This window comes from Nuphar pumila, chromosome 7 (assembly GCF_984573655.1).
Source record: "Nuphar pumila chromosome 7, dmNupPumi1.hap1.1, whole genome shotgun sequence".
NCBI lineage: Eukaryota > Viridiplantae > Streptophyta > Magnoliopsida > Nymphaeales > Nymphaeaceae > Nuphar > Nuphar pumila.
In genome coordinates this window covers 31432722-31502451 of record NC_143255.1, presented here as the reverse complement: position 1 = coordinate 31502451, position 69730 = coordinate 31432722, and the positions used below count along the sequence as shown (strand labels likewise).

Sequence of the window (69730 nt, the reverse complement as noted above, 5' to 3'; positions counted from 1 at the left end):
AACTGTTCAAGCTGAGACGTCCAAAAAGCTTATGTAGCCAATTGCGATAGGTGGCTGGCTGTTTTTGGGGTTAAAAACTTAAAATAGAACTTTTGCATTCACAAGTAGCAGTAGATGGATTTCAATACTTATTTTCTAAACAAGAAAGTTGTTTTATGCATGACATTTTCTTTCACAACAAAAGATGTCATTTTCAGTCTTGATGTAAGGTCGGGATAGTTGTTTACATAGTGGTTGTAGTAAGTGAGATATTTATGATCAATTCAAATAAAGAATCATATGTTGATTCTAGATCAATGATTCATTTATGCAATGATATAAGTATGTTCAAAATATGTTAAATTGTGAGAGATGACTACAATATCTACATAGGATATTCACCTAAAGCTAAAGTTCATCGAAAAGGAAGTATGCAGCTTTGCTTTACCTCTTAAAGATATTTAACCTTGTAATGAAATATGGTAGTATTATACTGTTGACACCACAAGTTTGTAGGCAAAGGTTATTCTATCAATAGGTTGTTTAAGCTTAATTTGGTCAATAAAGTTGATTATGCTTCTCTTTATATGTTTAACTCATATGATTTATGATATGCTATACTAGGTCATATTAGTTATAAATCTTTGATAAAAATATGTAACTTAGGATACATTCCTAAATGTAAATTTGAGCATGCAAAAAGATGTGATATTTATATTCAAGTTAAGCAAGAAAATGTGATATTTATATTCAAGTTAAGTTTGCGAAGAGACCTTTTTTAAGTATTAAAAGAAATTTAAAAATTCTTAGTTTAGTATATAATGATGTTTGTAATTTGAAAAATATTTTAACTCGTTGCAAGATAAAATTCATTATATATGATCGAGGTGGTGAATATCTTTTAAACGAGTTCATTAATTTTTATAAAAAATTTGAGATACATAGATCAAATATTGGTCTATATACTCCTCAGCAAAATAGTCTAGCTCAACTAAAGAATAGGACTCTGGTTGATATGGTTAATGTAATGTTTATTAGTTCTGCAATGAAATATAATCTATGGGGGTGATGCTCTGCTTAGTTCATGGCATATCTTAAATAGAGTTATATTCTGATTTAAACACTACACCTTATGAACTTTGAAAATGTAGAAAACAAAATTTAAGTTATTTAAAAGTTTGGGGTTGCACTGCTTATGTAAAGTTGAGTAGACCAAAATTAACTAACCTTAGTCCAAAAAATTGAACATGTATTTTCATTAGATATTCTTAAAACAACAAAACTTATAAATTTATGGATATTGAAACCAAACTAATTCTAGAATTCATTCAAACTGAATTTAGAGAAGATTTATCTCTAAAATCCCTTAAAATTTTAAAAGATATTGAAAATAATCTAATTTTAAGGAAAATAATTTATGAGCCTAAAAATTTTGAAATTCAAAAAGTGAGAGATTGAAAAAACCAAAAGATTTTTGTCCTGATTATCATCCCTACATGACAGATAAACCTAGTTTCTTCTTTGAAAGTTCTGACTTGTCCAGATGCCCCTTCTTGGAAAGAAGCAATAGAGAATATGTAAATTGGGAATTTTTAATGATAAATTCGAGATTTTTAAGTAAAATTATGTAAGTTCAGCTCTAGGAGCGACCCAAACTCATTGAGTTCGGGTTCGATGCGGGTTGCAATGAACCAGACTCGATATCCTGTCTGAACCATAGTTGAAATGATGTTGACTTCATATGATCGATCCGTACAAGATTCGAATCGATCAGAAATTCAGAAACCCCATTTGATCAAAGCGAGTAGGGTATATATACGGGGTTTGGATCGAGATCCAAATGACCCGAGCCCAAAGGAGAATGTATGAAATAAAGGAAGGGGGAACAAAACGAAAAATAAAAAAAGAGATTTACGAGGTTGTAGAGGGGCATGGGGGCAATTCCCCATGGAGGGGACCCCCGACCAATGGGAAGTTGCCATATGGCAACCCTACTCTCTCTCTCTCTCTCTCTCTCTCTCTCTCTCTCTCTCTCTCTCTCTCTCTCTCTCTCTCTCTCTCTCTCTCTTTAGGGGACACCTCTGCCTCTTTCTTGAACATTCTCCCTCTCTCTCCTCTTAACTAACACATATGTCTCTTTCTTTTTACTCTCTCTCTCTCTTTCTCTAGACTCATCTCCCTCCCTACCTCTCTCTCTCTCTTGTTATCTCTTTCACAAGGACGTCATCACCACTACCCCATTGTTGGAGCCACCCATCATGTCATCAGACGTCGACCACCACCCTGTCACCATCCACATGCCGACCTCCGTGACCCCATAGCTATCGAGCCACCACACCACTCTCCTCACTCTCTCGACACTCTCTTTTGGGTCCTCCTTGCGCAACCACCACACACCACCACCTTAGACTGCCACCCTCCCTATTGTGCCCTCCCTCTCATGGGTTGTTGCTCATGCTAAGTCGTTGTATCCTTCCAGCCGACACTACCATCAGCCACCTACCTCCAATCCTCTTTCTCTCACACGTGCCCCTCTCTCCTCTATTCTGCCATAAAACAGGGAGAGGAACGAGTGGAAGAAAGAGGGAAAATAAGAGGGAAAGGAAAAAGGAAAATGGAGAAGGGGTTGTCTGGGCGTGCCACCATCGTCACCACCATTAGGTTGTGTGGGCCTTGCTGACACTGGCAGCAGACCGCTGTCATTGTCGTACCACCATTGTTGGTGGTTGCTTCGACACTGCTACCTCAAAATTTATGCCATGTACTACCATAAAAACTATATTGTATGTGTTGTCTTGATAACCTCATCATTGTTGCCCTATGCGCATGTTGCCTCATGGTTTTTACTGTCATTGCTATCTCGTTAGTCATGACGAATGAGAAATGCATTCTTTATAGGTATAATTCTCAAATCTTTACTGAGGCTCGGGGTACAATATCCTTATGTTTACCAGGTTCCTAATTACGTACGAGCTGCGTAAGTAGTTATCAGTACAAGCATTTAGAACTTAAAAATAGTTCTTTTTGAGTTAGTAAAATTATTAGAATAATTTATTAAACTAACCGGAATTGAGTTTTGGCAGACATAATGTATAATTGTAGAACCAGGTTTATTCAGAACATTTTGAAGTGTGTTGTTTTGCAGGTTAAAATTTTAACATTTAAGAAGATAAAATTGACATATATTGTTAATTGGTTGTAGGTAACGGTAGACATTCAATGTATGTTGTGTGAGCATATGCCAATGAGGCATATGCATTGAATGTATATGATGTGTGTTGATACATATGCAATTATGGCATACGCATGTGAATGCTTAATTAGTTATATGCATGTGCCTGTGGTGTATATCTTTGTTGCACTCATTTTATGCGGTCAAACTTTTGTTATGGCTCATTCCTTTCGTGAATTATGTCATAATGGGCTAATGTATACTTGTGCTTGCGCTTACGATCAGGTGGGCCCCCTAGTGCTTAGTTCTGTTGGTGCATCACCATAGATAAGACTCATATCGTAGAGAAAAATCAAGTGAATGGAGATATTCATGAGGTACATGTGATTAAGGTGGTTTGCTATTACTGAATATCGTTGTTATAAGATACATACATATGAAGTTGAAGCATACATATGAATGTTATTGTATTTTGATTCATACGTGTGCACTTTAGGCATATGTATGAATGTTGTTGTATTGTGATTCGTATATGTTCAGTTGAGGCATATGTATAAATGCTTATGTAAATTGATGTGTACATATGCAATGAACATACATATAAATGAATGTGATGTATGCTTATTATTATATGTAATTTATGGGATAATATATGAATGCATGCATTAAAAATTAGCTGCATAGGGTTGTTTGCACGCATTAGAAGATATTTGCTTAAGGTATATCGAATATTTGTGGGTGGATGACATCTATAATGGTTTGATGTTTATACGTAATGGGCATTGACCCCATACGATGGTTTCAAATATGAAATCTTGTGATGCGTGATGCACATTTGTGAATGTAGCAAGTGGTAGGTTATAAAGGCGATGCATGTTTGAAAGACATGTTTCGTATTTGGTATTGACCACAATATTTGTTTCATATACCAAAATTGTGTTTTATATATTAAATCTTGCAAGTATGACAAGCTCGATCTATACACGTGCATGACCAATTAATATACAATTTACGGGTGTTGTGTTAAATTTTTGTTATTCGTGTGTTAATCTACAATTCTGGCATATGTGATGCATGCTATGTATGATTAAATAGTATGAAATTTATAGTTATTAACTTGAGTACAATTGTTGATGGAATATTGCCTAGCATGTTCATTTACATGCATTGAAAAAAAGTTCTCAAAAATTAAGAAAGTTGCACTAACGTTATTCTAAGAGATGGTGTCATTGGCTCGTACTATTGAGGTTGAGAAAGTGGGGCAAATGTGAACTTGCGTCTTCACCAACCCCATGAAAATTGGTGTACCATCGAATGTGGACTATGACAGTCTCGTTGAGTCAAATATGAACTCTTCCTCTATCACAGTAGTTTAAAGGAACTTTGTACTTCAATACATATGGCAGAGTTTGAGCTACAGTTGTGTGTTGATAGTAGTGCGCCTACGATGTTTCAGTCTGAGGGACGACGTTACGACATGTCCTAGACTCTAGTGCTAGTTTCTTGTTCTTCAGAAAACTAAAATATGAAAAATACAAATTATGTGAATGAACACCCCTAGGAAGACCTAAGTACCCATAGTTGGTCAGGCGTGGTACCCAAAGATAACAGGATAAAATTTAAGTTTGATGCTTACAAGCATTGCAAAAGAAAATTAATTAAAAGGAAAGAAAAATACTCATGCATGAGGTAAGTCATAGCATGACTACATAATTATATGCATTTAAATTGTTTACGAGTATGCTTGTGTATTTAATTTGATATCTGCATAATTATATGCATGGAGTATGTGTGAGCATGATTTCATGCTTAAATGAGATAAATGTTTAACTATTTGCATGGATTGGTATACGAGCATAAGTTTATGTTTGAATAACCTACATGTATAACTGTATGCGCAAATATAGGTGCATATGATTATATGTTTGCATTGTATGTATACTTATATATAAAGATATGTGTAAGTTTTATGCTTTGTTTATGCCTAGATGTTTGCATGAGAATATATGTTTAAGTATGCATAAATGAATATGTGTATTGTGTGTTTGATATACGCACGTGAGTGTGCGTAAATGATTTGCTTGTTAAGACCTAGTAAGGGTCTGTAGAATTGTTCTGAGACATGATGTATTTCATGCTCTGTTTTTTTTTTCTCTTTTCAGCTCTGCAGAAATATGCAGACGAATGTATTGGGACACAAAGACTGTTGTGTTGGATTGGATTGTACCCTTCTGTCCCTTTTTTATATTTTATGTACAAACTCTGAAATTTCTTTTATGATATAAATGAAATCATTTTGTGACATTTGAATTGTAATGGTTTGATTTTGACTCGGTGATGCACTTGAGTTTGGGGATGGTTTTGAATTAGTTTAAAAAGTCTTTCGCGTATTTAAAAAAAAAATATCTTTTACTCGAGGTGGGGCGTTATAGAGTGAAACAAATTATATCTTAAAAAATAAAACTTGGATTTTGGTAGACTTACCCCCTACTTTTAAACCTTTAAGATATAAATGGATTTTCAAGAAAAAATTTGACCTGATGATTCTATCAAGAAATTTAAGGCTAGACTTGTTGCTAAAGGTTTTAAACATAAATCTTGACTTGATTACTTTGACACTTATGTTTTTGTAAGTAGGATTGTATACATTAGAACTGTAATTGCTTTGACATCAATTTTTAAACTTTAGATTCATCAAATAGATGTTAAAACTGTGTTTTTGAATAGGGTCTTAGAGGATGAGATTTATATAAAACTACTTAATGACTATGTAGTGTCAGGCCAAAAAAAGAAAGTTTGTAAATTGCTAAGGTCTTTGTATGGTTTGAAACAATCACTTAAACAATGACATAAAAAACTTGATAATGTGATTATATCATATGAATTCAAGATTCATAATTTTAATAAATGCATATATAGCAAAGTAAGGAGTAACAATGTTATATTTATTTGCTTGTATATCAATGACATGCTAATTATGGGTAATAGTGTATAATGAATAAATAATACCAAACTTTTTCTTTTATCTAAATTTGATATGAAAAACATGAGCTTAGTAGATGTTATTCTTGGTATTAAATTGATTAGGCATGATAATGTATATGTATTAACTCAATCTCACTGCATTGAGAAGATTTTAAGAAAATATAATAATTATGAATGCAAGTTTGTTGCTACTCTATTTGATTATAGTGTTAAGTTATCAATTAACATTGAAAAAAGTATATCCCAACTAAAGTATGCAAGTGTTATTGGCAGACTCATGCATGTTATGAATGAAACTAGACTAGACATAGCATTTTGTATAAGCAAGTTGAGTCGATATACTAGTAATTCAAGACGAGCATTGAGACTTAATCTATTAAGTCCTAAAGTACTTAAGAACTCTAGATTATGAGATATTTTATGAGAGAGAATCGATTATACTTGAAAGGTATCACAAACTAAAATTCTGATTTCAATGAGTCATTATCCATAAGTGGATGAGTATTTACCCTTGAATTTGAAGCAGTTGCTTGAAAAATCCAAAAAACAAACTGTAATAACTTATTCTTTAATGAAAGCAAAGTTGATCGCACAAGCCTCCACTAATATAAAAGTCGAATGACTGAAAAATCTTTTGATGAAAATACCAATAGAAGATAAGATGGTACCTCCAATAGCTATGTATTATTATAGTCAAACAACTATATATAAAGTGAAAAGTAATATTTATATTAGAAAAATTAGACATATAGGTTTAAAGCATAATTATGTGAATAGTTTACTCATGAAAGGAGTAGTCCTCGAATAAGTATATGAAATCTTGTCAAAACTTAACGAATATATTGATAAAGGTACTTTTTTGAAAATTTATTTTTAGACATAAAAAGGAATGGGAACCCAATCACGGGATATGGGTCAAACCAAGTCTAGTGGCTCAATGGGAAGAATAAGTCATTGAGCGATTGAGTTGAGCACTTATGATATTTTTTTATTTTTGATGTTCAATGCTCGAAACCTGCATATGGAGGTTGAGTTCAAACTGAACTCTTAACAAGATCTATAGGCCTTATGGATGGGGTGTTTCAAACAGGTTTACACCCTTGATGGACTTACCTATGTGAGTGTGAAGGTGGTGATCACCTTCTATAAAACTTAGGTTTTATCTTTAGAACACTCATAAAATTATGGTACAATACAAGACCATTAATGTGCAACTTCTATATACGGTTAGACATACTATGATCACCTAAAGTGAAAGTGTGTGTTACTATGTCTGAAAAGCTAATTAAGATTCTCAATTTGAATATAACACTATTGGGGTCCCAAACTGACTATAACTAACACTAATGTGGAGGTTCAAACCCAAAAGATACCTTTATTTATGCACTAGATTTTCGTAAATAGCCTCCTAAGTCTTTTTGTAGTTTTGATCCGCGTGAGAGATTGTTGGGGTTTCGTCTCATAACTATTAGGTTAGAATCTAGTGTAACATACTCATTGTCCTACATTTACCTAAGTTTGTGTGTTTATTTAACCATTCAAAAGTTTAGTTCTACGTTGAAGAGTGTGAGAACTTTACTTAGCTTTAAATAATGTAGAGTTGTATTTATGAGCAAGACTTATTAGGGCATATCAATTGAATTTTGGACTTTAGTCCTTAGCTTTGGCTTTGGACTTTGTTTTTTAATTTGAATTTGAATTCAGATTCAATACAGTTCATCTTAACCCAACTTGGTTTGGTCTTTGTTATGGTCATGGTCATATTTGAACCTTACCATTCTTTTTTGAACTTGGGATGATTTTATATGCAAGTCTTTGACCGGCCATGTTCTTCAAGTTGACCAACTATTTTAAGGTATTGACCTGATCATAATAGACCATTCCTAGCCACCCTTTGACCATGACCTACCTGCCAAACCTTCCTGCATGCTGCCCATTTATTGTCCAACATTTATTAGCCCCTCATAACTGGTGACCATTGACCACACCCTCATTTCTTGATGTTTTTTATGGCCTTTTTAGTCATGTTGACAAAGACTTTCTGCCTTGGTTCTTCCGGGTTGTTTTGGCCAGCTCAAGCAATTCATTGCTAGCTGTTTGGCCAGCTTTGGCCTCTTTATTGAGAGCTATTGAGTTAAACCTATACATATCAACCCTCGCTCATTTCCATCATCACTTAATTCTCTCTTTCTCTCTCTCTCTCTCTCTTTTAGTACTCATGAGATCTTTATCTCTAATGCTCTCTCTCTCTCCATTTTTCTCTCTCTTGCCTTAGTGCTCTTGTGTTCTTTTTGTCCTTCTCTTTAATAAGTTTAAACCTTGACTTAGTCAAGGTTTTGCCTCACTTGAGCTCAGAGTCTAAACCTAAGTTGAGCTTAGGGTTTGCCTAACTCAGTCAAGAGGTTATTTAAGGTGGTCTGTGTTGAGAGAGTAGATGAAAGCTCGGTTGTATCTTGAGAGAAAAGTTACACTAATACCCATTGCACCAAAGGATATGGTTCAAGTTTAGTGGCCTTACCCAACTAAGTTTCCAACAAGTTGTACATTATTCCAACACCAAAGAGGATGCACTTCGGTGGTCACACAAATAGATGTCGCAATGACTATTTCTGAATTTCATTGAAGAAATACTCCATGCCATCCTGCTTGTGTCCCCTAAACCCTCTGAATCCAATGAATGCCTGTAACAAAGCGTAGCCCTTGTGCTGAAACTCAGGCCTTAGCGTTTACCTTTGACGTACATGTTTAATAAAATAGGCAACTTGCCCGAGATAGTGCAATTTCCCTGTTTTTTTTTGTGCCACTGGTGTTACGACTTTAGGCAAGACAGAAAAATCTGTTTTGGTTTTTTTGAAAGGCAAGCTGGGGTTAAGCAGACTCCTACCAGTAATAGCTGACGTGCACTAGCTGCTCCTACCAGACAAGCCGAGCTTCCCCCTCCCGCTGGTATCGTTGTACAAGACACAGAAAATCTGTTGAAAGGTAGGTTTAGAAAAGCAGGACAGCTTGTTGGTGGTGTTGCAATGAATCCAGTTGTAGAAGGGAAAGTTGCCGGCATTGATACAATGAATGATGCTATCCTGAAGTTGTCAAAGAAGTTCAACAAGAATTCTGGAGGAGTGCCTATCAGATAGGAGTCCAGTCCGACGGTAATCCGTCAGAGGTCACCCAGATGCCGTTCATCCACGGCATCCGAGGGGTACCATGGTTGAACTTTGTATCTCCTAAATGGGTCCGACTTTTTTTTTTTCTAGATCCGTTGATGCCCTAGATGAAGGCTTAGAGTTTGCAAAATGAACGGCCGAAAACATAGTTCAACCATGGTATTTGGAATGTCGTTCTTCGCTTGAATGAACAGCAATCAGGGTGACCTCTGACAGATTACAGTTAGAGATCACTTTGACCTGATATTCACTCATTTCAGAGAGAAAACTTTGAAGAAGGCAGCTGGTGACCCTTTTGGAAGATGCAGGCAGGCAAATTATCGTTTTCCTGATTGAAAGAGTTCCGCTCAAAATTCATTCTATTCCGATCCATACACTACAGGGTCAAAAATTGGCGATAAAGAAGAAGGTCCGATTAAAATCCGTCTCAGACCCAAAAAAGTCTGATTAATAGATGAAGTCTGGCATGGTTTGTGAAATATTCATACCAGTCTTGGGTCCAACCAGTGCTCTGACTAGGATCTGCAATTTTTCAATGTAGAAAAGATAATATATATATATATTATTTTCCCAGTTACCAACCAGGTTTGATTCATCTAAACCTTACAGGACCCGGGTTTGATTTTCTTATGGTGTCCAGTTGGATTTTGGTCTGGACTCAGTACCATCACCTTAAAGTCAGATTTGGGTTTGGATCCACCTGAGTCCAAACCAGGTCTGACCTGTTGATGCCCTATAGAAAACCGCCCCTGTGATCATCCATGTTCATACAACAAAGAGAAATCTGAAGAAGCAAACTGTGAAATGGAGACTATTGGGAAGCCAATCATCGATCAACAATGAAGATAAAAGAATACAGACATTAAATGGCCAAGTCATCATGGATCAACAATGGAGATAAACTACCAACGGGGGCTCCACTTGTCTGGTAGGAGCAGCTAGTGCACGTCACCTTGTGTTGGGACGTTGCAAGTTCAAATCCCATTGGTATCATTGTATAACTGGTAGGGGTCTGCCTAACCCCAGCTTGCCTTTCAAAAAAAAAAAATACAATGGAGATAAACTAGTGGGGGATAAAAAACGTTATATTACCAAACAGTCTAGAGATGAGGAGAAATCTAAACCGTGATCAGATAGATAATGGAACAATAGATGAACAGAATGTATGAAAAATGCCCACACAAAAAGATTCAACAATGAACTTTCAGAATTTCTCCAGTAAAGCAAACTTTCCGGCAACAACTACCTTAGCAACTTAACAATGCAGGAGATGGAAGTTGGAGCGTTTTATACAACAGATGACTGCATCTACAATCAGAACCTATACCAATTCAAGCCCAACCAGAAAACTTGAAAATAAATACAATAGATAGCTGCTACAATGGATCAGATCTATAGCTCTGGATGTCTACAAAGACCAACATCCAGTTGATTGACTCTAACTCACAAGTCGGCCAGATCTTTACATGTATGCAACATTGATTTTTCCAAGAACAAGAATCATGAGAAAAAAAAATTCAACTAGTCATCAAAGTTTCAGTGCCTCTCTCAAACCAATGCTGAAACTGTTTTGTAGGCCTTTCTTTCCAAAAACTGGATTACCTTTCTGCATCATTGCTACAAACTCATTATAGTCTATGCGTCCATCCTGAGGAATTGCAAGGAAAGAATGAATTAGATTATATTGCAGAGAAGAATTTTACCAGAAGCTGTTTAATCATGCAAGGCACTTGCACAAAGAAAGAGGGCAGCTGTTCATAACTGTCGTAAAATAGAAGATCTTTTAAATTTGCATATATGAAAACTCACATTATCCTGATCCACTTCACCAATCAACTCTTCTAGGCGGATGTCTTCTATACCAAATTCTTCACAAACTTGTTGAAGTTCATCTTGTGTGATGTATCCACTCCCATCTTTGTCAAAATATGAGAAAGCTGCAAACAGATGATCTTCCCGTTCAACTTTGTTTAAATGAAGAGTGGCCGCAATAAATTCTCCATAATCAATGGTGCCACTGTTGTCTATATCTGCCTGCCAGATAGCAATGAGAACAAGCAAATCAGCTAAACTGTTAAACAACAAGCTAATAAATGATGTAACCAGATGGCCCTTAATAGAACATATGACAAAAAAGAATTGATCAAAAGTATTCTCAATGTCCCACATGGGACATCTGGTAGGGGCGACTTGTGAATATCACCAAGTTGACAGGATATCACAAGTTTGAAACCCACAGGTGGTGTCCCTTGCCACAAGGTCGAAGCTGGGTGTATTCCTCAGGGGACCTCAAGGGTTTTACCAACCGGAGGACAGCTAATGTGCAGTCAGTGATTTTTTTTTTTTTGGGGGGGGGGGGGGGGGATTTTTTTAACAACAGAGTAATTGCTGGCTTCTCCTGAGAAAAGGAAAGGGAAAACCGAATTTAGTTAATCGGTGTTTAGGTTAGGAATTTCAATTGCTGCCATGAAAACTACCAAAAGAAAAAAAAAATCCTTGGTTCAAAATGTAGAATATGAAGCACTATGTCCTCAATCCAGAGGCCCCCAGTCAATGGTCCAAAATGTCAGAAATGTCAGTAGTGATGGCCATGGAAATCTTTGTACAGAATCTGCAGGAGATACTTACTGCTTCCATTAGAGCATAGATTTCAGATTCCATCAGATTAGCACCAACCCTTTTCAACCCAGCCTTGAGTTCCTCAAAGGTGATAGATCCACTGTTGTCTGTATCTATCATCTTGAACATTTCTTTCAGCCCAGCAATTTCTTCTTCTGAGAGACTTTCAGCAATGACCTATAATGGGCACCACAATTTTTAATTATACAGTTTGCAAAACAAAGCATACAAAATTTCAGGCATGTGGATGATGTCTATGATGCAATTAGGAAAAAAATCGAGTGGCATCAAATAGTTGATTATTAGATCAACTATTATAAATCAAACATCCATAAGTAACATGACAATGTGTCCTAATAATATTCATATGGTGCGATATGCTCTTCCTGCAAACTTTGTATTCATGTTGCATGCTGATTCAGAAAATATTCTCAAAGTTTAGGTGGTACTTACTCTTAAAGCCATTTTCTTGAGCTTATTCATGGCAGAGAATTGCTTCAAACGGGTCAGAACTGCAGAATCAAGCGGCTTATCCGGAGCAACACCATTAATCTGAACCCACGGATGACCTGAAAAAGAAGCAGCAAACGTGCACTTGATAAGATGAAACAGTTTCACTCTCCTAATTATTGAAATCATTTGTAAATTCAGATTTTCCAACTTTCCTATAAAAAAATCAGTACTCTTTGGTCTCTCACAAAAGGACAAAATACAGGAATCTCCTATGTAAATTTTCACAACAAAAAGGACAGCAAGCTAAACTTGACATACATATTGGACAAATCCAGAACATACAACCAGCAGCATTGGTTTTAGTCAAACATGGAAACACCTTGCTAGTTGCTGCATCTATCTAAAAATTTTGCAAGAGTTTATGCACTTGTAAATGGCAACAACTGGTGACCAGATGCTTGTCAGCTTTCGAAAACTAGCTTGTGAGAACTGGCATAAAAAATAAAAATATGAACTGGCCACTTTGTAGTAGTGTGAGTTTTGTTTCCTCTTCTTTTTACCTTGAAAAACCACTTCATTGTGTTGGATATAAATGTGATATTTCAGAAAGCAAAGTGAATATCTTTGACAAACTGACAGTGTTGAATATCTACAGAAGCAACAGATAATGAAAGAATCGAACTTACACAAGACTTGATGGGCAGTCAGCCGCTTTTTGGGATTCCTAACAAGCATTCTTCTGATCAAGTCCTTTGCCTCATTCGAGACTGCAGGCCAAGGATCTGTCGAAAAATCAAGCTCACCATGCAAAACTTGTTCAAAGATTCCCTGTTCGGTTTCTGTAAGGGAAACAACATAGCAAAAAGTTAAGCAGCTACTTTTCTGTGAAAAATCACCACATTATGCATACACAAGATTATGAAAGGGAAAAAATCCAAGATTCTCACCAGCCCAAAATGGAGGAACTCCACTTAACAAAATGTAAACGATGACACCTGCACTCCAAACATCTGCTTCCTGTCCATAATGTTTTCGTAGCACTTCTGGTGCAACATAGTAAGGGCTCCCAACCACATCAGTGAATATTTCTCCTGTAGAAAAATGAAAAACTTTTCAATATATGCGTCACAAATTTTTGCACACTCGAAGCTTAGCAGACAAAGAACAACAGCTTTATACAAATTGGCATTTGTCTTTTGCTAATTCAGTTTGGTCTTGCATTGGCTAATCAGTAGAAGAACTACAACCACTCTATAATCAGAAAGAATAAAGCATAGGGAAAAATAAGAAGGATTATTAAATGCTAAGAGTAAAAGATAATCTAACCAACTACCTTAAAGCATCAGACTGTATAAAAAAAGCAAATTGCATGCATGTTGTTATCTGACAAGCGTGTAAATGACGAATTGAACACTATGCATGTATCCAATATTGTATGCATTCACAAACAATAAATTCCACCAATCTGATCAGCACAAGTAGTAGAAAGAGGGGGAAATCCAAAAAAACAAACACATGATAGTTAAAAAGGGAAATTAATGTGAAGGGAGAATCTGAAATGGAAAGTGTAAGACTCTGCCAACATGAGAAACAGAGAGCAAGAAAGAGTTGAGTAGACAAATGCACCTGGTCTAAAAAACATAGACAATCCGAAATCGATGGTTTTGAGAGGCGATTCCTCGCTCTGATCAATGAAAAGGAAATTCTCGGGCTTTAGATCGCGATGCATGACCCCTAGAGAATGGCATGCTTCCACAACACCGACGATAACTCTCGCGAGCTCGGCCGCTTGCCTCTCCGTGTAATACCCCTTAGCAATGATCCTATCGAAGAGCTCTCCCCCAGCACATAACTCCATCACCACATGAACTGCCGCCGAGTCCTCGTACGCTCCTTTAATCGATATCACATTCGGGTGGCCAGCAAGATGGTGCATTATCTGAATTTCCCTCCTCACGTCTTCGACATCCTCCTCCGTCGTCAACTTCCTCTTCGCGATCGATTTGCAGGCGAACTCTTTGTTGGTCGCCTTCTCCACGCACAGATACGTAGTTCCGAATTGCCCCTGGCCGAGTTTCCTCCCCAGACTATAGATATCCTTCAAATTCTCCGTCTTCCGCCCGAGAACGCAACTACGAATACTGGTCTGCCTCTTAACTTCGGATGGTGGCGGTGGTGGTGACCTCTTAGGCTTCTCCTCCTCTGGTTTTGGCGCCTCCTCTGCGATTTTCACCGGCGAGGGCGGCTTATCCTGAACGGGAGGCCGCTCGGTCGGCTTCGATTCCGCCGGGGCCTCTGCGCGTGCTTGGGCATCATCTGACGGAAGAATCTGCTCCGGTGTTTTTGCCCTCCAGACAGTCTGAAAGAAGCCGTTTTTCGCAAAGTTTGGGCCGACGCACGTATTCCCCATCCGAGAGCACCCTCAATTTCCGATTCTGGGCACCCCGCGAGCTCGATCTGACATCGAATTCGAGTTTCTTCTCTTACAGAGTGCATTCACGGAGGAGAATGAAACTCCTCCTCTCAGATCCGTCTTTCATCAAACGGAAAAACGAGATTTCGATACGGAAAACCCCAATCTCGACCGCAGTCAAATGACTCAACGATATTCGGATGAACAACCCCCACGAATTTATCGCTGAGAAAACATCACCAACAAGGAAAATGAAGAACTTCTCCCGTTATTCGAATGTGTTTCGATAGCTTCTTCAGGGTAACCGATCGGAACCGGACAGAAAACCCCCAAAAAATCGATAATTTCTTCAGGATGACCAATCGGGAGACCAAAATCCCCAAATGCAAACCAAAAATATCTAATTTTAAAGATTGATTGGACCAAATGGAACCGAAAACAAGATTATAATCAATACGAAAGAATGAAAAATAAATAGGAAGAAGAAAAAATTAAAAAATATGTGAGGAAGGAGCCGAAGAGTGCCCAATGAGAGAGAGAGAGAGAGAGATTACGATATCAGATTGGAGGGAGGAGACGCCATTGACGGGAGGGTGGGCGAGGTCTAAAATCCCTTCAACCCACGACCGCGTCTTGATTACAAAACACACCAGAAGATTTGGAAATTACGCGAGATTATTGTTTACTCATAAGTAAAGGCTCCAATTGAAAGGCCAAGCCCCAATTCTTTTTTCTGCAGAAATGAACAGCCAGAACTCTCCGAAACACGCTTTTGACTTTTCAGTTATTCTGGCCGTGTCTGGTACCACGCGGGTTTCAGCAAACACCAACTGGGCGGGCCCTGAATCGACCTGGATCCATGTCAGATCGGATCCCATGGGTCTCGATTGGTTCAAGAACCTAAACTACATCTCAATAAATGAATCAGACATTAGGGTAGTCTGAAAACCTGTTTCGGGCTGTGAATTTGGAGCAAGTCAAAAAATGAAGCGTGATTAGTGGATCGGAGTGTAACAAGCAGTCTTGGATTTTATGCTTGGTCTATATACTTGTCTCCAATCATGTAATCAAAGTAGTTGAAGAATAACTCAATGGTATACATTTCGATGCAAAACTTGGTCCAATTGTCTTTATATGATCCATGCATGTTGCCCCACGATGCAATGTAGAACAGCTAAGATCCACCAACCCATGATAAATGATAAACCCCACCAATAAATACACCATTTGCACCAAAACATTCAGTCTTGGATTTTATGAAAAAACAGTCAAGAAAAAAATAATTTAAAGGGGGCAAAAGGATTCGTCCGTGTAAAAGCTTTGTATTTTATGATTATTCAGAAAAAGGAGAATTGGTGAGCCAAGTAAAAGGGTTATCAACGAGATCAGATCACTTTAGATGATTTGACATCTTCACCGTCCATTGCTTCATCCCACAATACATTGTCTACAAGTGATTTGTCAGATCACTTGATCTGCTCTCGTTATCAACTAGACCAAGTTTCATAGTCAAGTCAAAACATTTTTTTTCTTACCGTTTCACACAAATCATTCAGCCAGCTACTATCCTTTCCTCAAGGTCATTCATCATGATCAGTCTTTTGCGTATGCTCACATCTGTTCTTGTTGCTTTTATATGGAGATTTTTTGCCTGATGCTCATGTTTGGATGCCAACGGATCGGATTTTATCTGATATCTAACGCAATTCAACTCCTTTTACTCAGATTGGTTAAAGCAAAACCCATATTCAATTACGATTAGATTCTAGTATAGTTTCGAATTTTGCTATCAAATCCAGCACATATATGGATTTGATAGATATCCGTATCGAATTTCATGTGAAGATTTGGATATAGTATGAGCTTTTTCTTCATCCAAATTAGGATCCAATCACATGACTCTTGTAAGACATGATCTGTTATTGTTGGTCTTCTAGAATGTAGACTTGGCTAAGCTTTCCAGCAATGATAGAGAGACTCCCTTGTCAAACAGCTCACTGCTGCTCATGATGATGGTTTTCAGGTTGTGTTCCCTTCACGCGGAAAGACAACCGAATTTTGGAAAAGCTGTTCATGTGGTCGGCTGCCTCAAAGAAGGGAGAGAAGGTGCCAAGAAAATCTAGTGCTAGATGATTCATAAGGCATTGAACCAGTCCTCGTCCCCCTGTGTAGTATCCTCTTCAGAATATTCTGTTGGACTCCAATTATCTTTCTCTTTATATGTGTGTATTTATATAAGAAAATTGGTAGTTGCGAAATGCTTAATTAAGTACTAAATTGGTGGTCAATCGCACTGGCCGTCCATCACGTGCATTGATGGACGGTCATGCACACAAAAAAAAAATAGTGTCAAAATGACAAGCTTTTTGGTCAAAGGGGCATTATAAGCAATAAAATTGTTGCCACTAATGCTCATTTATTGGCCGAGAGCATTAGAGACTACAATTTTGTCCCCGCTAATGCCATTTTGGTAGAAAAACTTATCAAAAACATGATTTTTTTTCTTTTGCGCTGGCTATCAATGTGTGTGATGGACAATCAACATGTTTGACCACAAATGTAGTTCTTACGAATTTCACAGCTACCTCTCTCTCTCTCTCTCTTTCTCTCTCTCGTCCGTGTGCTCCTCTGCTCCATGCTAAGTACTGTTTCCTTGAGTCGATCCATTATATCTGTCGTCTCCACAGACTTCATATCTCGCACTTGCGTCGCATGTGGCTTAAGGTCATGTCTTTTATCCTCATGCAAAATGGTCATCCTGGTCCTCGTGCGCAATTTTTGCAATGAACAATTGCGCCTAGCAGCGTTTTGTGCACCAGAACTCTGTATCAGACTCTCCTTCCTCATAAAGCTGACTGGCTAATTCCTGAGCATCTTTTATAGGTGAATGAGTCAACTCTCCGCTCTCGGTTCTTAGCGTGGTTAATTTTACACGATAGGGTACAAACGAATAGCTTCCTTAAGAATGTGGGTTTTCAGTATCTAAGTAGGTGTGTCCTTTGTCAAGCAGCGGAAGAATCCACCTACCATCTGTTTTGGGCCTGCCCAGTCTTTGTGGATCTCTTTAAAAGTGCATGGTATCAACCTGAAGTAATCATGAGACAAGAATCCTTCGCGCTCGACCTTCTGTGGAGTCCACCGCAGGTTCGCAGTTGCAAGCGGCAGCGATTGATCTAGAGAACTTGGCTTCTTACTTCTTGGTGGGTTGTGTGGATGACTCGCAACAATGCGATCTTCCATCAAATTCGAGTTGCTTTCAATAAGCTTGTCCATTGCATTTTGGTCAATGTGTACGCAATTTTGTGCCTCTCTTCACATGTTATCCACCCCCTTCAGTTGTCTTCTCTTCCTCAAGACCCTGGTTGATCTCTGTGTTCTTTTATTTGTATGTTTTGCGTTTGTGCTTTCGGCCTTTTTTTTTTTTGTCTGTTGTTTTTTGTTTTTGCGGGCTCAACTTTTTGTTGATCTCATGCCTTAGTAATGTTGATGCTTTTCTCTCTCTCTCTCTCTCTCTCTCTCTCTCTCTCTCTCTATATATATATATATATATATATATATATATATATATATATATATATATATATATATATATATATATCATGTATTTCTTCTAAGTCACTTTCAGATAAGCGAGATGAACAAGAATGGAGATTTGACAGTAGCGGCGAATTTCTAGTTTCTTCCTGCTGTAAATTGCTTTGTTCTCCCTATGTGCAATGGCTGCCTGCAAAGGCTTCATGGGGTCATGGCCTACCCATCAGGGCACCCATTATTGCTTGATCAATTCTCTTAGATAGATTGTGCATGTGCATGTATGGGCTTATAAAAAGTTCTCATGGGACTCATCTACGCCGTTAGGAGTGCTTCTGGTTGCAGGTGAGGCGTCCAAACTAAGAGGGAAATGGAAGTTTATATGGCGGTGTTGGCTGAATATTCTTTGGAGAACCATCTGGCTTGAAAGGAACAAGGGAGTGTTCAAGAATGAGCTCTCCATCTTCCGAATCATTCAACAGAGCATCAAGGATGGCCTGAGAGAGATATTGTAATTAAAATGGCCGGGCCTAATCTGAATTGGGTTGGGGATTGAGGGATTGGCCATCAATAAGAAATTATTTCATGTTGTCATTATTTTTTGTAATTGTCTATCTCTCTTAAAGTTCTATTCTTTTTACACCTATCTCTTTCAGGTGATCCCTTGTCACCAGTAACATCTGTTTATGACGTTTAATAGAATTACTTTCTTTAAAAAAAAAACGATATACATTTTAAATGTAACATATAAAGAAGGATGGCATATAGGTGGTAGCTGCACAATCATTAGAATCTCTCTCTCTCTCTCTCTCTCTCTCTCTCTCTCTCTCTATATATATATATATATATATATATATATATATATATATAGTATTACTAGAATCGAGACAATAAGATCGGACAGAGCCTTTGCATGTCACCAGTAACATCTGTTTTGGAAGTTTAATGGAATTACTTTCTTTCAAAAAAAATGATATACATTTTAAATGTAACATATAAAGGATGACATATAGGTGGTAGCTGCACAATCATTAGAAGCTCTATATATATCTATATATATAGTATTACTAGAATCGAGACAATAAGATCTGACAGAGCCTTTGCAATCTCTAGCCCACTCATCTTCTCTCTCACTAGAGGACAGCCACCATGGCAATGGCAGGGGGTTGGGTGAAATGCATAAAGAAGAGGGAGAAAGAGGGTCCGGCTGTGTCTGAGTGAAGCGCAAAAACAAGAGGGAGAAAGAAGTTATCTGGTGGTGGTAGAGGCCAGGGATGGTGGTGGTGGTGGTGGTGGAGGCCAAGGAAGGGCGATAGTGAAACCTGTGGATCTGGTTGGGGTTGGGTGAAGCACAAAAGGAGAGAGGGAAGAGGGGGCAATGGAGAGGTTGTCCGGCGGTGGAGGAGGTCGCGGATGGTGGTGGTGGAGGCCAGGGAAGGGACGGTAGTGGAGGTGGAAAGCGGAAAGAAGGTAGGTAGGTAGTGAGAGGGGAGAGAAGGGAAGGGAAAATAAAGGATTATACACAGGTACCAGATTTGGAGATGGGATGGTTCCTGTTGATTCAACAAAGGTTACAGATTTGGGTAGTTTACATATTCTAGTTTTCCTACTATTTAAAGTAGAAATATGTGAACTAGACAGTGATACCCTTTTTGCAAATTCAAACCTGCATATTCATTCAACATGATTTATTTTGTTAGGAATCGACTATTGAATCATGTTATTTCTTAGTAATAGAATATTTATGAAAATTTAGAGTCATTGATTTTCAAGCCTTAAAAGATCATTCTTATGCATCATATTCGGATGATCCCAAGATTCGACCAATTATAGGTCTCTCTCTCTCTCTCTCTCTCTCTCTCTCTATATATATATATATATATATATATATATAACTTAATGTTTGCTATCCTCGTGGGTAAGCAACCTCTTAATAAAAATTTGTAATATTTTTATTTTTTATGCTTTTTTTACTTAGATCATGTTATTACAATGTGATGCAAGTTTTGTTAGGGATTGAAAAAACAATAACCTACAATGTACCAATTTTTCAACACTTATAAAATCATATTTATAGGTAAAAAAATACAATCTAAGAGTTTATTCTTATTATTAATCAAAAAACTAATTAATGACCTACAAACTAATTCAAGAAACAAAAGACTCTAAAGAAAAAGAAAGCACTCAGCTGAACCTACCAAACTAATTAATTAAGCTAAGATTAACAAGTTAATAACATGAACAAGAACTAAAAGGATCGGCTAACAAGAAACTACACGAATCGGTTAATCATAGTTAATTAAAACTATTGATTACACTAAATGCAAGAAGGAAAACTAACTACGGATGACCAAATAAATAACAAACTGCACTATCTAATAACTAACATTCATATACATGGTCTACGGATATACTAAGCAAAGCTAAAATTTAATGAAATAAACTACCTAGCTATCTAGTCTAATGAACTAAGTAAGTGAATTAAATGCAAACAAGAACCGGCTAATGATATATATCCTATGCTATTTTTTTTTATTCAAGATAAAAATTCCAAGCATGAACTAAACGGCTGAATAAGTTGACAAAACTAAAAAAAAGAAAGAAAGAAAGACATGATGGAAGACATTGTTGCACTAGTTGATAAAGCTAAAACAAACAAAAACATTGATTGAAAGCAACAAAAAGAAAGCTAACATGTTACTTGAATCTGCCTAAAGCATGATTGACTAACCTATGTAAAAATCAAACAACCTAACCTATATAAAAAAAATTTGTTGATGTCAATTGCTTAAAACGTTGGTTAAGGAATAAACGACTGAAACATGTAACTACTGAAATTAAAAGCTAAGGAACTTAAGCATGTATCGACTAAACTAACTGTGTTATTGAATTAAGAAAATAATGTTGTTAATCTGAATCACGTTGTAAAAAAACAAAAACGCTGAACCTAAGATAACATGCAGATCATAAAAAAAATAAAACATGATTTCAGAAAAACTATAAAGAAAAGCCAATCAGTCAACAAATCTATATACTTGATCAAGAAAAATGAAACACACCAAACATAAACAAAAGGGGTTGCAGCTATTCTAGACTAGATTTAACCCTACACTAAGCTAAAACTAATCAAGAAATGCGAAAATATATGTGAAAACCATGTGTTAAACCTATCGATTTACCTAAATCATATTAATCTAATGTTTAAATCAAGAAATGATTGATCTATCAAAAATGAACTATGTATTTTTTTTCTTTTTATTATTTTCAGATGCAAAAAACATAAACTAACCTAGATGAATATGCAGATGTTATGATGATGTACTAAACCTATATGCTATGCAATGTTTAATGCGATGCAAAATCTAGACTACGGTGAAAAAGAGGGGGAAAGAAACGACTTGTCGCGGATCGCCTCCGATAAAAGGGTTGAGAGGAGAATATGGTTGTTCCTGTTGTACATACGCTGCCTCAATGAAAAGCACGGTTGTTAACGATGGATTGGATGAGAAAAGAAGAGAAAGATGAAAAAGAAGAAGAAGAGCAGGAGAAAAATCAGCAAGGATTGAAAAGGAGGAGGAAGAGAAGAGAGGGAGGGAGGGAGCAAAGGGAGCTTGAGGCTGCTGGAAAAACAATTTTCCAGCCCTCAATGATTACTATTTATAATATAAAATTAGGTTTGCACATTTTCTATGGAAGTCTAGATAGTTTTTAAAAAATTCAAAAGAGGTCTCCTATAGAAAACATGTTTTTCTAAAAGTAGAATTTCTAAACTAATTAAAACTCCTACTTAACTTTTCTAAACTAACTAAAACACTAATTAAAAATTTCTAAACTAAATAAAATACTGAAAATCGCAGGGCAAGCTCTAAAAAACATGATTTTTCTGATATTTTAATTTCTATGCGATTTCTCAAAACTAACGATAAAAATAGGTTTTTAAAGCGATTTTAACATGAATCATGCATAAAATAAGATGAATAAAAGTGAAAAATGTATGCATGATTAAAAGATTTTCGAAAACCCAAAACAGAGTTTTGTTAGACCAATTTTGAGAAAATGTTTTTGGGAAAAAGCTAGTTTTGAAGCCTTAATGCAAAAAACATTTTGAATGATTAGGACCTGTATTTTAATATTAGATTTTGATTTGTCCAACATATGTAATGTGTGTAAGATGAATTATTTTAATGTTAGCATGAGTTGTAATGTTGTGATCTTGTTCTTACCTAGATCTATGCTAAAAATACATAAAAATTGTTTTGTAGAAGAGAATAGACAAAATCAGTTCTGGAGTTTGGTTTTCATGTTTGAATCAATTAAATCATGACATCCTAGATTTGCAGACATAATATCATTTTTATTCACTTTTCTAATATGAAATAAATCCACTATCATGCTCATATTAATCTGATTCAAACATGAAAACCAAGCTCTAAAACTGATTTTGCCTATTCTCTTCTACAAAATAGTTTTTACGTATTTTTAGTATAGATCTAGGTAAGAACAAGATAACAACATTACAACTCATGCTAACATTAAAATAATCCATCATATTACACACATTACATATGTTGGACAAATCAAAATCTAACATTAAAATATAGATCCTAATCACTCGAAATGATCTTTTGCATTAAAGCTTCAAAACTAGCTTTTTCTCAAAAATGTTTTCTCAAAACCGTTTTACCAAAACACTGTTTTGGATTTTCAAAAATCTTTTCATGTAGATGCATAGCCATAAATGGTTCTAGGCTAGATCACATGTTGATTCACATCACAGACTAGTAGAGGGTATGCTAATGCATCCCGAAATCGAACACAATATAAGTAGAAATCTCTTACGTCGAAAATGTTTTTTTCGGCAAGACCTTCATGTTTTCCTCCACAAGCACTTTCTTTCGAGTTAGTTTAGACCTTCTCTAAGGTAGTTGCAGGTCTCTAATGGATGTCTACGCCACTTCCAAGGTTAGGAGGAAGAATAAGAAGTGAGGAGGAAAGAAAATGAGAGAGGAGAAGAGAGGTTTTGGAAAAAAAATCTCAAAAGAATAAACAAGGGGAGCATGTGAGCCTCCCTCTTTTAAGAGGTTGTTGCTAAGTTTTTTTTCAACTTTACAATCTTATTCTTAATTCTAGCCTATGGTTTCTTAAAGCAAGTTTTATAAATTCCAACAATTATCTTTTTATTAATTTTATATTTTAACTAGCTATATTTTTTCTAAGTTCTAAAACTTATATTATGTAATCTACCTAATCTCTCTCTCTCTCTCTCTCTCTCTCTCTCTCTCTCTCTCTATATATATATATATATATATATATATATATATATATATATATATATGTTTGCTTTGGCTTACCTCTTTTAAGAGGATCCAACCAACACACAAGAAGGCCCACTAAGGGGGGTGTCCCCTTGTGTTTGAAACATACCAAAACAATTACAAGATTCCAATCCATTTTAGCATTCCTCTTTTCTTTATCTATTTGAAAAGTTTTGACTCTTGATTTTCTTTACTCTCTTGTTTCTTTATTTTCTTCCCCCCACCTTTTTTTTGAACTAATATCCAGCCATATAGGAGGGCCCACTAGGGTAGGGTGTCTCCTCTTAAAGTGTCTCTTGCTTAGTTCAAGATAGATATTTCTCCATCTTTGAAAAATCTAATTTACTTCCTTCTTATTTAGACCTTTCGTTTTAATTTAGGAAAGTCTAGATTTCTTTTGACTTGGATTTAATAGACTTATTATACTTTTTTTTTCATGTGGGATATCCATAGCTCGGGATCACATGAGGGGGGGGGGTCCAACCCATAGGACTCCGCACACTATAAAATCAATTTATTTTATAATTCAAATTCCATAAATTTGCCTATTTGGATTTTTCTTGGATTTTCTTCCTAGATTTTAAATCCAATTGAGATTCAATCCAATTTAAGCAAACCACATCCGATCCATATCTATACTCAATTAATAAAACTCATATCCAAATAAAAATCCAAATTCACTTTAAATTTTGAATGAATTAAACTAAATTCTACATGTGATCTAAATCCAATTTAACGCCAAATTTAAATTCAATATTAAACTCAATTCAGTATGTAACTTCGAATTCGAGTTGGCATTTGGATAAATTTCTAGTTCTACTAATTAAAGTATAAAATTTATATTTTAATAATTTATTAATTACTAAAAATTATAGGTATTACATCCTCCCTTCTTTAAAGAAATTTCGTTTGTAAAATTAATTAAGGTTCCTTACCGAACAAGCTCAGATATTTATCTTTCAACGCTTCTTTCGGTTCCCAAGTGTATTTCTTAATTCTATGATGTTTCCAACACACTTTTACTAAAGGAATAGTTTTTATCTACAACACTCGTTATTGTTGGTCCAAAATCTCTATTGAGTGCTCATCAATCATGAGATCCTTCTGTACTTCAAGATCCTCATACCATATGATATGTGTTGGGTCCAACACATACTTCTTCAACATTGACACATGAAACATGTTATGCATATTCAAAATTTGGGGAGGAAGTGCCAACCTATACGCTGCCCTTCTGATCTTCTCGAGAACCATAAAATGTTTTACATACCTCAGACTAAGCTTTTCTTTCTTGCAAAATCGGAATACACTTTTAGTTGGTGAAACCTTGATGAATACATGATCCCCAACTTTAAAAATAAGCTCGCGTCACTTTGTATTTGCATAACTTTTTTGGCAACTTTGAGAGGTCAGAAGTTTGTTATTGATTTACCATGTGATTAATGTTAAAAATTAGGTACATGTTGTATTTGTGCTTTTATAAATAAAATATGTGAATGTTTCACGGTGGGTCAGCATGAAAAGGGCTAAATATCTACTATGAACTATTGTATTTATGTTTATAATATCAATAGCTATGGTGAATTATGCTTTAATGGCACATTTGGCTTTTGGTTTATGATTGCATTAGAAGTTTGACATCTCTGTAATATTGTTCCCATCTGTGTCCCAACCAATTTTAAAAAAAAAATTGTCTTTCCTAGAATACAGATAAAAATAAATAAATAAATAAAGATGCTAGGATGTTCTATACATTTGCGGCTTGACTCTAGCATATTGTTTTGTCTTGATTGATTTGTTTTAAAAGAGAAAAACCTACTGTAACATAGCTTACTTTTTAGGCTCTAGTTATAGGACTATTCTGACCTATTATTTCGAAAGTCAAGGAAACTTATTCAAATCAACTCAATTAAAATGATGAAAAATTTGAGAAAGAGACTTTATGTTGCATACATGAAGTGAATTACAAAGAAATGTTATGCTTAAAATGTGCATATGTAATTACAAATTTCTATGATTGGGACTAATCAAACTCATGCATGTTGGTACCACGTATATTGTTGTGTATGAACCAAGAATGTGGTTGAATGTTTGCATTAACACACTTAACGAGAGAGTTAATAAAGAAATTAAAATAAAAACTAATTCACTTGTGACTTATTGAGAGAGAGTAAGCATGGTATAATGGATGACTCTGTGGGGATGTTACTCAAGCACAGAAGGTTGCTTTGTCCCTCACCGACGAAGTTAGAGGGAATTACCACAACTTGTTTGCAGCGTGGTATGTAAGACTCATGAGAAAATAATGATATATCGGGTTGTAGAATTTAGAAACTCTCTCGAATTTACTATCCCTTCTCCAGAAGTATAATCGGTGTTGGGGTGTAATGCAGGTTAATAAATCACAACTGTATGAATGTACAAACCTGGGCCATACCTCCAAATTGGGTAACTTTGTGTTGTAGCTACAAACGTTTGATAAGTGAAACAAAAATGTGAAATACATGTAGTTAGACCATTGTATGCATCACTTAAGCAAGAAAATGACAATTGAAGTTAAAAAATTACTTATGTATGAAGGACTCGCTCCACTGAAATGGTAAGTTTATACATCTTGTAAATGTTCATGCATATGTAAGATTTTGTTGCACTATTGTAACTCATAGCATAGAATGAGCGTGTACAAAGTTGTCTTGTTGTTTTGTTACTTTTACTTTATATCATATTTGCACGATTGTTGTCTGTTAAGGAATTTGCATGATTATTGAGATATGTTGTATGATTTTTGTGTGAGGATGCGTCTTAATATACACTGATATCGTTCATTAAGTGTAAGGATATTTATTTTCTACTCAGACTCAGGTTGTCTGACCCCATTAATTTAATAATTTTTAGGTTTTGAAAAGGTTGAGTGATTTTTTCTCTGCTTAGTTGCTCGTTAGACATTGCTTGCTACCTGTCGAGGTGGTGGTTTTGTTTTCCCGTATCAATAATGCTTAGATTTGGCTTTGGATACTATGTTTACTGGTGGTTCTGGGTCTGGACCATTGTGTAAGACTTAAATTTTTATTCAAGTCAATTCAATTATTGATGATATAGTTTTCTTATTGCAATTTAGTTAGTGAATGGTTTGGTACAACAATTGTGATAATTCCGAATTGCATGTTTCTGTTGAGTTTTATAAAAAAAACTCAAAAAAATCAAGTTATGAATAGGGTCATTACAAGAGCAGGGTTATCAATATGTCCTAGGTGATAGATTGCCAATTACTGTAGCTAATCCTTGATGCATCATACGTTTACTATTGTAAAAACTTCTTCCAGTCTCAAAACGCCCGCTTTGGACCCTGTGTAGTTAAACTTTTGAGAAACCTAAAATATATAGCATAATGAATGCCCAAAATATTTTTTTCTATTGCGTTGTATGTTCTCGTGTACCTGAGGAGATTGTAATAAAGATAAACAAAGACCTTATTTATACATACTTGGAATAAAAATATGCCCTAAAAATACACAGTCATATTTTGAATAAAGCTGCACATTACTTTATATTTGTTAATTTTGAAACATGTACTGATTCTGGTTAAACTACTTCATGCCTTGATAAATTATGTTAAGTTGTATCATAGCTTGATGAATTATGACATCTTATATTTAAATGTATCATGCTTTGACAAACTGTGACATCTTATATTAAATATATCATGCCTTATGAACTGTGACATCTTATATGAAAATGTATATTTTAATATTATTTAATTACCTGAAGTTGGTGTATACGAGGCTTTTATGAGTCTGACCATTTTAAGGGATTTCAGTTGATTGATATGGTGCACAATGGGTGACGAGATGCAGGAGCAACATCGAGAACCAGGATCTCTGAGGATTCAATACTAGACTTAGAATTTTGATTCATTTTGATCCTAAGTACTTGTTTACTTGCAACTATGCCCTTTTTACCTATTTTCACCTTTAGAAATATAAATTATTTTGGTTTTTCATGTATGATTCTTAAATGATTATCTGATTCTCTGATCTTACATTGTTGATTCATACTTGTAACTCGCTTCAAAGTCTTTCAACCCCCACATGAAAAATATCATTTTTCACTGTTTAAAGTTTAAAAAAAATTCAAATTTCCTCTAAAATTTAGATTAAGATTTTTTGGGCTAATAACATGATATATAGTGGCCCACTTTTGCCGAATCCCTTTAAATTCCTTGTCAATATTTTGTCTCTTATTCAAATTCGTCTTTAATAACATGATAATGTAAGTGGAACCTCAAGCCACTTACATTAATAATTTTGAACATAGTTGCATTGGTGTTCAATAACTCTGGCATATCATGTATCAAGTATTAGCACCCAATGTTGATATTAAACTAATCCTACATGGAAATATGAAATGCACAAGAAACTCATCTTAATTACATTATAAATGAGTATCAAATTCGTCTTTATTAACATCACTATCATAAAAAACATGTTTTTTATTGAGAGTTTTATCTATTATGACTTATAAATAAATTCTAATATGCATTTTTAGCTATTTTAGTTCATACATATATTTATGAAAATATAGATCAGTATCAAATAAAGATCATACCAATTTATTCTAAACATTATTCATGTTTTTATAAAGGAAATTTTCCAGTTAGGAACAAACTGTATACCTCTAATATAAAAAAGAGCTTAATGATTTCCGAATTTCTTGATACCAGCAGGTCACATCTCAATTAAATCAAGCCAAAATGACAATAATACTCTCAAACGACTAAAATACATTCCCTTCTCTCTTTTTTATGAGGGTAAATAAGCACTTTTAAACTTCAAAAAGCAATAAAGAAATATAAAAAAAGTTACAGTTCTCAAGATATTGGAAGTTAACCTAGCATTTCTGGTAGTTTTCAGGCAACCTGTAGCAAGCTCATTTTTAAAATTAAGGGCAAATGGTTGGTCCATAAATGAAAATTTCATATTATAATTGATATCTCATTTTTTTTTCAAATCTATTAAATGTTTTAATCATAACTTATTGAAACCTTTAAACCCTCCACCACTAAGGCTGCTAAACTAGCCGAATAGACCAAACAAGACATGTTTGGGCTCAAACTCATTTACCGATGAACTGAATTAACTCGTGCAAATGTTTCGCCAAACATGTCTTGTTTGCAGCCTGCGTTTTATGTGTCATCCAAAGGATACCATAGCCAAAAGCCAAGTTTTGTTACTACTTGACCCCTCAAGTTTGCAACATGGTTTATCGACCGCCCTCCCTCTCTTTTTCTCTCTCCCCTCCCCCCACCACCCTACACAACTGTGTAAATCGGGCCACTTTATGGCAAAAAAATAGCAGATTTTTTTTTTCAGCTTTGGTGGTGGCTGGCCTGCCGTTTTCAGCCGGCCGGCTAACCAGTCATTCTTTCTTTATACTTTTTAACATGGTCTATAAATTTTCAGCCAATGACTAGCCAGCCATAGCCCTCTTTTTCTTTTTCTTTTCAAAGTTAATGGCTGGCCGACAATTTTTAGACGAGCCACCGGCCATGAAATGGCTTGGTCGGTGTCCCTTAGCAAGCGCAACACCGGTCAGGCCATTTCCTGGTTGACTGGAAAATGGTAGGCCTTAAATTTTTTTTTTTTTGGTGTGTGTGTGGGGGTGGGTGGGGGGGGGGGGGTTATGACTAAAAACTTGAAAATCAGGTTTTGGTCACCCAAATAACCCAACTGGGATTAAGGCTGGTCCGAACCTAACATGGCATGTTGAGGCTTGACTCGTTTACAAGTGGAGCATGTTCATCCGCGCTCAAGCTTGCCTCATCCCTGAATGAGACAAGCCGAACATGATATGTTATTTATACATGAAATATACATATTTTTATATATTACACTTAAAATATATATTAGACTCAATGGTTCATATCTATATATGTATTTTCCATGCATTCTTATCTTTGCATACATATTGTTTAGATTTTTTTTTATATATTACAATTAAAATATATATTATACATAAAAAATATATATTTTTATCTATACAAGCTGAGCGAAGCCGAACCTTATGTGTTTGGGCTTGACTCATTTAAGCTAAACTAGCTGCTCATAGCTCGGCTTGCCAGCTATACAAACCGATCATGAACAAGTTTGTAACAAGCCAAATCAATCTACAGCTACCTCGTATCCATATCAATACCAGTATCCGTCCCTAACAACTACGGTATTGATTTCCAACAGACCAAACCTAAAGTTCACTGTAGTGCACCTCACCTTGTGTTGGGACGTTGCAAGTTCGAATCCGAAGGTATAGTTGTACTTGTATAACTGGTAGGGTCTGCCTAACCCCAGCTTGTCTTTCAAAAAAATAATAATAATAATAATAATAATAATAAAGTTCACCACACGTCAACGCTCGATTCGAGTCTAACCTGAACCTTAGCTAGTTTGTGTGGGTCCACATCACGCCCTAACCTAACACCTGAGCTCAGTCGTGACCGGCCCATGAATTCTGGGTCTGGGTTCGGAGAAAATACGCGTCAAAACCCCGGTGCACTAATTTTGGCCACTGTCCATCTTCGTAGATGGACGGCCCTCAACTTCCCAAACGAAAGCAAATTCTCCTGCCATTTCTATTCCTTCGCTCGACTTTCTCGGTCGGAAGGAAGACAGCGATTCGATTCTTGGAGGAAGAAGGAAGAAGCACTCTTCGACGATATCTGTAATATCTTCTTCAAAATATTTCCTTTTTCTTTTTCTTTTTTTTTTCGATTTTTTCCCGAATCAACAAGGCGAAAAAGTTGAGCTGTAAAAGATTGCCGCCATTTTTCCCTCTCTCCTCGTCGTCTTCTTCGCTGCAGAAACGCTTCCTTTTCCTCTCTTCTTCATTCGTTCTCTCACCCATTTTCTTGTTTCTCTTCCGGAGGAAACAGTTTATATGGACAGAGATTTCGATCTCGGAAGTGTTAGAAGGTTTTTTTCGGGAAGGTTTGTGCTCGTTTAGGGCAACTGCGGTGGAGCCGCTCTCATAGGAAGAGTATAGGAACCGGGCGGCAGCGTCGATATTTCTTACACCATGGTGAGATTAGCGTTTCGATCTTTGCCTTCTTTTAGGACTCGTGATGCAGTAAAACTACAGTGGGGTTTGCTTGTTTTATGCTTTTACTGAGTTTTGATTCTTGTTCTGTGAATATCTTGCGCATTGCAGTCGGATATCCGAAAATGGTTCATGAAGCAACATGACAAGGGGAATGGAGCCCTCCCCAAATCGGAAAAACCCGCCCCGGCCGCTGCAAAAGCTGAAAAACCAGTAATTCTATCAAGAAAATCCATAAATTGATCTTGTTCTTAGTACTCTTATTTATGAATCTATGTTGGGGATTGATTTTCCTGGGGCAAGCAGCACATTGGTTGATATTAGTTTTTCTTTATTGAAAAATCAGGTTTTGGGGATTGAAACGAATTCAGGAAGAAAGAAAACTAGTAAATACTTTGCGTCTGCCACTGGCACGGAAGCTAGGGAGAAGCAGAAACAAGAAGAAGAAACTAAGCAGGGGAAGAGTTCTGCGAAGAGAAAGACCCAGAAGAGAAATGTGGTTGAGGAAGATTCGGATGACAGGCCACCATTGGGAAAAAAGAAACATAAGGGAGACGACGATGATGATGAAGACTTTGTAGCTCCGAGCTCGAGGAAGAAGCCGGTTGAAGTCGCACCGAAGAAGGACGCTAAGCGGCTGAAGAGTGATTCAGGCAAAGGCATTGTGACGAAGTCGGCAGAGAGCGATGAAGAAGAGGATGAAAAGGGTTCAGCCGCAGATAATGTAAGTACGCCACTTAAACCTGCAGGAAGGGGTGCTGGTGCTGGTGCTGGGAGGGGAGCTGGTGGTGGTAGAGGAAGAGGGGGTGGGAGGGGCGGGTTTATGAATTTCGGTGAAAGGAAAGATCCCCCACATAAAGGAGTGAAGGTGAATATAAGGATAAAGATTTTACAATTGAGGTCTTTGTCATGTAACCTCCTTGCTGGATAATTTCTTTTTTGTGTCATGCAGGAGGTACCGGTTGGTGCTCCTAATTGTTTAGCAGGTCTAACTTTTGTAATTAGTGGAACACTTGACAGGTATACCTTCTACACCAGCTTTTAGAATTTTAGCGAATTCTAAAGTTTTATAAAGTTCAAAATCTCAGCTTTTATCGTAACTTGCAGTTTGGAGAGGGAGGAAGCTGAAGATTTGATCAAGCGTCATGGTGGTCACGTTACTGGTTCAGTCAGCAAAAAGACTGTCTCTTTCATATTCTTCCTTTGTCGCACTTAGTTGTTTTTCCTCCACAAACGGCGTTTCGTTCTGGAAACCTTAATATTCCTGGTGATTGCCTTGTTATACATTACATTGCTTGTTCTTGATTGGCTACTTTGTTTACAGTCTTATCTTTTAGCTGATGAGGATATTGGAGGTCGCAAATCATCCAAAGCCAAAGAACTTGGGTTTGTTTCCTCTTACAAATTTCTTTATCTTATTTTCATATTTTTCTTTAATTTTTATTCTTCAATTTGTCTTAATGGTATGATATGTATATATTTTTCTTCAGCATAAGCTTTGTATCAGAGGATGGCTTGTTTGATATGATCCCGAAGTCAAAGCCCCAAAAAGCTTCCCCCGTTGAAGATCCAAAAAAGAAGGTATCTGACAACTCTCAGACAAAGTCCAGCAGTGTGGGCACTCCTGTGAAAGTGGAAGAAAAGGGTATGTTGACAACTTTGTTGGAATATCAGCTTGCTTTCATGCATACCTCATATTCTATATCAGTGTCTCTATACGCGTTAATTAGAACTCGGAAATGTCAAGTGGCTTGTTCAGGCACAAGGATTTAGCTAATGAAGCTAACTTTTTTTATTGGCACTCATATAAGATTTATTTATCTCATTTAGGGAGAGGATGGAACTGTCATTGCTGGTTCCTTTAATCATTTTTCTTGAGAGATTTTATGCAAAGTATGCAATACAAAAAAGTGAAAGAAAGTTGAACTTAGGCTATAATATTGCTCTATCCAATAAGTGATAATTATTATTCGTGAGAAAAATGTACAAAGGCATTTCTCTTTCTGGTCTTTATGATTAAGGCATTCTTCTAGTTAACCTTTTGATGCGAACACCACTATATTTTCTGTTTGTAAACTGGATATATTTAATTTGTTTATCTAGATTTTTCTAATGAGCTTATTCATCGTTGCATAAATTACATCTTCGGTTCCTGACTAGCAGTTAAATATTTACATTTTTCTTGATCATATGCACTGATGAATTTTGAGAGTTTTGAGCCTTCCACCTTGTAACATGCTATTTTCAGTATGAGAGCACATGTACAAACTTGTATTTATCAGAACAGCAACTTTCTGTTCTGCTAAAAGCTCCAGTGCTGACATCATTTGGGAGTTCTGTATGAGAGTATTGATGATTTCTATTGAGTACCTTAAGATAAACCAAGAGAATGGGCCCTGTTTATATCTAACCAAACTTTTAAAGTTGTGAAAGATATAGAGGGATGAATTTGGAGCTGTTTCTTCCTCCAAATCAGACCTTTCTGTATCCTTTAGTAGATATTCATCTCCTTGGCTCTTACTGTTTGGTGGACAAACCTAGGGTCACCCTTCGCAGGATCCAAACCTGATCCTCTTGTTAAGTTAGTGCAACTTCACTGATCCAGCTGCCATATCTGATCCGTTAGCTCAATTACTTGAGTTCATCTTTTGTGTTCACAAAGAATGAAAAGTTTTTGCTGAGTCTATCCAAATCATAACATGTTTCTATAAATTTCATGGAAAGTCTTATATCATTAGTTGATAGTGTGTTTCTTTTGTACGATTGCTCAATGCGGTTGAAATTTATTCTTTTCCTTAAATATATTGATGTTGATAATGGTGCATCCTTCACCATTTCCTTTCTCAAATGCAGTTATTTATTTATTTTTCATTTGATTTAATGGTGCATTCTTCTCCATTTTCTTTCTCAAATGCAGTTATTTATTTATTTTTCATTTGATTTGCTCCAATTGCTGTGTTTTTGTTATAGGAAAGCCTTTCCAAGGGAAAAAGCCCGAAAAAGATACTGAAAAGACAAGTTTGTCTCCTGGTAAAGGAAAGCTCCAGTCTTTAGTGAAACATGCACTTCCATGGACTGAAAAATATCGACCAAAAGTCCCAAATGACATCATTGGCAATCAGTCAATTGTATGCAACTGGCTTACTTCCTCTGTTATTGTTGCTCTGTTTATATCTAACCAAACTTTTAAAGTTGTGAAAGATATAGAGGGATGAATTTGGAGCTGTTTCTTCCTCCAAATCAGACCTTTCTGTATCCTTTAGTAGATATTCATCTCCTTGGCTCTTACTGTTTGGTGGACAAACCTAGGGTCACCCTTCGCAGGATCCAAACCTGATCCTCTTGTTAAGTTAGTGCAACTTCACTGATCCAGCTGCCATATCTGATCCGTTAGCTCAATTACTTGAGTTCATCTTTTGTGTTGTTCACAAAGAATGAAAAGTTTTTGCTGAGTCTATCCAAATCATAACATGTTTCTATAAATTTCATGGAAAGTCTTATATCATTAGTTGATAGTGTGTTTCTTTTGTACGATTGCTCAATGCAGTTGAAATTTATTCTTTTCCTTAAATATATTGATGTTGATAATGGTGCATCCTTCTCCATTTCCTTTCTCAAATGCAGTTATTTATTTATTTTTCATTTGATTTAATGGTGCATTCTTCTCCATTTTCTTTCTCAAATGCAGTTATTTATTTATTTTTCATTTGATTTGCTTCAATTGCTGTGTTTTTGTCATAGGAAAGCCTTTCCAAGGGAAAAAGCCTGAAAAAGATACTAAAAAGACAAGTTTGTCTCCTGGTAAAGGAAAACTCCAGTCTTTAGTGAAACATGCACTTCCATGGACTGAAAAATATCGACCAAAAGTCCCAAATGACATCATTGGCAATCAGTCAATTGTATGCAACTGGCTTACTTCCTCTGTTATTGTTGCTCTAGTGTCTCCCCCGCCTCCCACTCTCAGTTATTGAGTTTTTCCTGTTTTTCTCCCTGCTGACTATCTTTAAGGTTACTCAAAAGTCTTCCCTACATCTTTAATTTGCAGATCAAACAATTACATGTTTGGTTATTGAATTGGGATGAGCAACATCTACATACTGGCCAGAAGGGCAAGGGGAAAAAGCAGAATGATAGTGTATCTAGAAAAGCTGTATTGCTCAGTGGGTCACCTGGTATTGGGAAGAGCACTACTGCAAAGTTGGTTAGCCAGATGCTTGGATTTGAGGCCATTGAGGTAGTCTTTGGTTTCTCCTTCTTCCATATATTTTCCTTATTCCTTTTTGTTGTCTTAGATATTTTATTGTTGTACAGGTTAATGCTAGTGATAATCGTGGAAAATCTGACAGTAATATTTCTAAAGGAATTGGTGGGAACACATCTAATTCAATAAAAGAACTTGTCAGCAATGCATCTCTTGCTATTAGCACGGGCAGGTTTGGTTCTTTAGGTTAGGAGTCTATTTGAAAGATATAACAATATTTTGTCTTTGTCTTAATGTCTGTTATTTTTATCCATGTATAGATCAAAGCACACCAAATCTGTGTTAATCATGGATGAGGTTGATGGCATGTCTGCTGGGGACAGAGGAGGAGTTGCTGACCTTATTGCTAGTATAAAGATTGCCAAGATTCCAATTATTTGTATTTGTAATGACCGTTACAGTCAGAAATTAAAAAGTCTTATCAACTACTGTTTGCCTCTTAACTTTCGGAAACCTACAAAACAGCAGGTACACTCTTCGGCTTGTCTTCATAGTGACTTATGGCTTGGAAAATTTCTGCCTCGTCCTTCTCTTTTTTCCTCTTTTCTTTCAATGGAATTACATGTTCCACAAAAATACCATATTTTGCCTACTTTCTGAACACTGGTTCTAACCTAAAATGCATATATGCTGATAATCTTTTTGGAGGTTACTGGAGTTAAGGGTTCTAAATGATAGCTGTGTGAAAATGTCTTCAAAGAGACAATATGCACAAAAAGTGCAAAACTCCTCAAAGAGTGAAGAACACTTGAATAAATGTGCTCAAAGGCACGTAGACAAACACAAATGCACAAAGGCATACAAATAAGGAAACTTTATTGAACAATGGAGGAGCTAAAACTCCAAGCTTGAAGAATACAATGGGGTTGAACCCCTATTTATAACATTCCAATATGGAGGCCTTGGAGGGGCTCCATGTAGACGTTGGAGCCCCTCCAACTCCAATGGTATAAATCTAATTTTAGGAATAAATTTTTTTTGACTTTGATAATTTTCAAATCCTTTGATTTCAAGAGAAGCACCATTGGCGGTTGAGACAAAAGAAGGAAGAAAATTTTTTGTGTATTCGGAAAGAGCAAAATATTTGGAGTCATATGAAAGAAGGCACCTGAATCTAAAAGCCAAGAAATCTTACTCGGAGGAGAGAAGGTAGACATGGCGGCCCGGAGATAGATCCCTTGAGAAGAGGTTGGAGAGCTTCCATGATTTGATTTAGTGATAGAGATCCATTGTTGGATGTGGATGGTCCTTCCTCTTTATTTGGTTGAAATATTGCGGACATGGCCACCATTTTCTTCCATTTTGGACAAACCGGTTTAATATGACCCGACTCTTTGCAAAAATGACAAATGATCTTACTATAGTCTCTTCTTCTATTTTAGTCGCCATTTTGGCCACCATCTTATCTTGCTTCTTGATTTTGAAATTTATTAAAATGTGGGGGTTTATATGTCTTCAAGTTATTGCCCGGTCTAGATACGGCATATGCTCTTTCATCTTCTTTGTTCATAGCAAGAACACTTGGATTTGTTTTACTCATACCCAATTGAGTTTCTTCTCCACTTAATTTAGTGAGAACATCTTATCTTCAAGCGGTGGAGAGGTGAAAGAGGACAAGCGGAAAGATCTTATTTGTTCTAATTTGGGTCTAAGCTCATTTAAGAAGTTAAAAAACCGATATTCTTCCAATTGTTTGTGACGAAGCTCTATGGCTTTCCTACTTCATTTAGGTTCAAGCATTAGCAAGCTTATCCCAAATGGATGATAATTCGGCGAAATATTCTCTAATGGTCAATTCACCTTGTTGGAGGGTCAACGCCATTTTTTTGGAGATAGTACTTATGAGATAAATCTCTTGAGGTATACATGCTCTCAAGATATTCCTAAACTTGAGATACTTTTTTGAATTTCAAAATATTTGCATTGATTTTAGTCTCAACCGAAGAGAAAATCCATGATAGAATTTTATAATTCTTCATCTCCCATTATTTATTGCCTTTGCTATATTCTTCAAATGCTTTTGTTCTTTCCTCCATCAAAAACTTTTATTTTTCTCTTTTCTACTATAGTGATTTTTTGTTCAGGCTCCGGGATCGAACCTTGGATGTAACCCCAAAGGCCTTTTCCCTTGATATGAGCCTCCATGTTATCGGCCCAAGCATGATAGTTTGTCCCATTGAGTTTGAAACTAAGGAAAAAGTGGAAATCTTTTTCCGCCATTGAGAAGCTTATGAGAAGAGAAAAATGAGATTTCAAGAATAGAGGTTCTTACCACAAAGGGTCTTTTAAGCTCATTTGATGTGGTTTATTGCACTTAGAAGTGGATTGCAAGAGCTCCCAAAGCAAATATTTGAGAAAGAATACGCTTCTCGAGGCAACCACAGGAGTATGGCAAGACACAAACTATTCTTTTATTGACCAAGCTCTGATACCGTGTAAAAATTGTTAAAATGTATCATTCAACATTTGTAATATTATATATATTTTATATATATAAAGTATAATACATATTCATATATGGTATATATGCATATGTATTATCCTAATTATATATATAAAATATATATTTCTCTATTTATAGGCATGGGGGTAGTTTAGACATTTCCAGTTTTACGCATATTCCATTTGGAATATGTTTGTAATTTTATCTTTTATTTTATTTTCCTTTTTCGTGGTTTGCGCAACCTAGGGTGGCTCCCCAAAGAGTCGTTGGGGAGCCCCCAACGGTCACAAATGTGACCGTTGGGGGCTCCCAACGACTCCTTTGGGAGCCCCCTAAGTGGCTTCTTTCTTGTGTTATAAATAGGGGTCTCCCCCTTTGTATTTTCTCATCCTTGAGGGAGCTTATGCTCCATTGTAATGGGGTTTTTACCCCTTGTCCATTATTTCTTCAATGATATGCAACTTATGACTTTATGTCATATTTTTCCCTTTTTATGGGTTTTATGGGTTAGCACATTATGTGCTTGTGTTGTTTCCCTTTAATGGGTATATTTGCACTTCACGTGCATAAGTATGGGTTCATTATTGAACCCAATGTATTCCAACTCATTTTCTAACATGGTATCAGAGCCCGGTTGAGATCGAGTTGCTCTTTGGTGCATCGGGAAGCGTGGTGTTCAAGAATTTTAAAGAAAAATGGTGAAGTATTCATTTCTCTCTATTGTTTTTCTTATAGTTATTCGGTATGCATTCTATTTCTTTGATGTATTGTATGAAGAATTTAATATGTTCTTTGTTTTTTATGTGTGCTCTTTGTCATTAAGTCCTTTTATAAAAATTTGAGTTACTTACTACTCCATTGAATCTTTTTCGTATGTTTTTCTTTGAAAATTTTTAAATGATAACTTGTTTTGCGAAAAATTAGATATATGATTGCTCAAAACTTGATTTAATCGGTCGGTAAAAAATTATGCCCTTTGGAACTTTGAATCTACTTTTTAAACCTAACCTTGTTTATGAGAATACCTTTATATGAATGTTTAGTCTTTAAAGAAAGGTATGTTAAGATTAAAATGTTTGTTAAATGTAGCTTTTTTGAAAATTGTTTGTCATATATGAAAAATTCCATATTATGTTCTCTTATCCAATGTGTCCGTTTTATATGAGCAACATTTAATTAAGAAAGTTTTTTTTATATATAATACCGGTTGAATTAAGTTTTAAAATGGTCTTATGGAATATGGTGATTTTCTTTTCATCTTTACACTCTTAAGGATGTTTTCAACATTTAGAGAGCTCTCTCTCTTTTCAATAAGAGATATTTATATTTTTATGTTGTATTGTCTCTTGTGGGTTTGGGTGTTTGCCCTTTTGTTTGTTCATTAGTGAATGTTGTAAGTGCTTAATGCACTCCTTGCTTTTCGGCATATTTTCATTATAAAAGTTATGGTCTTCCCTAATGTTTATTGCATACTTATTTCATTAGCAGTAGGTAAGAATCTATTAAGTCATGTTTTTTGATAAAACTAAGAGTTTTTTAATTTTTCCCTCAATAAATGTTTAATTTTTATTTATGCCATAATACAATCTTATTTTATCATAAGGTTTTGTTAATGAATCTATTTTGTTGGGATTTCTTCCACTTTAATGGAGTTTTCCCCTTCGTTGGGAGTTTTATTTGTGTTTAAGCTCTCCTTAAGGAGCCTTTCGGTCCTTATAATCTTCTTGTGAGTATATACTCTTTTATGTAGATCTCATGATTGTTTATGAGTATCATTTTTAAGTTGCAATAGTAGATTTCATAAGTTTTTTTGAACTTCACCAACTTCATCGCTTAATTGCACCTTATATCTTTCATAGTTAAGGCTTGTTTGTTCCAAATCGGTTCGTACACATGATGTTGCTTAATATTTCATGTTATGTTTGTTGCATAATAAGCCTTTTTGGTGTACAAGACTTCTTTTGAAGATTAAGCATAATTTGTGGTTATGCAAAATTGTTTTGATGGATTATATTGGACCTTTGATTCAATTTGTTAATCGGTCCTCTTTGTAAAAATTTTTTTATTTGGAAAATGATTCCTTATGTATTTATTGCCCTTCTTGTGGCATTTATGTTTGTCCATCACATGTTATTTAATGCATCATTGTTTTGGCCTTGTTATTGTTTTATTAGAGATGTTTGTTGAGGTGAGTTATGGGCACCTTGTGTTATATCATTTTAGATTGTCCAAATTGCCATATTATAGATGGTGGTTGAGGTGAGTTATGGGCACCTTGGGACTCTAGAATGATTTGGTATATGATCTCTAATTATGAGTGTGACACTCGTTGTTATGTCTTTTTAGATTGTCCACTTACCATATTATAGATGGTGGTTGAGGTGAGTTATGGGCACCTTGGGACTCTAGAATGATTTGATATATGAGTGTGTCACTAGTTTGTTCTTGTGCCATTGATATTATGGATGCTTCTAAGTAAATGTGATGGACATATGGTATTTGAAACCTTAAATGTTTTAAGGTACTTTTAAAATCAAGATGTTTTGGGATTATAGCCCAACCTTTTATTTGTTTATGAATCTTATGAGTGCATTTGCACATTTGTGATTCCGTATGTGGTGCTCGTTGTGCACATGTGTTCTTGTGATTTTGCACAAGTATTCTAAGTGTTCTTGGTGTGTGTATGTTCACACATTTGTTCTCAAGAATTTTATTTTATCGATTATAGTATCTTGTTGAAGATATTTTTTACATGCATGTTATTGTTATGAGAATTCATTTTAAAAGGAGTATTGTTTTATTCGAGGTATTATTTTCATTACAAGTCTATTGCCTCAAAAGTCTTTTCCTTTTATGCCCATTATCTAAGTGTCATCATATGTAGACAAGAATTTTATTACACCTTCGTGTGTTTTTAGCCCTTTGTTGGCTTTTGCTCTCTTGGTCTAGTAGCTGAACACACTTGTCTTGAGTGTTTTTATATGTAGACAAGGCACGTTGATTCACACCATGGTGTGTGATTTTTAGCCTATGTTGGCGTTTGTGTCCTTGTTCTAGTCGCTTAAGATGTATGCCCATGGTTGGCTTATTTCACTCATTTCAAGTGCTATCATATGTAGACAAGAGATGTATTATGTGTTAAGCCCATGGTTGGCTTATTACTCTTGTTCTAGTAGCTGAACATACTTGGTTTTAAGTGTATTTTTTACGTAGACAAGAGATACTTTTTAGTCCATGTTGGCATGTATTCTCTTGTTCTTGTCGTAGATGCACTTATTTCAAGTATTATTATATGTAGACAAGAGGTTCTTTTACACACCTTTGTGTGTGTCTTTGGCCTTTAATGGCTTTATATTCTTGATCTAGTAACTTATACACTTGATTTATGGGTTTTGGAGGACTAATGAGGAAGATGTTTGTAATGGATAAACTATTGTTTAAATTTGCAAAATTTCATTCATGACTTGTGTTTTTCAAGCAAATCATATTTTTGATATGCATGTCATGTTGGTTTCTTAGCATTTAATCTATATATTAAGTGCTTATGGTTTTTTCCACCCTTATATGCAAAATGTGTATTAAGTATGTCTTTCATAAATGATTTTAAAACCTTGTGAACTCTTGGGTTTATTTTGCCTAAAGTATGCTTGGAGACTTTGTTTCTCTTGCTTGTCACTTCATTACATATTTGAAGCATGTTCATTAATGAGTTCTTTGAGTATTAATTCATTTCATGATAAGTATATGCTCTTTATGGCCTTTTTGGGCCCTCATTCAATAAAGCATATGTATTTTATGCCTCTTTGTAGGCTTCTTGTGGTATCCCTTCGTGGATCTTTTTGTTATTCCTCATTATGGGGTTATATTTGTCCAATGTTGGACCTTATGAATGCATTATGCATTCTTGCAATTTATTTTTGCATAATGTGCTTCCGCTCATTTTTTTTGTTTTAACATAATGTATGATTTAGAAACTTTGGTTTTCTAAATTTTTCGTTTCATGCTAAAGTAATTATCATATTATACATAAATTTTGCACCTTGTTAGGAATGTTCCTTTTTAAGTAAAGTGCAAAGGTATTTTTTACTTGTTCTTTGTTGGTTTCTTTTCTCAGGATCTTGAAGATAAGAGAAAAGGAAGTCCCTTGGATAGAAGGTGCTCATCGATAAAGACATTGGAGGAAGATATTTACAATGGCATTCGTTCTGAAGGCTCTTGAAGCTTTGAGATTCTTCTTCTTGCCGTCTTCAACCTTTTCGTTCCCCCACGCAAAGCTTGAGGGGGGGTGTTAAAATGTATCATTCAACATTTGTAATATTATATATATTATATATATATAAAGTATAATACATATTCATATATGGTATATATGCATATGTATTATCCTAATTATATATATAAAATATATATTTCTCTATTTATAGGCATAGGGGTAGTTTAGACATTTCCAGTTTTACGCATATTCCATTTGGAATATGTTTGTAATTTTATCTTTTATTTTATTTTCCTTTTTCGTGGTTTGCGCAACCTAGGGTGGCTCCCCAAAGAGTCGTTGGGGAGCCCCCAACGGTCACAAATGTGACCGTTGGGGGCTCCCAACGACTCCTTTGGGAGCCCCCTAAGTGGCTTCTTTCTTGTGTTATAAATAGGGGTCTCCCCCTTTGTATTTTCTCATCCTTGAGGGAGCTTATGCTCCATTGTAATGGGGTTTTTACCCCTTGTCCATTATTTCTTCAATGATATGCAACTTATGACTTTATGTCATATTTTTCCCTTTTTATGGGTTTTATGGGTTAGCACATTATGTGCTTGTGTTGTTTCCCTTTAATGGGTATATTTGCACTTCACGTGCATAAGTATGGGTTCATTATTGAACCCAATGTATTCCAACTCATTTTCTAACAAAAATGTCTTCAAAGAGACAATATGCACAAAAAGTGCAAAACTCCTCAAAGAGTGATGTGCACAAAAGCACAACCAAGAACACTTGTGCTCAAAGGCACATAGACAAACACAAATGCACAAAGGCATACAAATAAGGAAACTTTATTGAACAATGGAGGAGCTAAAACTCCAAGCTTGAAGAATACAATGGGGTTGAACCCCTATTTATAACATTCCAATATGAAGGCCTTGGAGGGGCTCCATATAGACATTGGAGCCCCTCCAATGGTCACAAATGTGACCGTTGGAGGGGCCCAACGTCTATATGTGGGCCCCCCAATGCCACAAAAGAAGGAAAAAAGAAAAGAAATAAAAGAAATAAAAAATTACATACATATTCCAAGTGGAATATGCGTAAAAGTCAGAAAAGACAGTTTTACCCTTATAGGGTATTATATGAAATAGTTCATATATATATATATATATCTATACATATATTTATATAGATGCATAGACATATAATACATATATGTCTATGTATCTCTCTCTCTCTCTCTATATAGATATATATATTTAGGATACATTTTAACAAGCTGTACATGCAATGTTGATGCTTGGCACATTGATATGAAAGTACACATTGGTGATGTGAAGAAATAATGAATTACTCTTCTCCGCAGCTCAATCTACTGCTGGAGCATTATCATTTGTATGTGTGGACCTTTAATAGCCTTAGTTCTAGTTTTAACAACTTCCTGGGCGTGTAAGTTCTATATATTCATTACCTATGTAAAATTATGGGCCTTCTTCTTCTTCTTACTTGGAGTCTAGAGCCCTTCCTTGTTTGACTTATGGCCCCTTAATATTGTATGAACGTTTTTTTGTTCTATGTGGTACTCTGCTTCTTTCATACTTATATTTGCTAATTTTTGGCGTTGAATGCTTTGTTTTCTTAAATAATGTGTACAAATGGCAGATGGAAAAGAGGCTGTCGCAAATTGCTGCTGCAGAAGGTCTACAAGTTGACGAGGTATGGCTGACTCAACATCTCTTTTGTTGCCAGACATGATTTAACTGGAAATCTCAGGCAGAATTTGTTTTTGCAGCTTCATGTACTTGTTTGACAGGCACCGAGTAATCTTTCTTTATTACATTTTCCCGGTTCTTTTTTATTACAAACTATTCAATACTTCTGAGTAATTTTCTATGATGCTTGATATCTATTGAGCACATCCTCTTTTTCCTGGTGAAGCAAACTGCATGTGCTTAACCAACTTGTCTGATGTGGTCTTAATTTGTATATGTAGATTGCACTAGAAGAACTTGGTGAAAGAGTTAATGGGGACATGCGAATGGCATTAAACCAGCTGCAATATATGAGTCTTTCTCTCTCAGTTATCAATTATAGTGATGTCAGAGAACGTCTTTTGAGTAGTGCAAAAGATGAAGATATTTCACCTTTCATGGCTGTGGACAAGTATTGCGTATTTTCCTTTTTGATGGTTAAATGCTTTGCTGCATAAGATATTTCTTGCAATATTTTTCTAGTTCAGTTTCTTATACACAGAAGTTTGGCTGTTCTCCATTAAAGTTGATAATTCGTTTTGGTCACTACCATATAAATGATAAACTGGCTAGCTCATGTTTACCTTATTGATTTCTTTCTATGTGATGGTATGCTTAGATTCCTTGAATAGCTTAAACGAGGAGTAATTCTATGAGCTGGAGAAGCTGTTGGTGCTTCCTTCTCATTTTTTGGTTCTTTATCAGATAATTATGAACGTTCCCTTGGAGTTTTATTCTTTTCTTTATGTTTTTTATTTATTCTGAAGGGGACAACTGCAAGGAAAAGAAAAGGATTAAAAGGGACATTTTCAAGAGGTCACCTAACTACAAAACTACAACAGACAAAAAAAACCATAGACATCATCACTGACACTCAACTTGATGAGTCCATTGGCAGAGTCCTGCAGCCCATCATCACCACCACGCCTTTTGTCATGTCCATTGTTGTGATATTGTATAGAGCCATCAAAATATAACAATCAGATTCACCGAGATGGATGGTATTAGTTTGTACAGTCAAACTTCAAAATTAGAAAAACTGAAAAGGGGAAAAGATTAAATGAGAAACATTTCCAAAAAATAATGTAAAATATGATACCACAACGAGGATGAATACATTAATGTGGGCAAAAGATAAGCTATATGGCTGAACAAAATGTGAAGGGTCTCCAATAAAATCAAGCATTGACATATGAGAGAACTACCACTAAGGTGTGCCACTAAAACTACCACTCTATTTCTGAAACCAATGCTGCCTAGCCTTAAATATCATGGCAGCAGGGGATCTGAAGAGAGGGGTATATGGGGCCTTATTTTGGTGCTTTAACTGAAAGCCACCTTGAGGCATATTGGTATTATGTCAACTATATATAATCACCAATTATAGTTATGGTTTTGTGTATAATAATCCTGAGTGTGGTCTTGAAGGCTGTTTTCCAAAAAACTGGTGCCAAAAAATTGAAAAAACCACTTGGCTCTTGGTCTATTTCTTTACAACTTTTTTATCTGCTTCATATGAAGTTTATGAACACAATTGTTAAGAGAACAAGGCTTCCAGCACCTCCAATAAACTCATGGTTTGCATGTTTGAAGAATTTATGTTTGATTTTGAGTGGAGCTGCTGCTCAGTGTGTAAATAATTAACTCTTAAATTGATTCACTTGTCAAATCTGATAAAATTGAAAACATAAAAGGAACAAAATGAAGTCATCTGGTCAAGTCTGTTGTTCCTGTTCTAGGTCACTGCTGTGTCAATTGCATAATTCAATGGTTTTCATTTCCATGTCCTTAGCGTGTATGTATAATCATAAGGTTGTGGTTGTGCACTTGATTCTGAAATCTTGTAGTTCCTGTAAATAATAATTTGTTTTCAAGACAAAATCACTTTCCCAGATTGATATTATTGTGTTACCTTAGTCGTCTTCTGGTTTCTGGATGAACCAGTTGGTTGCAAGTCTAAGACAATCTGAACTGGTGTTTGTTTTGTATTTCCTAACAACAATGCTTTAGATCATTGGCATGATCCTTAAATTTTCTTTTTATGCAGTGATTTTCTTACTCTATTCATTTTTATTTGCAGACTATTTGGATATGGGGGTGGTAAGTTGCGAATGGACGAGAGAATTGATCTGAGCATGAGTGATCCTGATCTTGTCCCTCTTATTATTCAGGTAGATAGTGTATATGTATTTTAATCATATTTTGGTAGGTTGGCATTAGCTCTAAGGCTGTTATCTTGTCATATATATTGTCTTGTTACTGGGATTGAGTGTCATTAAGCTTTTGCTGCTCTCATTTCAAGATGTCAGGGGCATTGTGGTTGTTCCAATGTTTCAGTTCATGCATTTGTTAAATTACATTCTTCAGTAAGCTCTATGTTAATTTTCCCTAGCACTTTATCATTTTGGTTACAACATTTGCTGCGAAAAAAATCTGAAAATTTTACCATCATCAATTTTCTGCCATAAGCACTTCTTCTGACTCGCCGCTCCCCTTTCATTGTGAGCCTTGACTGCCTTACGAGAGAAGGCACATATTTTATTTCCTGATCTTTTTTTTGTGCTTGATTTGTGATGCTTTTGTTTCTCATGCTATGATTTGTTGTTTTGGAGTTTAGCCTTCTTTAAAGTCTTGATCTGCAGCCAAATGCTCTACCACTGAGGTATGGACCCTCCTGTTAAAACAATGAGATTTGAACCCTCGACATGCCTTTAAAAAAAAAGCTTCATTAAACTCAAGCACGTTTTGAAGATTTCATGGGAAATAATATAAAAAATGTTTTTTACATAATAATTTCTAGAGATTGCTATACCATTTGACTTCAATTAAATTTGCTTTTGACCATTGGCCCATGATGAGGGCATAACTAGCAGTAGGCATGTGATAATCCATCAGGTATCAGTACCTGTCCCATTTATGCCTGTCTTTTTGCAACTTCTTATTGTGCAATTTCTTATGGCTGGTGATTCTGTTTAGGTTTTTACTTTGTAGAAAAAAGTATCTGTAGTAATGATGGCAAATATATGAACTGCACTGATTTTCCTTGTAATGTCATGAATGTCAGCTCCTCTTATCTTAAATTTCTTTTATGCAAGGAAAACTACGTCAATTATCGTCCTAGTTTAGGAAGCAAAGATGACGGTGGTGTTCAGTACATGAAATTAATTGCTCGTGCTGCTGAGTCCATTGGAGATGGAGATATAATCAATGTGCAAATTCGTAGATATCGTCAATGGCAGCTCTCACAAATTGGTTCTCTTTCATCTTGTATTATTCCGTGGGTTTCCTAAACAGTATACTTCTATTGGTGCTTCTAGAAGTTGCTTCATTTTCATCCTAGCACTTTTGGGAAGTTTCTTCAAATTAGAGCTTCATTTTCATCCTAGCAGTTTCTCTTTCTTTTTGTTATTTTTGCCTTCCTACTTCTCTTCTTGATGATGTTGATTACCTTTCTTGTCCTTTTAGTGCTTCATTGATGCACGGACAAAGGGTGGTTCTTGAGCAGGTACACAACATTATTCCTAATTTGAGAAACTAAATTTGAAAAGGCTCACTTTGGAATTAAATATTTAACATCATCATTTGTTCTTCATAGTTCATAATGAGTTTGTTTGTTTTTCAATTGTCCATGCTTAATTCATTTTACAGGGAGAGCGCAATTTCAATAGGTTTGGAGGATGGCTGGGGAAAAACTCAACAATGGGAAAGAATCTGAGGCTTTTGAATGATGTTCATGTTCATTTTGGTGCTTCTCATGCTTCTGATGGTAACAGGTAGGATCTTAAAATAGATACCTTCTTGGTTCATCAACTGGTTTCTTCTGTACGTTAAATATATTTGGATACTTTGTCGCCCAACTCGCCTTGCCTAACTTATTTTCTAAGCATTAACTAGCATTAAGATCATTCATCACTCACGTTTTCACCATCTAGACTAAAGCCTAGTGGAGCCATCAGAAGCTGATAAGTTCAACCTTGTTGCAATTCCGTGCAAAAAATTATCAGTATATGATGTGCTTGTGCTTGGCTCATGTGAGTTGATTGGACTGGTTAGACTATTTGGGGTTTTACTGCATTGTCAAGGTTTAAATTTGATCCACACCCTTGCAAGCGATACTTGGTTCAAGAGGTGGGATCATGCTACTGACCTAGACTTCAGGAACGTAGGATTACTGTGCCTCTCTGTTAGCTTCTTGCATTCTCTGATATCTCTTTTTATGAGATTAATCGGATTTTTTGTGACTATAGTCAGTAAATTAGTTATTTTGCCTTCCTTGTAATCGTTAACCTAAAGGGGAATGGCTAAACTTTCTATGTTCATGGGTATAAATTTCAATATTCATGTATGGATAATCTCTTTCTGATTTTCACTAAAAAGTATCATACTGATACATATTTGAGACAATAGTCAGTAAATTAGTTATTTAGGAATGCTTGCAATCATTAACCTAAAGGGGATTGGCTAAACTTTTTATGTTCATGTATATAAATTTCAATATTCAAATTTTTTTTTCTCATTTTACCCCAAAAGGTTTCATACTGATCAAGGTTGTAAGTATCCTATCATAACCTGTATCGGTCGTGCCCAAAATAAGAGATCTACATATTGTATCGTATATTAAAAAATGATATATTTTGAAAAAAAATAAAAAATTCTAAAAAAAGAAAAAATAGCAAAAATTCTAAAAAATCATAACGCATAAATCAATGATGAAATACGCAAAATGCAACCATAAAATCACATATGAAGTATTTATCTCTCTATGAGCTGCATAAGACATCATATATTAAATATCTTGCAATTAAGAACATGTCACACGACTCATACTTACATATTAAATAAACAAAAATATTATGGCAATAGTTGCACTCGATTTTCAATCAGTTTTCACTCATTAATTGAGTGCTCATTATGTCGGATCATCTGACTCTATCTTTGTTGGAGTGTTGAACCTGATTTTTACCTTGATATAAATATTTAATTTTCGCGGATCTAGCTTATTTTACCTTAACCCACTTCTTTTGGTGAAAAAATGGTGAAAATGCACTCTTAACGAAATCACGAATGCACTCTCTATGTGGCAAAGATCGGCCCCCAAAACGGTCTCATGGCTCCTAGGGTGTGTGGGAAGCTCTCCAATATGTTCTATACGAATGAGCGTTTCAGCCATCAAAAGCTCTTTAAAACCCAAAAACATAAAAGCACGGTTTTGCTCATTTTTAAGACCACATGCACCGTATCGTACGATATGGTACAACACGGTACCATATCGTACGATACATGCAATACGTCACGTAGGGGACGAGGGCAGTGCTCCCTCTATCTCACCACCTCTGTATGGAGTTAGGTTTTCAAGTTTTCATAATCTAAGGTGAAGAGACTGTAGCTCAAGTTGCTTGGTGAGTAACTTAAGTGAAAGGCGTGTAGCGATACACACCTTTATCGAGATATGGGTGTATCATATTGATCTCTTGCATGTATACGATATGTATCGTATGATACAGTACGATATGGATAACATTGATACTGAAACGTTAAGATGCATCTCTTTCTCCAATGCCATCTTGTGGATTCAACACTCATGTTAGTTTTTCATCATGCAAATCAAACGGTAATTTTTTGCAATTGTTTGTTGTGCATATTATGAAGTTTCAGATCAAATATGCCATAGTAGTTTATTTTTGTGACCGAAGAAAAAGGTGATAGAGCACCCAATTGAGGCAGTCATCTATGCTTTGGAACCTTGCATTCACTGACCCAAAAGTGCAGGCTATAGACCTTTTATGTTGTTTTCCATGTAGTGCACAAGTAAACTGTTTCTAACAAAAAATATTTGTGTAGAAACATCATATGTTTAGTTTTTACTTAATGAATGCTCTTCAATGTGTTTATAATCGATATTTCATAGAAAACAATTGTTGCTGCAATTTTGACATCGACTTTCATGATCATATTTCTGGGATTTCTTGTTGTAAGCAATATTGGTACATTTACTTTTGTTTGGACTTCATGGGTCCTTTTTGTATCTTTAAATGTCTGTTAAGCTTTTTTCCCTTTTCATGATAGTTGTGCTGTGCCAACAGGACATAATATGGGATATAGCAGATTATCGTGCAAGAATGTTTGTAGAGAAGGTAGTTAAGGAAGCTGATTGGTGTCTCGAGGAGGATTCAGAATCAATGTGGAATAAGATAGCGGGTGGCATGAGAAAGGTGGCTAAGGAGGTATTGGGTGAGTCTAAAGGCGGTGCACCGCTAGGTAAGGATACATCGTGGTGGAATGAGGATGTCAAATTAGCGATTAAGGTTAAAAGAGAGTGTTATAGAAATCTAAGAGTCGTGATAATGAGAATTTGAAGAAGTATATGATAGCAAAGAAAGAAGCTAAAAAAGTAGTTTGGAACGCGAGGGATAAGGTATATAAGGAGGTTTATGACAAGTTGGATACCAAAGAGGGCGAGAAAGATATTTATAGGCTTGCAAAGATGAGAGATAGAAAATCGACGGATCTGGGTATGGTTGGATGTATCAAAGATGAAACACAAAGGGTTTTAGTCAAAGATGAGGAGATTAAGGAAAGATGGAAAGATTATTTTGATAAGCTATTTAATGAAAGTCATGCTCAAGATCTTGGAGACTTGTCCATTCCTTTTCATGAAATGAATCGTGACTTCATGCGCAAGATTCAAAAGAAAGAAATTGCAGAGGCTTTGAAGAAAATGAAATCAAGAAGGGCAGTTGACCCAGATGGTATACCTATCGAGGCTTGGAAATGCTTGGGAGAGAAAGGTTTAGAATGGTTGACAAATCTTTTTAACAAGATTTGGCGGACAAATAAGATGCCTAATGAGTGGAGGAAGAGTACTTTGGTGCCTCTATATAAGAATAAGGGTGATATACAAGATTGCACAAACTATCGTGGTATAAAACTCATGAGTCATACTATGAAACTTTGAGAGAGGGTGATTGAGTCTAGGTTGAGTAAGATTGTCATGATATCGGAGAATCAATTTGGTTTTATGCCTGGAAGATCAACTATGGAAGCTATATATCTTCTTAGACAACTTATTGAGAGATATAGAGAGAGGAACAAAGATTTGCATATGGTTTTTATTGATTTGGAGAAGGCATATGATAGAGTACCTAGGGACGTTCTCTGGTGGACAATGATGAAGAAAGGTGTTTCTCTCAAGTACATTAGTATAATTAAGGATATGTATGAAGGAGTAGTAACCAATGTCCGCACTTGTGGAGGGGTGATAACCAATTTTTCTATAACGGTTGGGTTACATCAAGGATCTGCTTTAAGCCCTTTCCTATTTGCTATAGTGATGGATGAGCTTACGAGATCAATTCATGAAAATGTGCTGTGGTGTATGTTGTTTGCTGATGATATTGTTTTGATTGATGAGTCTAGAGCTGAGGTTAATGTTAAGTTAGAATTATGGAGACAGACATTGGAAGCAAGAGGTTTTAAGTTGAGTAAGAGTAAGACAAAATACATGGAATGTCGATTTAGTAAGCAACGAAGTAGTGATGGGAGTGTAGTGAAGCTTGGTGAGCAAGAAATACCGGTGGATGATTGTTTCAAATATTTGGGATCTATCATTCAAAAGTATGGAGAAATTGATGGAGATGTAAATCATAGGATAAAGGTTGGGTGGATGAAATGGAAAAGTGCAACTGTAGTATTGTGCGATCGTAGAATGCCATTGCGGTTGAAGGAAAAGTTTTATAGGACGACTATTAGGCCCGCTTTACTATATGGTACGGAATGTTGGGCTGCCAAGAGACATCATATTCAAAAAATGAGTGTAGGTGATATGCGTATGCTGAGATGGATGTGTGGAAATACAATAAAAGATAAGATTCGGAACGAGGAGATACGTAAGAAGGTAGGTGTTGCACCCATTGAAAATAAGATGAGAGAGAATCGTTTACGGTGGTTTGGACATATTCGGCGAAGGCCTAATGATGCTCCAGTTAGAAGGATGGAGAAATGGAAAAATATATTAGTTAAAAGAGGTCGGGGTAGGCCTAGGAAGACATGGATGGAGGTGATAGGAAAGGATATGAATGCTTTGAACCTCACCGAGGACATGGCATTGGATAGAAATGATTGGAGGAGAAGGATTCATGTGGAAGACCCAGAATGATTTTCTTTTTTGGTTCATATCGCCGACCCCAATTGTTTTGGGATGAAGGCGTAGTTGTTGTTGTTGTTGTTGTTGTTGTTGTTTTTGTGGTGCTCGGGATATTCATTTCAAGTTCCAGAACTGATAAATGTATTTTTGGCTGCAATTTTTAATTATTGTTGTTAGATGAGTTTTTGATGCATGTTCTTGCCAAGATTAACATGATGATAATATAACAAGAATTGTACAGTGTGGGCGATATAATCGACGGTGAACATATATACACAAATGCATGCATAAGCAGATGAACATGCACACAACCTTTACATTGAGAGGTTGTATTGTCAATGCAAAGGTAGTAAAACTAGGGGCAAAGCATTTGTATGGTCGATGCTTCTGTTTTCAATGAATATATGGAAAGGCATAAATGGTTCACAGATTTTTTATAGGTTCCACTTATTAAGATGGATTTATTAGTTTATACTGTTTCTGTTTTGCATAGTTTAGGACTGTTGTCACTCATTATATTACTTTGAACAATTTCTTTTTCTTTTTCTTCTTGTAGTTCTTTATAACATTGTGTCATTGAAATTTTCAAGGGACACCATGCGTCTCAATTACTTCCCTCTTCTTTTAAAGAGAATGACTGATCCTCTTCGGATGCTGCCCAAGGTTTCTAACATCAATGCTCTTATCTAGGGTGCAGTGAGTTTTTGTGGCTGCGAATAAACATATCTAAAATTATTGTTGCCTGTGACATCCAGGATGCTGCAGTTCAAGAGGTTGTGGAGTTCATGGATGCATACTCAATAAGCCAGGAGGACTTTGACACAATTATTGAGTTGTCCAAATTCCAGGTCTGACCTTTTACGTATCAAGTTATTGTTGAGTTTTGTAGATTTTCTTAAAAGCTTTTTGAATTAACAGAATTTTTCATGACCTAAATAACATGTGTAATAGTTTGTCAGTTGCAGTAGATTCATGCTTTTTGATTCCTTGAATGGTCAAATTCCTTGGTTAAGTCTGATGTATAATGGCTACTGATACTTTTTATGCCTACCTCATTCCGATAAGGTGTTACTTTTTTTTTTCCATAATCAGATAAGGTGTTACTTAGCACAGTGAATTTAATATATCACTTATGATTCCATTTTAATGCATTGTCATGAATATTGTTCTTTTTTCTTTTCACATTCTCACTTTTCTAACGAATATCAAAATAAATTAAGAAATATAAAAGATGAAAATATCTAATTATAGTATCATTCTATTGTCACATTTCTTTTTTTTTTCAAGTTTTATTTTGTTATTTTATTTAAAAATACCCTGATTTTTTTCTGAGAAAAATATTTGCTTTTAGATTTTCAGAATAAAACTTGCAAATATTCTCATAAGGATAATATCTGTAACAATATTTTTTTTATATTTACACGGAGAAACCACCTTCAGGATCAAAGACCTAGCCGCGCTGGCTTTGCCTTCCATACTTATGGTCGCTGTCCTGGCAGTGTAAAATTCTGTGGGCTTACCCCTTGCCCCAAGGGAGTCACCATGCTTTGTAACAATAATTTGCTATGATATCTATTGCCATCATAGCCAATATGTCCTCAAGATACATTGAGTTCCAAATGCACAAATATGTAAATTTTTTTGGAATGTATCATCAATGATATATAGAGCCAACTATATTTGGTCATGTTGCCATGAGGTACGAATGCCCACAGAGTTTTTTTTTTATTTGTTAATTTTTTAATTTTTTGTTGTTTTTCATGAATCTAAACTCATAGATGTAAAACTTCATGTTTTGTTTAATGGGAATTAGTTCTTGGATTGTCTGATTACCGCACATAGGTAGTTTTTTGGAGGGTTTAAAAAATTGATGGCCCATAATGTGCGATATTTTCATGGCTCATAAAATCGTGTTTTTTTTAATTGAAGAAACACAATCCAAAAACCGATCCCTAGCATTTGGACCATGCTGAACCCATCTATGAGCTCCAATTGAGTCAAAACAACTTGCACCTATGATTTATAGAGGTGACATGTCATGGCACCATGACCAAATATTAACCCTTTATAGTTGCCGCTATAGTGATATAAATAGATCCTTAATAAAAGAGGAAAGGTAACCTCATGAATTAGGATAGAAAATCTCACCATGATAATGATGCAATGTGAATTATTCTCGGACATAAATGCAGTACTGTTTCATGGCAATTATTCTTGTCTCAAACATGCATTTGCTGTAATTTTGCCATAAGTTGCCAGCAGTTAATGTAACTTGCAATTCTTGACTTTTCCTGTATTCAGTACTATTTTTGTTTTTATTTACCATATAGTATCTTTTAGGGACATCCCAATCCTCTGGATGGGGTACAACCAGCAGTCAAAGCTGCTCTTACTAAGGCATACAAGCAAGGCAGCAGTCATCGTGTTGTTCGAACAGCAGATCTAATCACCCTTCCAGGCCAGAAAAAAGCCCCCAAGAAGCGGATTGCAGCAATTTTAGAGCCTGTAGATGACACTCTACTAGAAGAGAAGGGTGATACACTAGTGGAAAGTGAGCAAGAAGAATCATCTGACATGGAAGACTCTGGTATTCAGTTTTTTTTTTGCTTAAAATTCTATGGAACGACTATGGATGACGTTTTATTTTTGTCGTTGGCGTTTTATTTTCTGCAATCGTGTTGCTTGTGATGTTTTATTTTCTTTTTACTTTCTTAATATGTCAGATTCTCGTGCTAATGGTGGTGTACCTGTGGAACTCTCTCTCCAGAATGATAAGTCAAAAGGTGGCTCTGTTACTTCGAGTGTTTAAGATGTATTTAAGAGAATATTTTACAACTCTCCTCAATAAGTTTGCATTTTGTGTAATTACAGGAATACAAGTGCAGCTAGATTTAAGGAATGGAGGAAGTTCAAGCATAAAATCCGCAGCCTCAAAAGGTTCTGCAGAGAAAAAGACTGCTCGGGGTGCTAAGAGAAAGAGATGAATGTGTAGAATCCATATTTGAAACACTGAAGAAGCTTCCTGATTTTGAGGTGGTCCATTGCTGTCCTTTGGTAAGTTTTTTGTTTTTGTTAACCCTTTACAAAAAAACTCTACCCCTGTTAACTTGTTTTTGTCTTGTCCTTTTTGCTCAGTTCCGGTAGTGTACATCGTGTTCATATCAATCAAAACATGTTCGTTTATGTTTCTTTCATGTTTTTGAGTATTTTTTCGTATTAGTTTCTCATTTGAGTTGCACTACCTGCACAGTTAGATTCAACATAACGAACTTTTGTTGTTCCATTATGATGATGTTCTGGAAGCCAAATTAGGCCCTGCATTTATTATAACAGCAATACACCTGACATCAGCAAAACAGTCAGAGATACATACAAGTGGCTTCAGTGTACAAAGTTATAATTTGTATCTTCTATCAGCCTTCCTAACTTCTCCAGTGTCTTTCATTTCTAAGGATGTGAAAATTTCAACTGTTTGTTCTGTAAAAGATGTTCAATAGTTAAGACATGCTTGAAGCTGGTTTCCTTATTTTCTCAAAAAATGTAAAATAAATGAAATTCCAGTTTGCTTGGTTTGATCATTAAGAGAAAAAATGGAACCTCCTGCAGTGTACAAAATCAACTGTCTTGAGAACCTGTCAAAGGTTACTGATCATACACTCAGTTTTTATCTCCACTGTCCTGTATCTTGCTTCAGGAGGTGACAAAGCAATGTTGGATTTCATCTTAGCTCGTGTTTTTCAACTCTGTGTAGGTGAATTTGCATTCCAGTCATCATCATTGGAATAGCCAATTTTAATTCAATACTTTTCTTCTGAGCAATCATAATATTCAGATCGATATGATTGTTCCTGGACCTTTAATTGCATTGATCTAATACAGTGTTACAGACTGCATCCCATCACTCAACTTGGCCTTCCACTGCTAGGAAATACGTTAGGCTGCCTTGGGTGACAGATCCTACATACTGACAAGGCTCATAGACCCCTGTATGGTGTGGATTGTGACTTGCAGTCTAGAGCAGAGAACCATGTAAACGTTACCTGATTTTTTTGAGACAAAAGGCAATTTATATTTTATATTTATGAATCAATAAACTTTCATAGTACAAGACCAAGAAATTCTGTAGAAAACAAACCAGGCCCAAATCAGGTGACGAGTTATCACCACGCCCATGAAAAATAAACAAGCTAAAAAATGAATAAGGTCATTCGAGCAAGCATCTAATGCCATGATCTGTCAAATTACTCATCGCTCTATATGGAAGTTTGAATCGATATGCATTTACAAATGTTGAAACATATCATCCTTTTTCATGTTTATTGTAGAAGGGATATTTAACTTAGCAGCCATCCACGATACACCTTTAAAGTTGGTCAATCGATCTAAGTTGTAAGATCTGTCATATGAATGCAAGAGAACAGAGTACAAGGGTGCAGTTGGCATGACGCAGCATTTTTCCTCCAAAAAAAAGAAAAAAACTGTGCATGTTAAAACGTCTCTGAAAACGATGATGATGTATGAAAATATAAGACATCACACGTATAAAACGTGCAATATACCTCCATGTGATATATATATGCATATACAGAGAAGCCAGGGTGTTTTGAAGCACCATGTCATATTGACACATGTAATTGAGCGATACCATCCTTTTATGATGCCATGCCTTTTTTGGTAGTGGTAGTGTATGGTCTTGCATTGATATTCAGCCATTTAAAGACCCATAATTCATATAATTTTCAAACCCTTGTTTTGAAGCACTGTCCCGATGTCATCAGAAAGTAGGTGCATGCTTCACCTCTGTTGTCAGTTATGATGTACAAAGGTTAAAAATGCAATATACAAGCACATCTAAATGACCAGTCCATCATGCCATATTTTTTCTTAACTCTAGCGTGACTTCTGCACTGGCTTGCATCTAAAATTTTGTTTGGTTTACTTAAAACATTCAACGAGCCTCGGCTCATAGATATACCATAGGATTGTGTTCTTTCAAAGCTGTAGATGGTTGAATAGTTGGCAACAACCTGTTAGATGATCTTGTCTTGGTTGTTGCAATTTAATTGGTCATAGAAGATGCTGGACTGCATCCGTCAACATATTGGATACTCTCTCTCTCTCTCTCTCTGAGGGATGTTGGTGTTAGGCAGATACTCTACCTATGCTGTCAATTTAGCGTTAAGTACAATGATATCATGACCGTGTACTTGTTGAAAATCGTCTTCTAAATGGTTAATTTGAATCACTAGAAAGTATAAATGATTATGATATTTAGAAAAGTAAAAGAAAAATATTTTATTCTGTGGTGCTTTATAAAAGACTCTAATTATGTTTTGAAAGTGTAATGTCATAAAATATTTGTGAAAACAAACTCCTCAATTATTGAATTTTTATGCATATATGATAGAGATGTTTGTGGGTAGTATCACTGTAAAATCTTTCGAGATCTTACTCGTCCACTGGGGTAATACAAGGGTTTAAAGAGCTTGTTGCATATGCTAAATGTAACCGTGATTCTTACGAAAGTGAATTAGGCTTTTGTTTTAATTAGTTAAAAAATTCAGAGTGCTTGAATCCGTTATAATAAATTAGTTGATATGAAAGAAACATGGAGGCTAACAAGGTTATGCAGCTATTTTTCCAGTTATTATGATTGAATACTGGACCCTGTAATCATCTTTAATGCTTGGATCACACTGAACCTCCAACTCTTATGAGTCGTGAGGAGTTAACTGCTGTCATTTTGGATTCCATGTGTGAGATTCGCTGTGTAGTTGGGATTAATATGATGGTTGTGAAGCTGTTCCATCTTAGCTGATGGGTCTTGGGTTTTTACTCCAACAACAGTTGGTGAACTTTATGTGACGGAATCAGGCATCATGCTTATGGCCTAACCTGGACAAAGACAAGATATAGCGATTGGGTTAGGTTAGTGTTGGGTGGGGCTTGTCGGGCTGTAATGTTCACCAGCTCGGGCCGGCTTGCTGTCTACCACTAGTGGCAGAACTTTAAAAGGAAAATGCAAGTATTTGTCCACCTTAGGGTGCCCTTGGAATAAACTCGACTTGGGCAAAAAACAACTATGGTCGCATGAGCGTGGGGTACTAATGTACCATGGCTGGTCCAGCATTCTAGATCATAAAACCTGGGTAATCTTGCTATCTTGAGTGAGCTGAAAGTCTTGCATTACGTTGCTCCTATTCATATTTTGGAGGGTTCACTTTTATTGGCTTGCAAAATCATACACCAAAACCTCACTAAGGTTTATGTTGTAAGAAACCCTCAAGTTCTCGAAGTACTCCACAACCAAAGAAAAAAATAAAGTTCTGTTTGGAAACTGGTAGTCCGAGAGACTTTATGCACTTGGAAAAGTGGTAGCTGCTAAATCCACTCTTTGGTGTAAATATAAGGAGACAGCCTCAATTCCTCTTCCAAATGCATAAACTCCCAACCCAACTATCAGTTTTCAAATGCCCACCACAAGGTAGTTTGACCACGTATCTTTCTTTTTTTGAAAGGCAAGCTGGGGTTAGGCGGACCTCTACCAGAACAACAGTCACCCCCATGTGGCAGAGGGATTTGATCCTGGGCCTTCAGCTTGACACATGACCCTGCTTACCACATGGGATACCACGTCAGTTGTAGTTTAACCATGTATCTACCAGATGTACAAACTCCCATTCCAGCTGTTAGTTTCCAAACAGAGTCTAAATGAAACTCAAATTCCAAAGGTTCTTCATTTTTCATTTCTTTCTGATTAATGAATGATGATATAAACGACAAGAAATGTCAATGGGGGGAGTGACTAACTTCTGCGAGGCATCACTGCCAAGGTTAAACAAGTCTTTTTAGCCATCTATGTGCGTACCTGAGGGAAGTCATTTAGGTTGGGGGTAGGGGTGGCAAAATCTGGCCCGACCCTCAACCAGCTTCTTAGCCCAGTTAGGGTTTGGCTTAAACGGGTTCGTGTCGTAAACGGGTCGACTCACCTAACTCGTTTATTAAATGAGTCGTGTTAGGGGTATGCCAACCCGTTTGACCCATTTAATAAATGGGTTAGGCGGGCGGGTCAACCTGTTTACATGAACCCGTCAACCCGCAACCCAAGTCTCGCCAAATACACGAAATCTTATTATGGTAATCGGGTCCCATCACCAAGACCGACAGGTTTTTGAGCGAGATTCCGGTCGATGACAGCCCCGTCGGAACCCTAATCCCCCACCCAAAGTTGACAACGACATGCTTCCTCACCGAAAAGGCACTCCTCACGCGGATCTCGACACCAGAGAATAGGCCGTTGATCCCGCCGGCAAACGATCCCGATGCCACCGCCGATCTGTCGCGCTGCTCGGCCGCGACCACTCATCTGTTCTCGCAGAACCCTAGTCAGAGATGATCAGCCGATCCTTTGCCGCCGTTCTCCTCCAAGAGGCTGTTTACCTCCAAACCCTCACCCGTCTTCCGATCAAAGAAGGTGCCAGGATCATCGAAGAATCCGATCAGCAGTGATCTGGCCGTCTTCCTAATGGAGAAATCGCCGGCTCAGGGGTTGAACCAAACGAAGAACTTGGGGTCATGGCCGCCACGGAGGAGGTCGAACTCGACGTTCATGGGGAGCGGGGAGGCAGCGGGGGAGCCGAAGGGGCTGATGCCGGTCTTGATGACGAGGCGGAAGGTGTTGGAGGGGTCGTTGAGGCGGTATGAGAGGCGAACGGAGGGACCGGCGTTGAAGGCGGTTGCGAGGCTCATGCAGAGCTCGATGGCGGAATCTTCGGCCAAGACCCGTTTATTAAACGGGTTAACCATGTCGTGTCGGGTTACCCGTTTAATAAACTGGTCGTGTTGGTGTTGAGGTATGCTGACCCACCAACCTGATTGCCACCCCTAGTTGGGGGTGACTAATTTGTGTAAGGCATTACTGCCAAGGTTAAACAAAATTTTTTAGCCGTTTATGTGTATGTCTTTTTCAATTCTTCCAAACAAAAGAAACTTTTTTTCTGAAAGAGTTTTTCTAAAAAGTAGACTTTTTGATAGGAAACATTCCTCCAGAAAAATATTTTCTACCAAGAGAAAATGGTGATATCCAATCCCCCACCACCCCATCTCATCACCACCACCACTACTGCCCATTATCTCACCATCACCACCGCACCTTCCATCTCACTACCGTTGCCACCATACATCGGTGGTGCTGCCCCTTCTCTTGCTCCTCGCAAGCACCACCACCGTGAAGATGGCGGACATCTGGACAGGCAGGTCAGATACTGCCCTCTCTCTGTCTCTCATACATACCTTTTGTGCAACATATAAAGGATGAGGATCCCATATGGCATTGCAAAAACAGCTTAAGCAAAACCCCCCTTCCGCTCCCCCAAAACCCATTTTTGCAACCCCTCACTGGTCCTCTCTCCTCATATATTATCTCTCTCTCTCTCTCTCTCATCGCCATTCTTTTGTTCCTTTGGGTCTTGGAGATTCTATGGAGACGTGCTTCGTTTTGTGGGTTCTTTTTTGTTTAGGCAAACAAAGAAGAAGAAGAATGAAGGATGGGAAGGAAGAGGGCAGAGAGGGGGAGAAATTGATGGGCCCTCTCTTTCCTTGGCTGCATGCCAATGACACTGCAAACAAGGGGGGCCGAGGACTCTTCCAAGGAACAAGATGGTTCTCTACGAGCAGCTCAACATCCCCTCCCAGCGGTTCTGCTCCTTCGCCCGGCGGTGCCCATCCCCCTTCATAACAATGGCCATGAGGGAGCGGGCTGGAGACATGCTAGAATACCTGCAAAAATTTCAAGATTATTTTGTCATCATTAATGAAATTAATTATCACTAAGCTGTTATTATCAAGTTATTTATCAATAATAGTATCCTGATATTTATTAAAGTTATTTGATCTTCGAATCTAGGATATGTAGCCGTTATAGTTAATAATATATATATATATATTTAAAATTGTTATATGGGAAATTTTAGGAAATTCTATTATCGAAACAACTACAAAAAATATTATTTAACTAAAGATCTAAATATTATATTTTTGGTCGGACCCATTGAGTAGACCCAATCTAAATTAAAAAGCTAAATTTGGTTTGGATGGGGCTCGAATAGAAGTCATGGCAAAACCATTAAGACATAAGGGACATTCTTAAAAGAACTAGTTTTGGGTAATTCGAGGGTGCGGTTGCATCTGCATCGAAAATTGGAGAACTCCAGTAATATCGTCCAAATCTGATTTTCGTATGAGCCCAAAACATGCGTTACGAGTTTAAAGACATATTAGTAATTTTTACCCAAATAGGGCATAATCGAAATAATATAAGCAAATTTATAATATACGTGGCCTTAACCTACTCCTCTATAGCCAGCTCCTTCTTCTTCTCCCATCACTACCATTGGTGGTGGCTTAACTCTACTTAGCCCCATCCATTTGCTCACATGTGCACCCTGCTCCATCTACTCAGTTCCCACCCACCTGCGCACTTTGCTCAGGTCCGGCCTGCATGCCATCGGTCTGACTGCACCCACCTCGCTGCGTCCTGCCCACCTTGCTGACTGAGCTGAACTTAGTTCAGCCTCCTCCACACTGTAAATACCTCAAAATTTTGAGGTCCATTTCAGACACCCTCCTTTCACAGATGTTGATCCTGTAGTACAGTGTAGGAGTCTAACCCCTAGGTCTATTCCAATTTAGAGGTCATTTTACCCCTATGTTATTTGTAAAATTACCATTTTACCCCTCAGTCATCTTAGACCCTTGTCAGTTAGATCTAACCAAACTCATTTTAAGTTCAGAAGAGTTAGAATATCAGTCATTTCTAGCTCACCTGAGCTCACAATGAGTGAACTCTGTTCATTTCAGCTAAATTTGGTTCATTTCCTGTGAAATAAGCTCATTTCTAGCTCGAATTTAAGCCAATTGTCTCAGAATCAATTAAGCTCAGTAGATTCTATTCTTCTGTATTTAACTTGAGCTCATTAGGAGTTCAATTGGTCCAGCTTTAGTTCAAATGTGTTTCCTATATTCTTGGAGTCTATTTTAGCTCAATTCAGCTCATTTTAGTTAGAATTGAGCTAACCTCAGTCAACCTAGCTAGGATTTAGCTTCGAATTTAGTTTGCCTTAGTATAGTCGACTGTCATTTTAGCTCAAACCCAATATATTCTTGTCACTCACTTCACTCTACAGTGAAATTCTCATCATTTCACTCAGAATTGTTTCTGTTTTCCATCACCTCGTCTAGGAGTCTAGTCGAGTCAGTGTCTTTTTAGTTCATCTGAGTTTAGAAACCCTAGAACCCAGTTCAATTCAATTCAACCTTGTTCAAACCAATCTTCCAAGTGTCGTTCTTCGCCCTACAAGGCAAAATCATTTATGATCTTGGTTATTTCTATTCAGAGTGGCCATTCAGTCATTTTTTATTCTACATTGAGATCAATTCCTTTTCTAAAATTATATCTATATCTGAGATCCAATTTATATTTTAATTTGGACATTTAATCCAATCCACTACCGGATCTGATATCCAATATCCATTTTCTATTCTGGACCTGGATCCCGTTATCTAATTCTACTTTATTATCTATATCTGAGATCCAATTCACATTTCAATTCAGATATTGGATCCAATACCAGATCTGATACCCAATATCCATTCTCTATTCCAAACATGAATCTTTTATTCAATTCACTCTGTTATCTATATCCAGGGTCCAATATGTTTTCTGAACATGGATTATCTCATTAGTTATCCAAGATCCAATCATTTGTCATTCAGGATCCATTCTTCAATTTTTATTTAATATCCAAAATCTATTTCCACATTATCTTGATCCGGATCCACTTTCTAATTCTATCTTTGATCCAGGATCCAATTTATTCTTTTTATTATCCGGGATCCATTTTAAGTGTTTTATCTTTGATCCAAGATCCTTCATCATTTTCAAACATGAATCAGACTCATGGTCTGAGATCCAGATTCATTTGTCATTTTAAAACTTCAGATCCAGATCCAAATTCAAACTTCTTTTAATTTCAAACCTGGGTTCAAAACTGGTCTTTTAAATCTAAAACCCAGTGCTTTACATTTGATATTTTGAAATGCCCTTTTTAGAAAAGCATCTTTTTCAATGTATCAGATCTAAATCTGGATCAAATTTTGATTTGGATTTTATCAAACTTGATTTTTTAAAATGGATCTTAGATCCAATCCAAATCCAAAAGACCCACCATAGATGGCGTCACCTATGAATTCCTCTTTTCAATTTATCCTTCTTGTTATTTTAGAAATCTATTTGATTTAGGATTTTGATTTTATCTTTTGTCTTTAACCTTTTCAAAACCTTTAACTTTAATTGTTTTAAAAGCAAATGTGGACCCCACCTAGGTGGCGCCACCATTGGGTTTATTTGTTTAGAATTCCAATTAGGTTAGTGTCAAATTAGAAAAGTCAAAATTAAACTCAAATAGGACTCTTTAGGAAAATTGCCCCCTTAAAATTTCCTAATTAATTGCTAATTAGGTTAATTAGAATCCCTATCTTTAGCCTACAAAATTTATTATAAATAGGGCCTAGGGAGGGACGTCCAGCCATCATGTGCTCTCAAGCCCATCCATCTAGCCAAGCCCTCTCCCTCTTCTTGATTCTCTCTCTCTCCTCCCTCTTTCCCAAGTGCCGCCCCCTCCTCTAGCCCTTCTTTCTCTTTTTTTCATTTTCTTTTCTTCTCGCAGCAAAGGAAGAATAGAACCAAGTAATCCCTCTTATTCCCTCTTTGTTTTGTTTCATATTTGTTGTTTTCCTCTTTCTTTTACATCCACCATGGAGCTGGAACTCGAGTTTTCATAAAACCGAGTATCTCTTCAATCAGCTACATCAAATAGAGCCCATGCATCCATTGTTTTCTTTTCTTTTCTTTATTTTATGTATCTTAGATTTAGGTTTATGTTATTGTTTTTCATTCATATAACATCAAAATTGTTCTGTCTTTTGTTTATTTTCTTTTCTTTTTGCATATTAGATTAAGTTTTCATCTTCTTTAAGAGTCTTGCATGAATCTTGATTCTGGCCACGCATTAGTATCATTATTTTATGTGCATATTGTTTTTGTTTCCATCTAAAATCTTTATGAGGGTTATATCCATATATTTCATGAATTTGGTAAAATTTCATGATTTTTTGGCATCTCATGACCCATTTTTAAATTCAAGAAGCGAAACCTGTTTTCTGCACTGTCAAAACGTTGTGCAGAATCAGGAGCAACTTGCCAGAGTCATATCTCTCTAACTGGAGATTATTTTTCAGATCCCTAAAAATTGACTTCTTTGTCTTCATATCTAATTTCTTCTATATGATTTTGGTGTTTTTTTTTTATGGCCGTTTACTAATTTATTTTCACCCAAAATTAGAGTCTTCTTTTCTTGAATCGTGAGGCATTGTATAGATCTAGGATCATCTGGCCAGAGTGATATCTTCCTAACTGGAGATGATCTCTCCGATCCGTAAAAAGTGACATACTCGCCTACATGTCTAGTTTCTGTCGTGTGATTTTGATGATTTTTGTTTGGTCGTTTATTATTTTATTTTAGCCAAGAATCAGAATCTGTTTTTCTTGAATCGTCATGCATTGGTCAGAATCAAGTGCATCTTGCCAGAATCACATCTCCCTAACCAAAGATGATTTTTCTGATCCGTAAAAAAGGATGTCTCCATTGTTATGTCTAGTTTATCTCTGTCAAATTTCATGATTTTTCATTTTTGTTTGATATTTTATTTTGGTCTGACACCGTGATAGGTACGAAATAGCCTATTCAACAGCCTATTTTTACTTTTTAATTTAATATTTATTTCCAGAATATTCATTAAATTTATTTTTTGATGGTATGCTATTTTTAGGGTTGTTAGAATTGTTCATGTCAATTTTCATGAATTTTTAAGGTCGTTTGATATCTTATCTTACTGTTTTGCAAAAACTGGTTCCCGTAGGAGCTCTGTTATGCAAAAATACAGGCAAAATCGATATTTTCTCGATTATTTCATCTTTTTCATAAATAGTTTTTATATTTTTAACATCTGATTATTTTATTGATCATATAAGAGTGCTCTCCACCTGATTTGGCATCGATTCAAACTCGTTTGGTCTTTGGATTAGGCATGTTTCAAAACCGTTTTCTGAAAATCTTGATTTTTAACACTGTTTTGCAATTAATATCAACTTTTAGGGGTATTTTGGTCTTTTTACCTTCAATTTTAAATTTCTTATTTTATAATTAGTTTACTTTTATTACTTATTAGATCATGCATTTTCTTTTATTTTATTTAGAATTTTTATTTTATGAATGTATGGGAAAAGGCTTATTTCAGGATAATATCTCTCAATTTTCAGATATTGTTGGATAAATTCCGAAAAACCTACATTTTTCTACTAATATGTTTGCTGATTTTGCACTTGCACAAAAGCTCAAGATGTTATTTTTTATTTTTCTATTTTCTTTATTTATTTTATTATTCAATTATTCAATTATTTAATGTAAATTATAATCAAATACCAAAAATAGTAGAAATTTTCTTTTCTACAAAGATAAAATTGTATACGCATATAGTTTATTTCTTATTTTTAATTGCTATGGTTTGCCATTCATAATGCACTTTTCAATTCCATAATGGTGAAACATGAATGACACATGCACCTTCTTCTAAAAAGTTAATAAACTTAGTAGAGTTCGTATTTGTAACTATAGTAAGAATACAAATGAAATTCAGATTTATTAATCTCTTTTAAGGTATAAACAACCTACACTCTTAGGCTATTTTCCAAAATCATTGCATATTTCTAAAATCTTTCAAAGTATTTTTCAAAACCCTCTTCTTAGGAATTAAATAAAGTATATTTAAAATATATTTGTAGCCATAGTCATGGATATATGACGAATTTATTTCATCTGAATTCTATACAACAACAACAACAACAACAACAACAACAACAACAACAATAACAACAACAACAACAACAACTACGCCTTCATCCCAAAACAATTGGGGTCGGCGATATGAACCAACAAAGAAAATCATTATGGGTCTTCCACATGAATCCTTCTCCTCCATTCATTTCTATCCAATGCCATGTCCTCGGTGAGGTTCAAAGCATTCATATCCTTTCTTATCACCTCCATCCATGTCTTCCTAGGCCTACCCCAACCTTTTTTAACTAATATATTTTCCCATTTCTCCATCCTTCTAACTGGAACATCATTAGGCCTTCGTCGAATATGTCCAAACCACCGTAAACGATTCTCTCTCATCTTATTTTCAATGGGTGCAACGCCTACCTTCTTACGTATCTCCTCGTTCCGAATCTTATCTTTTATTGTATTTCCACACATCCATCTCAGCATACGCATCTCAGCTACACTCATTTTTTGAATATGATGTCTCTTGGCAGCCCAACATTCCGTACTATATAGTAAAGCGGGCCTAATAGTCATCCTATAAAACTTTTCCTTCAACCGCAATGGCATTCTACGATCGCACAACACGCCCGTTGCACTCTTCCATTTCATCCACCCAACCTTTATCCTATGATTTACATCTCCATCAATTTCTCCATACTTTTGAATGATAGATCCCAAATATTTGAAAGAATCATCCACCGGTATTTCATGCTCACCAAGCTTCACTACACTCCCATCACTACTTCGTTGCTTACTAAATCGACATTCCATGTAATTTGTCTTACTCTTACTCAACTTAAAACCTCTTGCTTCCAATGTTTGTCTCCATAATTCTAACTTAGCATTAACCCCAGCTCTAGACTCATCAATCAAAACAATATCATCAACAAACAACATACACCACGTCACATTTTCTTGAATTGATCTCGTAAGCTCATCCATCACTATAGCAAATAAGAAAAGGCTTAAAGCAGATCCTTGATGTAACCCAACCGTTATAGGAAAATTGGTTGTCACCCCTCCACAAGTGCGGACATTGGTTACTACTCCTTCATACATATCTTTAATTATACTAATGTACTTGAGAGAAACACCTTTCTTCATCATTGTCTACCAGAGAACGTCCCTAGGTACTCTATCGTAAGCCTTCTCCAAATCAATAAAAACCATATGCAAATCTTTTTTTCTCTCTTTATTTCTCTCAATAAGTTGTCTAAAAAGATGTATAGCTTCCATAGTTGATCTTCCAGGCATAAAACCAAATTGATTCTCCGATATCATGACAATCTTCCTCAACCTAGACTCAATCACCCTCTCTCAAAGTTTCATAGTATGACTCATGAGTTTTATACCACGATAGTTTGTGCAATCTTGTATATCACCCTTATTCTTATATAGAGGCACCAAAGTACTCTTCCTCTACTCATTAGGCATCTTATTTGTCCGCCAAATCTTGTTAAAAAGATTTGTCAACCATTCTAAACCTTTCTCTCCCAAGCATTTCCAAGCCTCGATAGGTATACCATCTAGGCCAACTGCCCTTCTTGATTTCATTTTCTTCAAAGGCTCTGCAATTTCTTTCTTTTGAATCTTGCGCATGAAGTCACGATTCATCTCATGAAAAGGAATTGAAAAGTCTCCAAGATCCTGAGCATGACTTTCATTAAATAGCTTATCAAAATAATTTTTCCATCTCTCCTTAATCTCCTCATCTTTGACTAAAACTCTTTGTGTTTCATCTTTGATACATCTAACCATACCCAGATCCCTCGATTTCCTATCTCTCATCTTTGCAAGCCTATAATATCCTTCTCACCCTCTTTGGTATCCAACTTGTCATAAACCTCCTTATATACCTTATCCCTCGCGTTCCGAACTACTTTTTTAGCTTCTTTCTTTGCTATCATATACTTCTCCAAATTCTCATTATCACGATTTTTACTTAGATTTCTATAACACTCTCCTTTAACCTTAATAGCTAATTTGACATCCTCGTTCCACCACGATGTATCCTTACCTAGCGGTGCACCGCCTTTAGACTCACCCAATACCTCCTTAGCCACCTTTCTCATGCCACCCGCTATCTTATTCCACATAGATTTGGAATCCTCCTCGAGACACCAATCAACTTCCTTAACTACCTGCTCTACAAACATTCCTTGTTTAGCTCCTTTCAGTGCCCACCACTTAATTCTAGGATCTATTCTATGTCTATCCCTTTTGCGGCATTGTCTAATTCTACGATCTAAAAGTAAGACTCTATGTTGTGTATCTACACTTTCTTCCGGTATAACCTTACAATCGATGCAACAACCCCTATCTCTCTTTCTAAGTAGGAAAAAATCTATCTGACTCGTATTAACCCCACTTTTAAATGTTACTAGGCGAGACTCCCTCTTCCTAAACCAAGTGTTTGCTAAGATCATATCATAGGACAAACCAAAATCTAAAATCCTTTCTCCACTTTTGTTTCTTTCTCCTATACCATAGCCTCCATGGATACTCTCAAATCCATCCCTACTAATGCCTACATGCCCATTAAGGTCACCGCCGATGAAAAGCCTTTCTCTATAAGATATCCCTTGTACTACTCCATCTAAATCTTCCCAAAATTGACGCTTAATGGAATCATCTAAACCTACTTGAGGTGCATAAACACTAATAATATTAATAATATTCATACCTAATACTAATTTAATAAGTAAAATCCTATCACCCTTCCTACGGACCTCAACTACATTATCTATAAACTCACGACTCATAACAATCCCTACTCCATTCCTATTCCTATTTATTCCTGTATACCAAATCTTATATCCCCAAGGTTCTATCACTTTTGCTTTCTCACCTACCCATTTGGTCTCTTGTAGACATAAAATATCAATCTTTCTCCTACACATAACATCTACTAACTCTACCAACTTACCAATTAAAGATCCTATGTTCCAAGTGGCTAACCTAATTTTATGGTCTTGGACTAACTTCTTTACCCCCACCCGTCCAACAAAGTGAGGAAACCCTTGCCTATTTGACACCACACCCAGGCGCCGATGTGACGCGTCGCTTCCGGGCGACGACCTAGCAACCCTTGTCCATTTATCACTGCCTCTGGGCCTATAGAGTACAACGCGTCGCTCAATAGGGAACACCCCCAACGAAATTCTCATATTGGTTCATATTCATAGGGTATAACTAAGTTTTTATGCTGGCTGTCACAGACCTACCACAACCCTCCATCTGAATTCTATAAGGCACAAAAATCCCTTTTCATTAAAAGAATTTAATAAAACAAGTGGATTTACATATAGATTTTTCTCAAAATCTTTCGAAAGAAATTTTTATAAACAACATCCACACATAATTTAGACTTAGGTTGCATCAGGCATGAGCCCATAAGGCTACACGCCCAATCATGTGCTCCATTCAGAAATTCTTTTTCAAAATATTTTCTTTTCAAATCATTTTCAAAGTAATTCGAGGGATGCATCATGTTTCTCAATAATTTTTTTCCAAATCATGTCACATGTATGATTTCATTCTGCATTCTAGGATTCAGAATAATTTCTTAGACATTTAGACAAACAAGGCATATTGTTCAATTCTTGGTTCGATTACCTCTGGTTAAGGCACCAGGAAAAATTGAACCTCATACTATCATACAAGTCTCAATTTCTCAAATTTTCTCATATTTTTCAAAACAGAGGTGACTTTTTTAAAAACCTTTTCAAAAGGTCAGTTGACTTGCAAAAGTAAAATTTTGCATGATAATAAGTTTGAAGACCATGATGGGACCTGTCTTCTAATTGATTGAACTTATGCCTTGTCTTGTTTAACTGTCTAAATTATTATTCTACAATGTCAGCCTTTATTTGTGAACCTAGGAGTCTAGAATCTGACCTAGCTGACATTGGTGCATGTAGGCTTAGGCATGGTTTGGTAGGACTGATTGAGGAAATCTTTTTATGTTCACTTAGACCTATGTCAAATATAACCCTTTTCAATCTAGGTGTTGAATGCAAACCTTGTATGCAAGTGTATGCTCTCATGCTTTTCAAAACTCTATCTTCTTAGGCCTTACAACCCTCTGATTTCTCGCATGCTTGACTCATATTTCTAAAACATCCCCTAACTATGTTGTCCCGGCCATCTCGTTGCTGGGCTTTCTCCCTAAACCATAGTTCATGACAAAGCCTCACAATTGGGCTACTTATTTGGGTAAATACCCCCTGCTACGTTCTGAGGGCCATAGTCCAAAGTATATCGACATGTGC

The 69730-nt window shown here is 36.2% G+C and overlaps 2 protein-coding genes across 7 annotated transcripts; one reads left to right on the top strand and one right to left on the bottom strand.

Moving 5' to 3' along the window:
• Window positions 1–10494: 10494 nt before the first annotated feature.
• Window positions 10495–15488, bottom strand: LOC149831772 (calcium-dependent protein kinase 10-like). The gene is made up of 8 exons (XM_090014117.1): window positions 15340–15488; window positions 13999–15185; window positions 13320–13463; window positions 13059–13211; window positions 12373–12488; window positions 11929–12096; window positions 11110–11334; window positions 10495–10948 (listed from the first exon to the last, which is right to left on the bottom strand). The coding sequence occupies exons 2-8, from the start codon at window positions 14780–14782 to the stop codon at window positions 10829–10831; spliced, it is 1710 nt and encodes a 569-aa protein (XP_089870243.1). The 5' UTR covers window positions 14783–15185; window positions 15340–15488; the 3' UTR covers window positions 10495–10828.
• A 14790-nt stretch (window positions 15489–30278) lies between these two features.
• On the top strand, window positions 30279–55079 carry LOC149831771 (replication factor C subunit 1-like). 6 transcript variants are annotated; one of them, XM_090012225.1, is made up of 24 exons: window positions 30279–30345; window positions 30557–30702; window positions 30832–30933; window positions 31067–31588; window positions 31673–31740; window positions 31828–31903; window positions 32045–32106; window positions 32211–32365; window positions 33691–33750; window positions 34462–34619; window positions 34766–34954; window positions 35032–35153; window positions 35242–35449; window positions 43285–43338; window positions 43616–43785; window positions 45454–45544; window positions 46469–46650; window positions 46839–46878; window positions 47022–47146; window positions 52107–52179; window positions 52272–52364; window positions 53857–54103; window positions 54240–54299; window positions 54388–54699. In XM_090012225.1, the coding sequence occupies exons 2-24, from the start codon at window positions 30700–30702 to the stop codon at window positions 54498–54500; spliced, it is 2973 nt and encodes a 990-aa protein (XP_089868351.1). In that variant the 5' UTR covers window positions 30279–30345; window positions 30557–30699; the 3' UTR covers window positions 54501–54699. The 6 variants fall into 6 exon arrangements, 5 of the variants coding, with proteins under 5 accessions (XP_089868351.1, XP_089868350.1, XP_089868352.1 ...); XR_016433054.1 differs by adding an exon at window positions 54820–55079 and having other exon boundaries at window positions 30280–30702; window positions 54388–54570; XM_090012224.1 differs by having other exon boundaries at window positions 30280–30702.
• Window positions 55080–69730: the final 14651 nt, after the last annotated feature.

Bases quoted from the DNA above. Each gene is read 5' to 3' on its own strand.
- LOC149831772 (XM_090014117.1), bottom strand. From the start codon at position 14,782: ATGGGGAATACGTGCGTCGGCCCAAACTTTGCGAAAAACGGCTTCTTT. The intron at 12,097-12,372 runs GTAAGTACCACC...TGCCCATTATAG, and splicing joins TCAAGAAAATGGCTTTAAGA to GTCATTGCTGAAAGTCTCTC. The intron at 10,949-11,109 runs GTGAGTTTTCAT...GCAATTCCTCAG, and splicing joins GTGAAGTGGATCAGGATAAT to GATGGACGCATAGACTATAA.
- LOC149831771 (XM_090012225.1), top strand. The intron at 32,107-32,210 runs GTTTGTTTCCTC...ATTTTTCTTCAG, and splicing joins TCCAAAGCCAAAGAACTTGG to CATAAGCTTTGTATCAGAGG. The intron at 46,879-47,021 runs GTACACAACATT...TTCATTTTACAG, and splicing joins AAAGGGTGGTTCTTGAGCAG to GGAGAGCGCAATTTCAATAG.